The 72,089-nt window shown below is 39.9% G+C and overlaps 3 protein-coding genes and 2 long non-coding RNA genes across 6 annotated transcripts in view; 1 reads left to right on the forward strand and 4 right to left on the reverse strand.

Annotated features, from left to right (window-relative positions):
* Positions 1 to 6,306: 6,306 nt before the first annotated feature.
* LOC143857417 (uncharacterized) lies at positions 6,307 to 6,771 on the reverse strand. Its single transcript, XM_077367843.1, has one exon. The coding sequence runs from the start codon at positions 6,769 to 6,771 to the stop codon at positions 6,307 to 6,309; it is 465 nt and encodes a 154-aa protein (XP_077223958.1).
* A 7,241-nt stretch (positions 6,772 to 14,012) lies between these two features.
* Positions 14,013 to 58,544, reverse strand: LOC143857125 (putative cytosolic oligopeptidase A). 2 transcript variants are annotated; one of them, XM_077367410.1, is made up of 18 exons: positions 58,253 to 58,543; positions 58,002 to 58,169; positions 54,903 to 55,026; positions 51,522 to 51,598; positions 48,216 to 48,359; positions 47,860 to 48,090; positions 47,695 to 47,785; positions 38,554 to 38,675; positions 29,552 to 29,659; positions 29,206 to 29,451; positions 28,340 to 28,485; positions 25,734 to 25,851; positions 17,085 to 17,244; positions 16,951 to 16,982; positions 15,957 to 16,022; positions 14,834 to 14,905; positions 14,504 to 14,645; positions 14,013 to 14,406 (listed from the first exon to the last, which is right to left on the reverse strand). In XM_077367410.1, the coding sequence occupies exons 1-17, from the start codon at positions 58,469 to 58,471 to the stop codon at positions 14,559 to 14,561; spliced, it is 2,211 nt and encodes a 736-aa protein (XP_077223525.1). In that variant the 5' UTR covers positions 58,472 to 58,543; the 3' UTR covers positions 14,013 to 14,406; positions 14,504 to 14,558. The 2 variants fall into 2 exon arrangements, with proteins under 2 accessions (XP_077223525.1, XP_077223526.1); XM_077367411.1 differs by lacking the exon at positions 15,957 to 16,022 and having other exon boundaries at positions 58,253 to 58,544.
* Positions 58,545 to 64,096: 5,552 nt separating this feature from the next.
* LOC143857418 (protein FAR1-RELATED SEQUENCE 5-like) lies at positions 64,097 to 65,504 on the reverse strand. Its single transcript, XM_077367845.1, has 4 exons — positions 65,491 to 65,504; positions 64,770 to 65,337; positions 64,559 to 64,725; positions 64,097 to 64,412 (listed from the first exon to the last, which is right to left on the reverse strand). Exons 1-4 carry the CDS (start codon positions 65,502 to 65,504, stop codon positions 64,097 to 64,099), a joined length of 1,065 nt encoding a protein of 354 aa, XP_077223960.1.
* Positions 65,505 to 68,430: 2,926 nt separating this feature from the next.
* LOC143857243 (uncharacterized) lies at positions 68,431 to 70,720 on the reverse strand. The gene is made up of 3 exons (XR_013238537.1): positions 70,316 to 70,720; positions 69,924 to 70,012; positions 68,431 to 68,898 (listed from the first exon to the last, which is right to left on the reverse strand). It is a non-coding gene; the product is annotated as an uncharacterized LOC143857243 (long non-coding RNA).
* A 682-nt stretch (positions 70,721 to 71,402) lies between these two features.
* The window catches only part of LOC143857383 (uncharacterized), an 858-nt gene continuing 171 nt past the window's right edge, over positions 71,403 to 72,089 (forward strand). Inside the window, exons 1-2 of the long non-coding RNA XR_013238646.1 lie at positions 71,403 to 71,669; positions 72,085 to 72,089. The exon at positions 72,085 to 72,089 is cut by the window's right edge and continues 171 nt beyond it. This is a non-coding gene — a long non-coding RNA (uncharacterized LOC143857383). The remainder of the gene's footprint in view (positions 71,670 to 72,084) is intronic.

The raw sequence follows: 72,089 nt of genomic DNA on the forward strand, positions 1-72,089 counted from the left end.
AGACGCCATGTCAAACTCCAAGAATGCCCTTAAAATGAGAGATTACTTCATTTCCTACCCAAAACACTTTTTATTTTTTATTTTTTTCTAAAAAGAAAATTCACTTTTCTTTTAGAAACAAAAGATAGTGTGTCATTACTATAAATAAATATTAATGATATTATTAATAATAAATAAAAAGAATTTACTTCTCGGATTCGGATGTTAAACAGATCGGATATACCATTTACCAAATTCGCATCCGCTTAGAGCCGAATATCTCATAAACGAATTCAGATAATATCCGCTTGAAACGGATCCGGATAATATTCGCTTTAAACGGATTCGGATGCAGACGGTAATCGAATTTTTGAATATCCATTTACACCCCTAGCCCTATGGTTGATTTTGAATTCATTTATTTTTTTATTTTTTTTATAGGTAAGCTGGAATCGGTTCGGACTCTAAATGGGAGGCATAGATATAGGCACAACCCTTAATCAATAGGATGGGATCCAGATACTGCCGTAAAAGTTTGTCTAAGGATCCTAGATCAAAGTATATTTGGCTATCATACGAAAATACTCTTCATTTTTTACTTAAAAACTACATATACCGTGTTATGCCTAAAATTTGTAACAGATACGACAGTGATGAAAGAGCTGATCTGGCGGGCCCAAGGGGCTGAGCTGAAGGAACTAAGCCTTGCACAAGAGCGCACGAGGTCAGAAGACCAACCCGGAGTCGTTGCTCCGGACGGAGCCTTCAACACTCAAGTCAGTATGAGCAGAAGTGCAGAGCCAAAACTTTTAAAAGTGGTAGTTTAGAAATTATTACCCCCTTCTTTGAGCCTTAGGAGGCCTTTTATAGAGAGAGCCCTGGGGTGGTTCAATTACCTACCCCAGGACAGGTGTCGGCCCATTTGTGGGTTTAAGTTTACTTGCTCTTGGCAGATTACCAGACTACCCCTGGGCAAGTGCCGAATTCGTGGTGGGCCCTTTAAGGGCTACGTGTCGACAGCTAATTGGTCATTGCTTTTTATACCCGATCAGTTGCCCCCTAGTTCTCCAAGTCATTGTGGTGATTTGGAGAAGTACGAGGCTGTGCTCCGGAGCGGCTAGAAAAATGAAGTGAAATGATCTGTCCGGCCAAGCCATCTGGGCGGCCTAGGACGGCCAGAAACTTGGAGTGAAATCTGTCCGGCCAAACCATCTGGGCAGGCTGGAACGGGCAGAAACTCAGAGTGAAATCTGTCCGGCCAAGCCATCTGGGCAGCTGGGACGGCCAAAAACTTGGAGCGAAATCCGTCCGGCCAAGCCATCTGGACGGCCTGGGACGACCAGAAACTCGGAGCGAAATCTGTCCGACCAAGCCATCTGGGCGGCCTGGGACGGCCAAAAACTTGGAGTGAAGTATGTCCGGCCAAGCCATCTAGGCGGCCTGGGATGGCCAGAAACTTGGAGTGAAATCTGTCCAGCCAAGCCATTTGGGCGGCCTGAGACGGCCAGAAACTTGGAGTGAAATCTGTCCAGCCAAGCCATCTGGGCGGCCTGGGACGGCCAAAAACTTGGAGTGAAATCTGTCTGGCCAAGCCATCCAGGCGGCCTAGGACGACCAGAAACTTGGAGTGAAATCTGTCCGTCCAGACCATCTGGGCGGCCTGGGACGGCCAGAAACTTAGAGTGAAGTATGTTCGGCCAAGCCATCTGGGCGGCCTGGGACGGCCAGAAACTTGGAGTGAAATCTGTCCGGCCAAGTCATCTGGGCGGCCTAGGACGACAATATTTTTGTCGTTTTATGCAACGTGCCATATCCTGTGCGGCTTGGGACGACCAGATTTTTGTCGTTTTGTGCAACGCGTCATATCCTGGCCGGGCCGGGACAACCAGATTTTTGTCATTTTGTACAACGCGCCATATCCTGTGCGGCTTGGGACGACCAGATTTTTGTCGTTTTGTGCAACGCTCCATATCATGGCCGGCTCGGGACGAGCACAAAAACTCAGAAAACACTTAGAAGATTTTCAGTATCCACCCTGTACGCGTATACATAGAAGGGAAGCGTATGTAGTCTATACACGTACGTATTATACGTATTTTTATACGTATGCGTATGATTGCCTCGCAGTGTGTGTCCTTCATTAATGAGGGACACGTGGCGCCACCTGGTTTGCGAACATGAACCACCTCAAGCCTCAAGGCTATAAGAAGAGGTTTTCAACCTTCACTTTTCACTTTCACTTTTTACTTCCTCTTTTTGCTCTGCCTGTTCGGCTCTGATAGCTTGTGGTTGTGGTCGTCCGCGAATTAGAAGCCTTTCTTTTCAGACCGATAATCTTGTTTTTAGGGCGTCTCTATTTGATTTTTCTTTTGTGTTCTTGATGTCTGGTAGTACCTCTAGTTCTGAGTTCGATTCTAGGTCGTCTTCAGGGGAGTACGCTTCTTCTAGTAGCTCAGGGTCTAGTTCGTCGGACAGGACCCAAACTAATCCGACCAGGGTTCCCGGTCCGTATGTGGTAAGCCCTAAGATAAACATAGTTGATCTCGATGAGCCCGTAGGTAGCGGGGACAAGGTGATTTTAGACTTAAACACCACCCCGGTCCGAACGGACAGCTTCTACCGGGCAGAGGCGAGTAGAGGTAGTGATGCTGCCGAGGCGTCCACCACATTCGTTCCGGGCCGGGCCGGGCCGGGCCGCGGAGGTCATAGCTGAGGCCCGGATGGACGCCAATCCTCAGTACAACGTTCAGGCTCTGTACGAGGAGAATTACCTTGAGGAGTCCAAATTAGGGGAAGTTCGGAATATGTTTTGTATTCCCGAGCGGTTCAAGTTGAGGGCGGCCATAGAGGGTGATAGGGCTTGTAACGATAGCACCAACATATGTATCTATGAGGATTCCCTAAGAGCCACGCTTAGGTTTCCTCTGCATCCCTTTTTCGTGGAGGTTCTCCGATACTACGGCCTGGCCCCAGCTCAAGTTGCGCCGAACTCATGGAGAACGTTAGTCGGATTCATGTACCTGGTCCAGGGCCGGCTCCAAAGAAACTTGTCCATTCCGTTGTTCCATATGAGTGCGCACTTGAAGAGGCACAAGGACGGAGGTAGGATCTATATAAGCCAACGTCCTGAGGTGAAGATGATCACCTGCATTCCATCTTCCATTCATTCATGGAAGAACAGGTTCTTCTACCTCGAGGACAGTGGAACTGCTGAGTCCTGGTCAGTTCCCTTAAAATGGGACACCCCGGACACGCTTGCACTGAGCCGCAAGCCAGTCCTGGAGGGCGAGGATAAGCTCACATTCGCTCAGGTCTATGATGAGCTGCAGTGAGAGGGGCTGATTTATTGTGTGGAGTTTTCCAAGGAAGAGGTTCTGGTCGAGCTCGGCATTAGTACTGCGACCCGGGCACATATGTGGTTTTAGGCTAGTTTTGATCTTTAGCTTTGTCTTTTGCTATTACTGGCCGGTTTGCCCTGTCGAATTTCAGAGATGCAGAAACAGTCCGCACTGGAGAAGGTAAGGCAGAGTGCCTTTGGGAGGGGGCAGGGCCAGAAAAGGAAGGCCCCCGAGATGTCTAATCCTGCACCAGTGCAGGACGCGCCGCCCAGGGGTAGCAGGCCATCAGTGAAGATCGTCGACGCCTTTGGCCGGGGAGCCGGATCCTCCCGGCCCTCGAATGTGGTCCTCGGCGTCCAATCCCCCCTCGCAAGGCCTACGGACAATATTTTTTGGCCCAACTGGGCCGTTCAGAAAAATGACACTGGCCTGGGTGATGGCCAGGTAGCCAGGGAGATAATCACCAAGGGCTTGTTGAAGCAAGACAAGCTCAAGGTCCTGCACGAGTTTCCGGACACGGCCGACGAGGCCATGTTCTCCTTGATCTATCAGGTATTATTTTTTTTGTACTTACACCCTTTTCTCAACCCGCAGATCGGATGCTATTATAATGACCTCTGCCAGAAGAGCCGGAGCTTCTCCTCTGCAATCACCAAGTTAGAGGAGCAGAATGGCAGGTTGAAGCAGGAAGCCATCAAGCTCAATAGGTCCATTCAGGAGCGGGACCAAGAGATCACACAGCTGAAAAATGAAGTGGCCGTTCAGAAAGAGAAGGCCAGTGATGCCCTCAATCAGCAGAAGGAGAGGGCTCGGGAGAGGCTGAGGGAGTCCGTGAAGGAGGCAGTGCAGAAGAAAGAGGATGAGCTTGTCAGGTTGTCCACTGAATCTTATAAGTTGGGGTTCATGGATTGCCTTGATCAAGTCAAGGGGTCCAACCCGAATGTCGCCCTGCAAGGCCTTGTCCTGCCTGAGCCGGTGGCCAAAGACACCGACGAACAGGGAGCCCTTCCAGCAGCCAATGCCCCCGAGGTGGATCCTCAGCGGGATGTTGGTCAAGAGGGGTCTTGAGCTCCCCATCCTCTTCCTATTTTGGCAGGATTAATGAATTCTTTTTGTAATGGTCGCTGAAGGCCCAACTTTTGTAATGGCCCTTGAAGGCCCAACTTTTTATGAATACAAGTTTCATTGTCACCTATTGCTTCTCCTCATGTTCGCCTTTTGACTAACACTGGGCCAACAACACTTGGGAACATGGATCATTTCCGACCAGAAGTGCACTTCCGGTTTTTGTGAAGGCGAACCGAGGTGAACCGAGCAGCAGATATCCAAGTTTTATTGAACTTGGATTCTTGCGAAGGTTTGGTTTTCTGCCTGAGTTCGTTCCTAACCAGAAGTGCGCTTCCAATCTTTTTGGAGACGAACCGGGGTGAACCAAGCGGCGAGTACCCGAGTTTTATTGAACTTGGGTTTTTGGCGAGGGTTTGGTTTTCTGCCCGGGTTCGTTCCTGACCAGAAGTGCGCTTCCAGTCTTTTTGGAGACGAATCGGGGTGAACCAAGCGGCAAGTACCCAAGTTTTATTGAACTTGGGTTTTTGGCGAGGGTTTGATTTTCTGCCCGGGTTCGTTCCTGACCAGAAGTGCGCTTCCGGTCTTTTTGGAGACGAACTGGGGTGAACCAAGCGGCGAGTACCCAAGTTTTATTGAACTTGGATTTTTGGCAAGGGTTTGCTTTTCTGCCCGGGTCCGTTCCTGACCAGAAGTGCACTTCCGATCTTTTTGGAGATGAACTAGGGTGAACCAAGCGGCGAGTATCCAAGTTTTATTGAACTTGGATTTTAGCAGGGGTTTGGTTTTCTGCCCGGGCCCGTTCCTGACCAGAAGTGCACTTCCGGTCTTTTTGGAGACGAACCGGGGTGAACCAAGCATGATCTAAGATGGAGAACTCGAAGCTTGCAAAGAAACAGTAGCCTTTTCATTATCCATATCTAGGCGTAATTACAACGGCATCCGGTTTTGCACCAGGTGAGAGGCTATTGGTAGTATTTTCTAAGATTCTGAATTCCAGGCATGGGGTAGTAGATCCTCGCCAAGCGTCTCCAGTTTATAATTCCCTGGGCGAATGACTTCTTTCACTCGGTACGGCCCCTCCAAGGTTGGGGAGAGTTTGCCTACCTTCTTTGGTTGAGAGATGGCGGCCTTCCTATTCTCTTAGATGTATCCTCATGTCGTGGTAGTGGGAAACTTTCTGCTAGTAGGCCGCGACCCTGATTCGGGATTCTTCCCGGACTTCTTCCAACAAGTCGAGGGTTGCACGGAGTCCGTCCCCGTTGAGAGGTTCGTTGAAGTTGGTGACCCTGGGAGACGGGACACCAATATCAACGGGGATTACTGCCTCAGTCCCAAAGACCAGGTTGAAGGGCGACTCTCTTGTTGTGGTGCGTGGGGTGGTACGATACGCCCATAAGACGTGATAGAGTTCGTCAGCCTATCAGCCTGCTTTCTCGTCCAGCCTTTTCTTAATCCCTTGGAGCAAGATTCTGTTCGTAACTTTGGTCTGCCCATTCGTCTGAGGTTGTGCCATGGAGGTGAACCTTTGTTCGATTTTCAAGTCTGAGCAGAATTTTCAAAAGTTCCGGCAATCGAACTGCCGGCCGTTGTCCGTTTTCAAGACGCGGGGTATCCCAAATCTGCAAACAACGGATTTTCAAAAGAAGGTCTGCACATTTTGCTCTGTGATCTGGGCTATAGGTTCAGGCTCCACCCACTTGGTAAAGTAGTCTATCGCGACTACGACAAACTCACGTCACCCTAATGCTGGCGGAAAGGGGCCTAAAATATCCATCCCCCATACTGCGAAGGGGAGCGGACTGATGATTGGGGCCATTGGTACAGCCGGTTGATGTATGGTGGGAGAGAAGTTTTGTCATCTCTTGCACTTTTATGACTAGGTCCAGGGCGTCTCGTCTCAAAGTTGGCCAGTACAGGCCTCTCAACAGTACTTTGATGGCGAGGGCCTTGCCCCCAAGTGTTCTCCACAAATTCCTTTGTGGGTTTCTTGTAGAGTGTATGTGGCATCGCTTGGTCGGAGGCATTTTAGGTACAGAAGAATGTACGACCTTTTGTACAGGCTCTCACCATCTAGGGAAAACCTTGCTGCTCTCTGTATCACTTTTCGAGCTTCCTTCTTTCCTTCAGGAAGCTTCCCACTACGCAGGTAATCAGTGATCTCGTCCATCCAGCATGGCTCGTGCTCGACCTGCATTATTTCCACGGCCTCATTATCAATACTGAACTTCTTCAGAAACTCCATACATATACTCCCAAGAGCGGTGTAACCGGACGCTGCTAGTTTGGACAACACATTTGCTTTTGCGTTTTCCGTTCTGGGGATTCTGACGACCTCAAAGCTTTTGAACTTGCTAGCTATCTGGCGGACCTTGGAAAGATACTTCATCATGCGCTCGTCACGGGCCTCGTAGATTCCTTAGATTTGATTTGCGACCAATTGGGAGTCGCAATATGCCTTCAGCCTTTCGGCACGGGTTTGGAGTGCCAAGTTCATTTCGGCGATGAGAGCCTCATATTCTGCCTCATTGTTGGACGCGCGGAATCCGAACCTCAGTGCATAGTCCAGAACAAAGTTTTCGGGCCCGGTGAGGATCAAGCTGGCCCCGCAGCCAGTCTTACTCGAAGATCCATCCACATACTTCCCAGTGCAGCCCATCGGACAACGTATTCTGGTCTGCCTCCCCAACTTCTGCTCTTACAGGTTCATTCTCCCCAACTCTTGCTTGTCCCCCAGGTGTAATCTCTTCTACTGCTGGAGTTTGGACAGTTTCGGACGCGGTGCTTTGCCGGGGGATGGTACATTTGGCTACGAAGTCTGCCAGCACTTGGGCTTTTATTGCTGGCCTGGGCAAAATATTGGATATCGAATTCGCTCAGCTCCACGGCCCACTTCACAAGTCGCCCTGAGGTGTCCTTCCTGTGGAGAACTTGTCTGAGTGGTTGCTCGGTTAAGACCTTTATTGTGTGGGCTTGGAAATACGGCCTCAGTTTTCTGGCTGCCATGATGAGAACATAAGCCAACTTTTCTACTCACTGGTATCTGATCTCAGCATCATGTAGGACCTTGCTGACATAGTAGATTGGTTTCTGCTGGTTGTGCTCTTCTCGAATTAGCACAGCCGCCAGTGCCAAAGGACTTACCGATAAGTACAGGAGTAGCTCTTCTCCCTGTTCCGGTTTAGTCACCAACGATAGGGACGATAAGTACTTCTTCAGCTCCTCGAACACAACTTGACACTCCGGTGTCTAGGGTGCTGTTTTGATTCCCTTTACTGCGTTGAAGAAAGGCAAGCATCTTTCTGCAGATTTTGAGACGAAGCGTCCCAGTGCGGCAATCATTCTGGTTAGCCGCTGCACCTCTCTAATAGTCTTCGGTGGAGTGAGCTCCACTATCGGCTTGATCTTCTTCGGGTTTGCTTCTATTCCTCTTTGGCTCACCATGAACCCCAGGAATTTTCCAGCGCCAACACCGAAAGTACATTTTGTCGAGTTAAGTTTCATGTTATGCTCTTTTAGGACCTGGAACGTCTCTTTCAGGTCGGAAACATGATCTTTCGCGCTCCGGCTCTTGACCAGCAAATCATCCACGTATACTTCCATGTTGTGCCCAATCTGTTCTTTGAAGAGCTTGTTTACAAGTCTCTGGTATGTTGCTCCGGCATTTTACAGACCGAAGGGCATAACACGGTAATAGTAGGTTCCCTGGTCCGTTGAAAAGGATGTTTTTGGTATATCTGATTCATACATTCTGATATGATTGTACCCGAAAAAGGCGTCCATGAAGTTAAGAACTTTGTGACTAGCGGTGGCGTCTATCAACTAATCGATCTTTGGGAGTGGATAGCTGTCCTTGGGACAAGCTTTGTTTAGGTCGGTGAAGTCAACGCAGGTCCTCCACTTCCCGTTGGCTTTCTTTACCAGGACCACGTTCGTCAGCCAGTCCGGATATTGAATTTCTCGAATGAAGTCAGCCCTCAAGAGCCTCTCCAGGGCGAAGTGTCTCCCCTTTTGCTTCACAGGTCTGCACGTGGGGTCAACACCGAGTCTGTGTGTGCTGATCTCCGGATCTATGCCAGCCATGTCTGCGGGAGCCCATGCGAAGACATCTGTGTTGTCCTGAAGGAACTGGGTGAGGTTCTACCGGGTGCTACTGTCTAAGGAGGAGCCGATTTGAATGACCTTCTCACTATCGCTTTCGCGCAGAGGAATGGAGATGAGGTCTTCAGCTGGTTACTTCACCTGGGTTTCGTCCCTCAGATCAAGTAGCTCAATCAGCAATGATTCTGATGCATTTTTGCCTCTGAGTGCCATGGCATAGCACTCACTGGGCTGTGGTTGATCTCCTCTGACTTCTCCCACGCCGTTTGGTGTTATAAACTTCATTTTCTGGTGATATGCTGAGGCGATGGCCCGGATGAGGTTCTGGCCGGGTCGTCCCAACATAGCGTTATAGACCGAAGTGGCCCTCACTACCAGGAAGTTGACCATTGTGAAAGCTTGACAGGGCGGCTCCCCAACGAGGACTAGGAGTTCAATCTGCCCTTCTACTTTAACAATTTCCCCCGAGAAACCGAATAAATTGGAGTTCGCCGGCTTCAAGCGGTCATCTCCTATCATCATATGGCTAAAAGCATGGTAGTAGAGTATGTCGGCTGAACTCCCGTTATCGACAACTCCCAGTTAGCGACGAGCATAGTTATGACCAGGGCGTCGTCATGGGGCAGTATCAAGTTGTCGAGATCTGCATCTGAGAAGGAGATCCCATTCTCTCTCTTCATCTCTTTGTTGCCTGTGTGCATGGCATTGACTCTGCGCGCATAAGCCTTTCAAGCGCTTGATGACGTGCTTCCGGCGGCCGGTCATCCCATAATGGTGTTTATGACCCCGTTAGGCTGGGATCGGCGCGCCTCCAGCCGTGGTCTTACCGGGGGAAGAGATTTGCTCCGCACAAGAGACGGCGGCCCGAGGTGTCGGGGGCTTTGGCCCTGTTGTTCTCCCTCTGCACTCTCTTCTGTCGCTGTCATCTTTAACATACTTTTTCAAGTATCCCCGATTGATCAGCAGCTCGATTTCTTCTTTGAGGTACCAGCACTCATTAGTGTCATGCCCGTGGTCCCTGTGGAGCTGACAATACTTCGATTTATCTCTTTTGTTTCCTTTTGAGATCATCCTGGTCGGCCACCTCACGAATTCTTCTCCCTTGATTGCGGCCAATATGTGTTTCCTGGAGGTGTTGAGGGGGGTGTAATTTTCTTCCCTCCTCTGGGGGGATCTCTCTCTCCTTGGGGCTTTATCGTCCCTACGCTGCTTGGTAGGGTTCTTTTCTTCGGAGGTTAACCTCCGGTTTGAATCTAAGGAGGCGAGCGCCTCCTCCACGAATATGTACTCCTCGGCCCCCGCCATCAAATCTGCCAGTGAGTGCGGGTTTCGGCAGGCAACTGCTCGCCGAAAGTCGTTGGATTTAGCGCCCTCGAGGAGCGCGTTTGCGGCGGGGATCCAAGTTTGGTACCTGGAGGGCCTCCCTGTTGAAACGGCTCACGAATGTTTTTAGAGGTTCGTTATCCTCCTGCCGCAAAGCCATTAGGGATGCTGTTGTTTTCCTTGGCCTCCGGCTGCTCATGAAATGGCGGACCAGATCGTCCCCGAAGTCGTCGAAGTTGCTGATGGAGTTTGGTTTAATCTAAGAGTACCAGTCTCGCGTCACACCTGTTAGGGTTGTGGGGAAGGCCCTACAGAGAAAGCCATCAGAAGCGCCGTGGAGGAGCATCATTGTTCGGAATGTCTCCACATGGTCAACCGGGTTAGTGGTTCCATCATATTGCGGAACAGGTGGCATTTTGAACCCTTTGGGCGCCGGCGCGCTCATAACATTATCTGTGAACAGTGGTCTGCTCAAGAATATCTTCGAAGTAGACCTGCCTTGATCTTTCGTTAGTTCTTCTATTCGGTGGTCTATTTCTTCGATCCTTCTCAGCATCGGATCGACCACCTTATTCACTCGGTCTACGGACCTATTTTTCTCCACTGAGGGGCTCGCCGCAGAGCCGGAGTGACTCTCCGAACTCCCTCGACGATGCCGGGATCTTTCCCGCAACGCACGGTCTTCCTTGACTCGGTGCCTCTACACGGAGCGAGATCGTGACCTCCGGCGGTGGTGAGGCTCTGTATGGGCGTGCCTGGTTCTCGAATGATGTACTCACCTTGTGGAGTGGTGGGTCCGGTCTCTACTGGGAGATGTCGGTTCCCCCCTGTGGGTACTCGACCTTTCATGTGCAGGTCGCGGAGCCTCCGGGGGATGCTGGGGAGGCTCTTGGATCAGGTTTTGATATTGACTAACAAGAGTAGTCATTTGTTGAAAGAGAGTTTGGATTTGTTCAGGAGTAGGAGCAGGGTTCAGATGCTCCGAATGAGCCGAACTCTGTTCTGCTATGGCTGAAGGAGCCACTATCTGTGAGGCCATTCGTTCGCTTTGAATCCTGCGAGGTGCTTCAGCTCGAGCTGTCCGGGTAGTTAGTACCCGGGCACTCCTCCGTCCTGCCATTTTCGTAAAGGGAGAATTTGAACAGCTTTTAGTTCAGGGTCCCAAGGATGGTGCCAATCTGTTATGCCTAAAATTGGTAACAGATACGGCAGTGACGAAAGAGCTGATCTGGCGAGCCCAAGGGGCTGAGCTGAAGGAACTAAGCCCTGCACAAGAGCGCACGAGATCAGAAGACCAACCCGGAGTCGTTGCTCCAGACGGACCCTTCGACACTCAAGTCAGTATGAGCAGAAGTGCAAAGCCAAAACTCTTAAGAATGGTAGTTCATAAATTATTACCCCCTTCTTTGAGCCTTAGGAGGCCTTTTATAGATAGAGCCCTAGGGTGGTTGAATTACCTACCCCAGGACAGGTGTCGGGCCATTTGTGGATTTAGGTTTACCTGCTCTTGGCAGATTACCAGACTACCCCTGGGCAAGTGCCGAATCGTGGTGAGCCCTTTAAGAGCCACGGGTCGACAGCTAATTGGTCGTTCCTTTTCATACCCCATCATACCGTACATTTTTTGTATATAATCTCTAACATAACAAAACTAAATAAATGTCATTTAATGAACTGAATCAAATGAAAAAAATCTCCATATATCCTTTCTCTTTCTCTCGTTGAACCCTAAAACCCATTTGTTGGTCGCAATCTCCATTGACCAGTCTGTCGTCCTTCGTCTCCATTTGCCGATGTATGATTGTGTTTGCCGAATTGTCATTGTTTCGTCGCCCGTATTCTTTAAGAACGTAAAAATGGATGTAAAACAAATTTTATTCTCATTTTTAAGTGTAAAAACGGACGTAAAATTTGTTTTTACGCCCATTTTACGTCGAAAGAAATAGAGCCTAACTGAAAAATACTAATAGTAAACACACACTATTTTTTATTTTTTTTAGGAGCTGATAACAAACATTAAAAATTGTACTAAGTACAAAATTTTAATTATACAAAATAATAATATGAGGAAGCTCTAAGGAATGCTCTTATTCTTACTGGGACCGTGACACATGCACAAAAAGCAGGATCCGGGGATCCAATGGAACATATGAGACAACCAAGTTAGGATTCAAATTGATCGTGACTTAAACATAGGTGGATCCGATCTGAATTGGGTCCGTTGACAGCCCTATTCATGATTTTTTTAATTATTTTTGGCCCATAAATCTTTATTATCAGATTATCCTAATCATTTTTATCAAATCCAAACACATGGGCAGTCCACAAAGAATATCAACAAGTGTTTAAATGCAGAGGCCAAAAAATCCATCTGTTAGATGCCTACGATCATCCAACTCTATTAGCTTTTAAGCAGAGAGCAATCTACAATGGAGTCATTTAGTGGACGGTCACGTGGACATTATTTTGGATCATTCCTCTTGTAACATATAAGAAGATGAAGTGTTAGACATGAAAATTGAAACAAAATTCAAGAACTAAGATCTTATATTCCTGAAAATGGAGATAAAATCAAATAATTTGGATATTTTATTCTTTTCACCAAAATGACGTGCAAATAATGTAAGAAGTCTGAAATTATTAGCGTATGATCTTATATGCTGTTCTGAAGTTAAATGTGATTATTTGCAAATAATGGTAATGTTAGCCCGAGGGTTCTACCCTACGCATGTTTCGATGATCAACAAACCCAAATTGATTAAGAATACTAATGTAATGTGTACTGCAATTGTTATGCTTAAGACGGGAATCATCACAACTTGCACATAGAACCAAAGGCAAAGCTTGAAAGATGAACCATTGATTGGTGACCCACTCATGAACCAAGGTGACAACATTCATGATTGATGGAGTCACATGGACAAGTCAAGCCAAAGTGTTCACAAGCAAGGCCAAACTTGAAGAGGACCATTGAAGCCAAGACAATCCAAGAAGACAAGTATTTTTTACTTTATATATTATGATCTTGCATTTTTCCAAGTGTTTCTTCAAACATTTTCCTATGTTTTTTTTTTTTTTATTTTTTGGGTGGGGGGTGTCTGCCATTTTATAGTGATCTTCTAAGTCCTTTTTAAACTCTCTTTCAAATCTTTAGCTTTATGCAAGTAAATTGAATAGCCAAATAAAAGCACAGAATTGATAGAGATAGGATTCGGGATAAACAGTAAATGAAATCAAATAAAGAGAGATAGAAAGAGATCAAGGTAATGTAAAAAGTGCACCCAATATTTTAATAGTGGTTTGCTCCAAAAACAGGACCTACATCCACTCCACCAAAACCTTTGGTGGCTTCCACTAATCGTCATCGTTCCCGTGAAGACAAACCTCTGTACAGCGTGTACAAAGCACACCCAAGCTCCAATCGAGAGCTTCTACAATTCACGGGTTAGATCAGTATCCCGTTCGCCCACTTCTTACAAGAAAATATGAAACACCTTCGTTAAAGGCATATATACCACTTCAGCACTTCTTTCTTCTTCAATGAATGAATACAAGTAGGCCTAAGAAGATCTTCTTCAGTAAGGATGCAAGTTCAAAAGCCCAAGAAGGATTTCATGGAAAAACGGTTTTGCAAGTGAAAGTTTGATTTCCAAGTTAAAGAGAGATGCTTAAATGCTTCCCAAAGAGTGGTATTTATAGGGCAAGTTTGACTCAAAAAATCTACAATATCAAAGAGCTGTTGGAATGAATTTCCAAATCTGGTTTGCGTCCAGACGTTTGGGCAGACATCTGGAACCATAACCAGAGTCCCTGTGAAAATGCCTTGGAAACTCCCATAATTAGCCAAACTGCACTCTTCAACATGAGAGAGAGAGAGAGAGAGAGAGAGAGAGGTAGGATTTTTCCTGAAAACAGAGGGAAAAAGGCTTGAAAACAAACTGACAAAAAAGGGTACAACGGTTAGTCCATATATTCAAATTTTAACTTTGGATTTTCAATTATCCATCGCCCCCTAAAAAAATAAGAAAGCTTGGCCTTATATATATAGTACAGATGTTCATAGAGAGTTGCTATATAGGAAATTTTTCACCTTACAGTCTGAGACAAAAGCCAAAGCTATTAAACATTGATTTTTGTTGCATAAAATTAAGATTGATCTGCCAAAACAGTGTTATGACACCCTGTCTGGGCGTCCAATGGAGAATGGGCGTAAAATTGTTTTATGCCCATTTTACGTTGAAAGAAACAGAGTGAATAGATGCAGGATCCCCTGTTCTTAAAAAACACACCTAAATAACACCTTAAAAGTATTGAACGGATATTTGATCAATATCCAATATTAAAAGTAGACATTTGCATAGATTTCCACCATCAAACTTGTACTGTGATATTTAAGCTACAATGATTGCACACTCCCATATATAAACTAAAGAGTTTTAGATGAATATAGATCAGAATTTGATAGGAGCTTCACACTTACATAGCAAACTATGAAGTTGAGCTTTTGCCATTGGTTTGAATGCTTTGTATGTCAAATCACCCAATTCAACCCTCACAGTTAAGCTTATTCCATTGGTGAATTACTCAACCTCCTTCATATCTGAACATGAAAGCAGATTGTTACACAACATTTCATCAATGCAGCAGTAATAAATTAATTAATTTATGAAATAGAGCACGCCGCTTGAATTGTTCACCTCTAATACTGTTCTAGGGATACCCAAAGAAGAAAAGGATGCATTTTTTTATAGGTCAAGTAGACATGATAACTGGTAAGAGGCCGTTGTGCCTGAGGAAGGCTTCAGGGGAAGGTTCACGCCCACGGAATTCCACAAAAACCTGAAAATTTAGTATAGTAACTCATCAAATTTTGTTGAAATTAGGATACCAACCTCCTCAATGATGCAAAAACCACACAATGTCATTGTAGATTCTGGTTATGCCAGTACATTAGTGCAATAAAAGGTTCAAATTCTTCTGTTTCACAAATAATAGTTCTCGCATACATCTGCCGAATTATGTCTAACCTCCATTGGCGATTTCCCACCTCCTAGAGCAAGAACGGTTTCTCGGAACTTGCGACCAATTTCTTCAATAGCCTGATGAAAGATTGAATAATCAATTGAAGAATTGAAACAGTAGGTGGCAACAAATCTATCTGCTAGAGGTTGATCAGCACCTTCATGATTTTTTTTTCGAGAGATACCTTCTACTATATTATAACTGTTCTATAGTATATAATTCACGTAATTAAATATGCATAGCATACCACTTACATCATCAAAATTAAGTGTATTATAAAAGTATGATTTATATTCCTTCAAAGATCTTCGCATCCTTCATTTAAAAAAAATCATAGAAGACAGTATTGTATCCCAGTCCAACAAAACATGTGTCCAGAACGCATTCAAATATTTAACCTTTCCAATGGAACATTAAATTGGTTAGTCATCACAGACCAATTCCAAAAGCTATTTTCAGTCGAAAATGACATCATGTGGCTTGCTTTAGGCTACAAATTTGGTCACAGTTATCGGGGAATCAAACAGAGTCTCGCTCTATCACATTGCGTGGATAGGTACGGATTAACAGCTGAACGTGGGGATCACGACAAAGAAATGCCCTTCCCTGCCATCTCTGCCGGCCGAGTGCAGCGAAGGTTCACTCATCAGTAGTAATAAGTAATAGTAGCTAATGCAAAGGCTGAAAGGGATCTTCCCTAACTGAGATGGGTAGTAAACGAAGCTTCTGATCTCTTCTTTTCTGACGTGGTTCCATTCTTTACGCAAGCTCTTTAAGGGGCAAGGTACGTCGAAAGCCATTTCGGGCTGCCGAGAAGCCGATGGGATTTTCTCTAAAAGACTATTCTAAGTACAATCATGACTTGCAAGCATATAAAAGCAGCTGACTAAGCCCATTGATGTAGTTTGTCCTGGAGTTCACGGCATTTAAAAAGTATTATGGTCATGAGCTTTCTTTTTCTTCTTCTTTTTTTTGGTGGGGGGTAGGTAAGCTGGGATTGAACTTGCGACCTCAACGTTGAGAAACAAAGTCCCAACCATTGAGCTACAGGCCCAACCCCGTATGGTCATGACCTTAAGTGTGAGAGCTGAGTAAAATGTTGGTGTGAATAAACTAGACCTACCATACCTTATCATCGTCCAAACCAGCCTCTTCAAATGCTGAAAAGGCATCAGCTGACAACACCTCTGCCCACTACATGTTAATACATTAAAATATCAGAAAGGCCCACAAAAAAATGGCAGGAAGGCAATTCACTCCTGCAGTTTCCATCACAGCCATAAAGATCGGCCATTATTGGGAAGAAAGTTATGCTTTTCCATTTTACAAGTCAACAGGTTTGAACATATAGGATGGATCATCAGCACTTTCAAATAAATTTAAAATACATAATCGAGATAATTTAAAACACTCAACAAGAAAATTAAAAAAAGGAATAAAACAGAAAATCTGTTACATGATTTGTAGCCATGTTACTTAATTGGGGCGGCTTAGTTTTTGCCTAGCAAAGACAATTATAATCATCCTTTGTTCGCCTATTATCTCTAATTCATTTCTTTCACTCCATTTTCTTTTTCTTTGAATAACGGTAATTTATTGATAAAAGAAACGAAAGAACAGAAAACCAAAACAAAAGATTACATAAGGGCAGAGATTATACAAAAATCAATGTAGCCTTATGAACACACTCCATAGACAGCAAGTCCAGTGACCTGTCTTCAAATATAACATCCAATCCCCTACACAGATCTAACAATTTATCCAAGCCCAGGGATACAATAGTGCATCCACAAGACCACATTTGCAGAGTTCCCTTCCACCCACAATTTACCAGTCACTTCATTGACAAAGGCATGGATGAAGTTAAGAAATGCATAAACCTCAGCCTCATTGGAGTCCGCTTACCACCCATTATGAAATATCTTCAATACATCTAATAACAAAACTTAAAGAAGACATAATTTCAACAAATTTCCATATTTTTGCGAAATAAGAAAAGGGAGCAGCAGCCTAATGTCACAAACATGACTGAAACTACATGATTACTATTGAAGAGCAGAGTGAAGAAAACAAAGGAAGACAAGAGGCCATAAAACTGAATTAGATAAGTAAGAGGAGGAACCTGGTAACTATAGTATCCAGCTGCATATTCATCTGATAAATAGAAACCATAAACGAAAAAATAAAAGAAATGTAGACATTAAAATAGTAGATAATTTTAGACATTCTAAGAATAACATAATGTGATGAACAAACCTGCAAATATATGGCTGAAACTACAAAGGAACCGGTCCTCGGGAAACAGCGGGATCACTTGTGTCCGTTTACGTACCACTTGGTCAATATCGTAGATTGATTCTGATCCGCCAGGAACATACTCCGTATGCAGTTCCAAATCTATAATTGCAAACCGTAACTGCAAAATAATGAGAATGTTCCATATTATTAATCACGGAAACCTATAGAAGCATATGCTAACGATAGAATTTAAAGATGAAACTACAGAAAATGCTAGAACAAGTACAAATACATATTAGAAACCATCACATAAACAAGAGAACCATCCATAATGGTTTAAAAACATCAATCGCATAGTGATATGCATGTCTAATATTTTAGTACATACCGAATTTCGCATGTAATTCATATAAATATTTATACATAATACATGGACCACGTTTCGAATACAATATATATACACACACACACACACTAGTAAAAAAACGATAAAGAACTGTACGGACCACATCATAGGTTGATCCAAACCATCCATGTGATGGAACACAACATCAATACGTTGTGCCCGTAAAATCATTTCCATAGGCTGATCCTAGCCCTCAAATCTATAGAGGTTTCCATAATATGTTGTTCCTCTTAAAGTGCCTAGAATTCATAAATATTTTTAAAGGTGTGCGGAATTTGTAATATCCTCAAAAAATTACTAAGGAAAAGTAGTTTTTTCGTAATTGCCATATTTCGATACCTCTTCTTTGTAGTTTTTTTCGTAATTGTCATATACAAGTACCCGTTGTCCGTAATTTCCTTCCAAAACTTTACTATGTACTGATTATTATTGTTGGCTTCTTTCGGTACTTATTATTGCAAGCCACCTTTCAAGAAATAGTATTTCCGTGCAATTTTTCACCATGTCTTATAAGACAAATCTCTGAACACATACAATTGCAAAGGATGGGCGAGACGTAGCCTTTGGAGAAGGTGGCTAGCAAATAATGATTTCCTTTTTCAAATAATTCCAAAAATGGGTAGTATTGAAATTATGTGGCCTTAATGGGTGCCTTTGTTAAAAAGCATAAAGGAGGGGGTAGGATTGAAAATATGTGGGTTGAATGGGTGCCTTTGTTAAAAAAAGTCAAAAAAAGTGATGTGTAATTCTCATAGAATTTTGGGAGAAATTCAAATAAATTTCTTATTTTCACTTCTGCTATATATATATATATATATATATATATATATATATATATATATATATATATATGAGAAAAGGGCTCCTGAGGTGGTGCTCACAAAACATAGGGGGCCCACTTTGTTTGGATGATCCAAAGCATTCCATTTGATAGGCCCTCACATAGATAGGGTGCCCACAAAAAATCAGGTCCATGGGATCATCCTAACCCTTCCATTTGTGGAGGTTAAAATGGATGGGTATAAACCTCCATAAATCTAAACCTCCACAAATGGAAGGGTTAGGATGATCCCATGGACGTGATTTTTTGTGGGCATCCTATCTATGTGAGGGCCTATAAATGAATGCTTTGGATCATCCAAAGTGGGCCCCCTATGTTTTGTGAGCGCCACCTCATATAAGGTAGCGCTAACGCCACCTCAGGAACTGTTTACTCTCTCTCTCTCTCTCTCTCTCTCTCTCTCTATATATATATATATATATATATATATATACACACACACACACACACACACTAACCCTTCCATTTGTGGAGGCAAAAATGGACAGATACTGTTTCTCCACAAATCTGCCCATTTTTCCCTCCACAAATGGAAGGGTTCGGATGATCCAATGGAGCTGATTTTTTGTCGACACCTATCCATAATAGGGCCTTCCAAATGAATGCTTTGGATCCCCCAACAATGTGAGCCCACACCTGTTTCTGAGCTCGAGCTCGAGCTCATATAAGCTTATCTGAGCTCTAGCTCAGAAACAGTATTCTCATATATATATATGAGAAAAGTGTTTCTAAGCACGTGCTCAGGGAACTCCCTAAGCACAAGTGGCTAAAAAAGCCACCGATTGGGTCGTATGGCAGGTCCACCTCTGCGGGATCCACAAAAAGTGACCAATCGGTGGCTTTTTAAGCCACTTGTGCTTAGGGAGCTCCCTAAGCACGTGCTTAGAAACACTTTTCTCATATATATATATATGAGGAAATGGTTTGTGTGCAGCTGCACAGATAAGCTATCGGTTCAAGGTACCTGTTGAGATTGCAATGTGTTATTTAGTGGGTTGTAGTATCAAGCAGTCTTTTAATCGATTCAAGGTAACTATTAAGATTATAATGTGCTATTTAGTGGTTTAGGGATTAGTTTATGGGTTACGAGGTGCTTATAATATAATAGGGCTTATTTTCATCAATGACATTACTGTAATTTTTGTCTTTCAACCTCTCTCTCTCTCGGGATTAGTTTATGGGTTACGAGGTGCTTATAATATAATAGGGCTTATTTTCATCAATGACATTACTGTGGGGGCTTATAATATAATAGGGCTTATAATATAATAGGGCTTATTAATAGATAAGTTATCTACACCCTAGGCTTAAAATACAGTGGGGGCCACATTGTTTGGGTGATCCAAAGCATTCATTTGAAGGGCCCTCACATAGATAGGGTGTGCCCAAAAAATCAGCTCCATACTGCTATTCTAGGGTTGACAACCTCACCCACACCTGTGCTACCTATTCAGAGTGGATGTGCCTCCTGCGTGGCGATACCCCTCTTTCTACCTATTATAGTCAATTTGTATCCCTTTGTCAACAACTCGATATTTTTATGCCCCTCACATCTGACTTGGCTACTCTAGCCCAACAGCTTGACCAACTCCACGTCGTTCACTTCCTCGATACCTTGGGCCCTGACTTTCCGCATCTCAGACAGCAAATCATTGGTTCAAGTTCTATCTCATCTCTCACGGTGGTTTATTCCCGTGTGCAGCAGTGTCTCCTGGGTAGCTCCTCCACTCCTGTATCTATCTATGGCTCTGCCCTTGTAGCCTATGATAACGATGATTGGTATGGTCGTGGTGATGGCTCCTTTGGCAATGGTCGAGGCCATAGCGGCCGTGGTGGTGGCCGTGATTTTGGTGGTGGCCGGGGTACTGGTCATTAGCCCGTATCGTACACACTGCAAAGGGAGGGCCATCATGTTGATACTTGTCATACTCTCCATCCCGAGCTCTGTCCATCCCGATCTGCCCACATCACCGCTGCGGATCTCCCTGATGCTTCGATGCCCCCCTCCACCATTCCAACAACAGCCCCCAGTGATACTTTTACTCTCTCCAGGGTGGACTATGAGGAGTTCCAGCGCCCAGGTTTGAGCAGTCGGGCGCCTACTGCAGGTTTTGCACATCCAGGTAGTTCACCTGCCTCTCTACTTACTAGCTCCAGCTTCTAGATTATTGATTCCGGGGCCTCGAACCATCTGACTGGTAATTATGCATCCCTTAGCTCATTTCGGCCTTTGCATTCTGCTTCCCATTCTGTCACTCTAGCCGATGGGACCACTGCTCCCATCTCTGGTGATGGTACTCTTTCCCCTAGTTCTGACCTTACTTTATCTTCAGTTCTTTGTGTTCCTAAGTCTTCTTTTAATTTACTATTTGTTAGCCAACTTATGAAAAATCTTAATTGCTATGTCACATTTTTCCCTTTTTATTCTTTGTTTCAGGATCTCTCGACTGGGAGGACGATTGGTTCGGGTCGTGAGGTGGATGCCCTGTATCGTCTTGACTGCACACCCTCGCATGCCATTTTGCATGCTTTTGTCAACGCCTATCAGTGGCATTGCCGTCTTGGTCGTCCGTCCCTACAGTGTCTTCAATAGACGTCCATTGTTTCTGATCCTCTTCAGACATTTCAGTGCACGTCTTTTGAATTTAGGAAGCACCATCGTGTGTCTTTTCCCTCTAGAGTCATTAGTCGAGTATTGAGTCCTTTTGAGTTAGTCTATTCATATGTATGGGGTCCCTCGAGGACTATGTCAATTTTTGGATATAGGTATTTTATCATTTTTGTTGATGACTTCTCTCGTTTGTAGGGGTGTTCGTTCGGTTATAACCGAACTAAATAGACCGAAATTTGATAACCGAAATAATTTCGGTTATCAAATTTCAATAACCGAAACCGAAATTTCTAAAAACCGAACTGATTAAAATTCGGTTATTCGGTTATAACCGAATAGTGGGAGAAAAAGAGGGAAAAAGCAAAATCTCGGTTTGGATCGGAGGGCTAGGTCATCCTATCGGAATGATTTTTTTAGCACAACCTAATTAAGCTGTGATCAATCAAATGGACGGTTTTGATCATCCTAGGGAGTGCCCATATAGCACTTTTTTTTTTAAAATAATGGTTTTGCTCATCATTTCGGTTATTCGGTTAACCGAATTTATTTTTTTTTGAGATAACCGAATAACCGAATTTCCAAAAAAAAATAAGCGAACCGATCCGACCAAACCAATTCGGTTCGGTTCGGTTATTCAATTATAACCGAATAATGAACACCACTACTCGTATGACATGGCTCTTTTTACTTAAAAACCGCTCTGAGGTCTTTCATGCTTTTCGTCCTTTTCATGCAGAGATTACTAGTCAATATAATTGCACTCTTAAATGTTTGTGCACTGATAATGCTAGGGAGTACTTCTCTACCTCTAATGGCTTTTGGGATTTCTTATCCCCTCATGGCATCGTGCATCAGTCCTCTTGTGCGTACACCTCTCAACAAAATGGTGTAGCCGAGTGGAAATTGCGATATTTACTTAATATGACCCATACTCTTCTCTTTCGTATGCGGGTCCCTAAGGCCTATTGGAGTGACACCATCCCACCTCATGTTTTCTGGCAAATCAACTTCCCTCCTTTATGCTTGAGGGAAAGTCACCTTTCTTTGTCTTACATCCTCAGCATGCTCCGTTTCCTCTTATTCCTAGGGTCTTTGGTTGTGTGTGCTTTGTCCACAACCATTCCCCTGGCCTCGATCGGTTAGTTCCTCAGGCAAAGGTGTGTTTTTCTGGGCTACGCTCGCACTCATAAGGGCTATCGTTGTTATAGCCCTCAGATATGACATTTACTTGTGTCCATCGAGGTCACCTTCTTTGAGTCTGTCTCTTTCTTTACTACTCCTGATGAGCACACTCCTATCGTTTCTGACCCTTAGGTTCTCCTTCCTCTTCCTATTCTCCCTGACCCTATTGTGCCCCCTTCATCTCCTTTGCCGGCCTCCTCAGTCCCTTCTTCAGCTCCTCTACAGGTCTATCAACAGCGGCAGCGGCCTGATGCTCCTCTCCCTCCACCCGAGGCATCGTCTTCTCAGCTGGAGATCCCGGCTCCATCTCAGGTACCTCTTCTTCCCTCTCCAGATGTGGCTATAGACTCTCATATTGCTTCCTGTACTCATTCACATTCTACTGCACATCCAATTTCTCACTTTGTCTCTTATGATCATCTCACACCTATGTTTCGCAGCTTTGTGTCTTCCTTGTCCTCTGTTTCTATACCCGGGTATGTGCCAGAGGCCCTTGCTCATCCAGGTTGGCGTGCCGCTATGGATCTTGAGATGGTCGCCCTTCAGGCCAATCACACTTGGGACTTAGTACATATTCCTCATGATGATCAGCCAGTGGGCTGTTGTTGGGTCTTTGCCATCAAATATCTGACAGTCGAGCGCCTTAAGGCGTGCTTGGTTGCCAAGTGGTATACTTAGACATTCGGGGTTGACTACACAGAGACTTTCTCCCTAATGGCCAAAATACCATCTGTGAGGCTGTTGTTGGGTCTTCGCCATCAAATATCCGACAGACGGGACAGTCGAGCACCTTAAGGTGTGCTTGGTTGCCAAGCGGTATACATAGACATTCGGGGTTGACTACACAGAGACTTTCTCCCTAGTTGCCAAAATACCATATGTGAGTATTCATACCCCTCGCTATCAACTGATGTTTTAAATTTCAGTTTCGGAGGTAATTTCGGGGTTAACCGAAATCCCGAAATTTCGGCCAAACTTCGGTAAAGGCTCACAAAATGTCTTTTTTTGGGCCAAAATGACCGAAATCACAAAATTTAGGTAATTTCGGGCCTAAATATGGTAAAGGAATAAAAAATTAATATTTTAGCAAAAATTTCTCTGAAATTTATGAATTTCGACCGAAATTTACCAAATTTCGGTTTTGGAACCTTTCGGTTTCGGTCCTCACCGAAATCCGAAATTTCAAATTTCGGCCGAAATTTAAAACTTTGATATCAACTTGATGTCAAGAATGCCTTTCTCCATGGCGACTTGACTGAGGAGGTCTATATAGAGCAACATCCTGAGTATGTTGCTCCGGGGGAGATGTCCTCGTCAGTGTGTCGACTGCGCAAATCCTTATATGGACTCAAACAATCTCGTAGAGCATGGTTTGGGCGCTTCAGTGATGCGATTATGAGATTTGGCATGAAACAATGTGTTATTGGCCACTCAGTCTTAGTCAACGATCTGATGCCGGGTATGTCCTTCTCATATTCTATGTGGTTGACATTATCATTACAGTAAGTGACACAGCTGGCAAACAGAGGTTAAAGGCCTTCCTTCAAAAAGAATTTTCCACAAAAGACCTTTGGCGTCTAAAATACTTTTTTGGGGTTGAGGTAGCTTATTCTGGTAGCAGTCTCTCCCTCTCGCAGGGGAAGTATGTACTAGATCTGTTAGATGAGACTGGTTCTATGGGTATGAAGCCAGTTGTTGTTCCCATGGACCCAAATACAAAGCTACATCCAGACGAGGGAGACTTGTTAAATAACCATGGCAGATATAGACAACTAGTTGGGAAGCTTATTTACCTCACAATTGCTCGCCCAGATATCTCATACGCAGTGGGGGTAGTCAGCCAGTTCATGAGTGCACTTCTTCGCTACTTGAAAAGTGCACCAGGAAAGGCTTGCTATTCAAGAAGCATGAGTATGAGAAGTTGGAAGGATTTTGTGATGCAGACTAGGCAGGGTCACCAGCAGATAGGAGGTCTACCACTGGGTATTGTACCTTTGTTGGTGGTAACTTAGTGTCAAGGAAAAGTAAGAAGCGGGACGTGGTAGCCAAGTCGAGTGCAGAGGCAGAGTATCGTTCCATGTCACATACAGGGGAAGAACTCATCTGGTTGTGCTATCTTCTGTCTGAGATTGGCTTTTCTTCCTCCCACTCAGCCCAGCTTTATTATGACAACAAGGCTGCTATCCACATTGCCACGAACCCAATTTTTTCATGATAGAACCAAGCACATAGAGTTGGATTCCAATTTCGTAAGCCAAGGGATCCAAAAAAGGGACATGTGCACTGCTTTCTCTACAGATGTATTTATCGAAACCTTGAGTAAAGCTAAGATGGATGACATTTGTAACAAGCTAAGAATGTATAATACCTACATTCCAGCTTGAGGGGCAGTGTTAGAAGTGTATATGTGCCTAAGGCCACTATAGTCTTTGTACCTTTTTTTCCTCTTTATATAAATACATAAGGGGGGGGGGGGGGGGGGGGGGGGAATCTCTAACTCGCACATTCCATTCCCTTCTCTTCTCGTAGTCTCTTAGCATTAACAGACTAGTAAATCTTAAGATTAAGCAACTATAAATATAAAACAAACGTGAGATATTCAAGTAATAGCATTCATCAATCTAATCTAGTTCTATTTAGTAGGGGTGGACATGGTTCGGTTCGGTTTTGGGGTATACCCAGAACCGAACCATATATAATCGGTTCCCTGAAATTGGAACCAGAACCAAACCATATATAATCGGTTCGGTTCGGTTCTGGGTTTACCCATCCTTCACCAAATGTAAATAATTTGCCTAATCGTGTTTATAATCGGTTCGGTTCGGTTCGATCCTGTTTATATATGAACTACAAACACTAACAGGCACAAATTTGGGATAATCAAGCACAAATTTGGGCAATGCAAAAATTATATATGAACTACAAACAGGCACAAATTTGGGATAATCAGGCACAAATTTGGGGGGTGAATTAAAATTTTAAAGGCAAAGCAACACGTTAAAGAGGGGTGAATTAAAAGGGGGTGGGGTGATTTTATCAAATGAGGAGGCAGTGAGTTTTAAGGTGAGGGTCGGTTCTCGGTTCGGTTCTCGGTTCCGGGATCCCAAACCCAGAACCGAACCGAATTTCCACCGGTTCCAAGATATCAGAACCAGAACCGAACCATATAGATATGGAACCGAACCGAACCGAACCATATGTGCCGGTTCGGTTCGGTTCCTCGGTTCGAACCGGAACCATGTCCACCCCTACTATTTAGTCTCCAATATGGAGTGGGAAAGAGAGACCAATAGGAAACAATGAATATAATATTGATAGAAGAGTTTGTTTAGGGTTTTAGGTTTAGGAGTGAGGAATAACAATAAATATTAATTAAAGAATCGTTAAAATAACTGTTAATAAAAAAAGACGAGATAAACACAGTACTCAATAGTAAAACAATATTTCACACTCAATAAGATACAAAAACATGTCGAAACGCTCACATTAAGTATGATACTTCTAGAAGTACATTTACAAGTGTCCAAAGGAATGTCGATATTTGTCAACACGCGTGTCAATGTCAACATTTTCGACACGTGTCAACAATAAATTCAATGTGTCAGGTAAATAATGAATGAAACTAACCTGACGAAGAACTTCTGAACCAGCAAGGAAAGTCCTTGATCCAAGAAGCTTCAGAAAAATGTCTTCACGAAGATTCTCTCCAGTTTCATAGTGTTTGGCAATGCTCATCAAAGTATCCCTGTATCATCAGATAAGAAAATCAAATAATGATGGTTGATGTTGATCAAAGGGTGCAATTCAATGGGTACATACGGAAGAAAGAACATAAATATGTCAACTAATCAATATAGGCCAACCAAGCAATATTGAAACCATCAAAACAAATACTAATTAATTTCTAATACATGAGTCTATATTACTCAACCATGAAATTGAGAACATGCTAAATCCAAGATCTCAATGTGGACCAAAACTGAGAAGTAATGCCAAATGAGTCAGTCTTGGCCAAGAAATTTGAGTCACTCTTCGAGTTGAAAAAATAATAAAACTAGGGGGAATAGAAAAAGTATGGATTGTCCAATAAATGTTATAAAATCCCATTAAACATGGTTTGATGATGCTTTAGTAATTATTAGGTTCCGGTCATATACAATATTATATTTTAGCAGCTAAAACTTGAATGATTGCCAAGTCAATTGTTAGTGTGTCACTATCAAATGTTAATCAAGTAAAATATCATCAATATATATATATATATATATATATATATATATATATATATATATAAACAATGAGATATCAACTATGGATAACTATGATCCAGATAATAGATATAGCCAATCAATTATACATATCAACATGAGATCTTTCATTGAAACACATGCAACTAGTAAACCAAATGACTGCGAAAGATTAGCAACTAGGCTTAGATGAAAAGTGAAATACAAAAATGGCCGAAAAGAAAATGTTCTAACACTCCTCAACCTAAAATACTTCCTAGAAATATGAGAAATCAAATTATTGTAATGACTAGAAACTAGGCACTCAGTAAAATATCAGCCATCTGACTATGGCTTCAAACATATTTAGGAGTGATCTTACCAATCTTCCACCTTTTTTGACACAAAATGAAAGGCAATTTCAATGTGCTTTGTTCTTGCATGATAACCCAATATGGCATTTTAATTGTCATAATAAAGTGTACATATTAGGGTTTGAATTCAACTATCGTAACAAATGTCTAAATCCTAGTTCATATTATCAGCTTATGTTTCTCGTGGATCATGAGGAAACTGGCATATGTGACTAACATTGTAAGTAATTAGGGCATTTCAAAGTCAGTTATTGTAAACCTCCTTTCGTGCTTGAAAAATGTTCTTTGCTGCTACCTTTGTTTTCCGCTTATATTATTATTAAACACAAAATTTGTGATCATTGTTAGACATTTAAAGAATTCCCTTTCTTTTAAAAAAAAAAAAGCTGAACACGTCTACCATATCTGAAGCATACTTCTATTATGATAGAATTATTCCCAACATTGTCCTTTCAATGTTTCTAAGATTCATGTTGAAATATTTTTTCAATTTATTCTATAGCAATATTATATCATCTCCTCCTCTAGTTAAAATTATGGTCATTAGCATAAACAAAAAGAAGTGTTATACACATCCTTGTTCTGAATATGTTTTCATTAATTTCAAACTATGTGCATACAATGACTTATATACAATAAATCATAAATGACTAAAATACCCTACCGCACACCCCCCCCCCCGGCTGGGACCCATTGATTCTCTTCCCTTCCCTTCTCTTCACACTTCCCTTTATCTTCAGAATTTACATAGAATCTAGCTGATCTAGATCTGAGGGAACAGCATCCATTCATCCTTTGATCCCTAGTGACTTTTCAGAGAGAAGTGAGAAGAGGAGAGCAGACAAAACGTGCAGGAGAAAATGTTTTCATAAATTTCAAAATCTGTGTATATAGTGACTTATGAGCATTACATCATAACTGACTAAAATACCATCATATATAACTCATACGTACTAACAAAAACACAATCCTGATAAGGAAGAAACATGATCAAGTCCACAAACGACATACTTAACTAAATCAAGGAAAGTAGAAGACGTTATTTTATTATTAGAATCAAGGGAAATTTGTTTGTAGAGCTTTCGCCTATCCTTCAAGCATATTCTGAGAAGTGCCAATGATGTCGCGGACTCTCTTGAAAGGGAGGATGTCTAGAACGTCAAAGTTTCATGTTCAACACGTGTTACCCCTATTTTAGAACCCTGAATGGTCTGATGTCATGTCTATTTCTTGCAAATATCATGTAGGATAGACTGGATCTTTCTAGAGAGTTTTCACCATACTCCTAGCATATTCCGAGAAGCGATAATAAGTGGCAAAAACTCTTTCTATGAAAGATGTTGAGATAGTCAAGTTTCTTGTTTAAAGGGAATTACCCCTATCGTAGCAATCGCTATTAATTTGTTCTCACCTACTTTATTTTATTTCTGATGTTTCTATGTGGCTTCTTCCTGTGTTTTTTTTATACCTTTTTCTCTCCTATAGAAAAGGAAATTAACAATTTGTGCAGTTTTGCAATTCATGCTTTCCATAACCAGCTGCATGAATAGAACAATATTACCTGTGATAAAACCAAAAATGGAATGGTTTATGAAATATAATGCAGTGGTAATTTTTGTTAAGAAAATATTACCTGTGATGAAGCCAATTTTCCATGAACTGGGAAGGCAGTTCAACAGCATCCCATTCAATTCCTCGAGTACCAGAAACTAGACTTTCATCTTGCTTTGTGAGCATATGCTGAAGTGCGTGACCGAACTCATGGAAGACAGTCCAAACCTAAATATAGTAGCACCAACTGACATGATAAATTGCAATCCAAAGAAAACAACAGCCCAGATTATGGGTTTGATTCTTCTAATTCTAAGTCATCCTAACTCTAATGCAACATAAATATAATGTGACCAAAATCATGGAAAAAAGTTTGAACCTACATATAGTGGCACCGCTGACATGATAAATAGCAATCCAAAGAAAACTACGGCCCAGATTATGGGTGTAATTCTTCTAATTTTATGTCACCATTAATTCTCCTGCAACATAAATATGGCTTGGCATGACCTTTAGAGCATGCTAGAGCCATGGTTTTAAATTTTGACTGAAATCCACAATTTCGGATTTCTGTCGGGACCCAAATTTAAAACCAAAACCGAAATTTAAAAAATTGGTCCGAAATTATAAGATTTTCACCTTCCACAAAAACCGAAATTGCCAACGAAATGTCCAGTGAAATTTCGTTTTTGGCTGAGGCCGAAAACGAAACAGAAATTTCAAACCTCGGTTAGAGCAGGGATACCCTGTGTTTCTTCATCCGTATTGGAAGCAATCCTCATTCTTACTGATTCACTTAATTTAGAAGAACTTTCACAAGTATAGAAATAAGACAATTTTTTCATATTAGATAAAAACAGGCTTAAACTCTGATGAGTACAGGTTGATATCATTAGGGCCTTCGAAAGAGCTTTGGTGGAATAAACAAACAATAATGTCAATAATTACCTCACGTAAGGTCATAAGGCTGGGCTTGTTTCCCACTGGGGATGTTTGATTGCACACCATGTTAACAACAGGCAACCTAGCAGGGGCACCATCACGCGCCAATGCACAACTTCGGGAAAAAACATCCTCCACCCCTGCCCCACCACGCTTTTCAGAGGGCCTAGAATAAGGGTCAAAATAGAAGTATGCAACTGGATTGCTTGATGAATCTTTGACACAATAAAATTGGACATCTTTGTGCCAAACCTGGAGAACGGTGGAAAAAATATAATTATCATGTAAAATTCATGCTTGACAGTAGTAACATCCAAAAAGAAGGCAAATGAAATAATTGTATGGAAATTACCGGTGCTAGGCCATCGGCTGATTCAATATTAATATTAAAGAGCCTCTTTGAAAGCCTAAAAAGGCCATCCATAACCTTCGGTAATGAAAAATATGGGCGCAACTCTTCCTGCAGAGTTAGAATCAAAGGAGAAAAAGGTAAAACTTATAGGAACGCTCTAGGAAGCTTCTTTCTACTACGAATAAAACTTATAGGAACGCTCTAGGAAGCTTCTTTCCTAAAAAAGCCATCCGTAAAAATAGGGACACTTAAGACTGTAAATGGAAAAGTATAAAGCGTAAGTTTCCATTTTGAATTCCAGTTAAAGATGACTCGAGTCTTGCTGTCAAAACCTTCATTACAGGGACCATCATTTTAAGCTGTGATCACTTTGAACTTTGAAGCTTCAATCTTGAAAGAAACAAAGAAGGGTTCCCCTACACAATAATAGTAACTAGTCAAGAAGTACACATAATGCCCCATGTCCTGCTTTTTTAACAATGCAGCATCACTTCTTTTAGCTTACACATTGTATTAAACTTAAGAGCAATAAGAATGACCCTGTGTGATCCCATTAGCATACCCAACGTTCTTTCCCCATTTTTTTCACATAAAAACTTCCTCTTTAGGCTTCAAATCTAGGCAATGCATCCATACCAACTTTATGTTCTGCAGTACTTTATTTAACATGGATGCACTCCTAGAATATCAAAAACAACGGAGAGCAATCCACAATAACACAACTTCCAAAATTGGTGATAACTACCCAAAAGCTCCATACCCACATGCTGTAGTTGGACACATGTAACTGTGATTAACACCAAGGTTTTAAATTTTGGTTTTGTTTTTTGTTTCAGTCACCATGGAAATGTAAAAGTTTTGGTTTGGGTTATAAATTTGGACGGAAATCCTGTAAAATCATGAAAACATATGAAATCATAGGCAAATGACAGAATTTTAAGATAAAACTTCATGAACTGCTAGAATAAGCACAAATACACACTTAGAAACCATCGCACATAAGCAAGACAGTCATTCAAAATGGTTTGTTAATAGTGAATCCATAGTGACATGAGTTGTGGCATGTCGGATAATTCAATACATACAACATTTCATATGTAATTCATCTAAATATTTACACATAACGAATAACACCACATTTCATATGTAATTAACAAATCAAAAAACTAGATCAAGACACGGAAAAAAGAAAGGAAATGCAACAAGGCCTCTAGCCAAACCAATGGCAATGGCCAAGTACCAACCTGACAACCTCTGCCGAAGGAGGGAAACTGGGAAAGGAAAATGTATAATGGTAGGAGGATCTGGTAGCGACTGACTTTGGCACAGATTTAGAAGACGCAACAGATGAAATGGAAGCAATAGCTGACCACCTTAATTTCATGGCCAGACTAAGCAAAGATCCTCTAATGGATGACACAGATTACCCAACCACAAGTTGCCATTCATCCTCTTAAAAAGATGATCAAACCTCTCAGGGCACCAGATTTCCCAAAGGAACCAATGAAGTGGCTCAGGACACCCCGAAACCCACTAGCCTTAGAAGAAGGCCCAGACCCCACCTCTCTCAACCTTCTATCCTACCGCTAGGCAATGCAAGCCTCCAAGCCTCAGCACCAGCAGTAACTCTGTCCCCAGACTCCCAAACTGCATCTCCACCACTGAACCACCAAATAGCATCCCCCGTTGCCACAATTCCTAACCCAAGCACTCGCTCAACAATAGCCTCAACCCAACCAATAGACAACAACCCCCCCTCCCCCTCCCACAAACCAAAAAAAAAGGCTCCCCTAGAAGTCCGTCCTCAGACAGCAGCGCCCCCCACCCAGGTGATACATCTCTTCTCGGCATTGGCCCAGTAGCAGAACAACGCCTTGCACAAGTCTCTGCCCTCCCTTCACTCCAACCTTCTCCAGAACTCAAGTCCATTATCACAGAAAAAGCTGAACTGAAAATCCCTCCCAACTGGTAAGCTTCTCTGCCCCCCTGGTCAGCCACCTACAAGCATCCAAGGCCCTTCCTCGCTATGTGGGAAGCCCTTAATGACCCCCACCAAAGAAGAATTCTTGACTGGATTAGATCAATTTGATGAGAGGATACAAGCTCTATCTGAAAAGGCAAGAGAGGAATCATTTAGACTGGCAATACTTACAGAGATAGGAAAAGCAGAATCTATAGTGAATGAAATCCAAGCAGAGGCAGAAAGATCCAAAGGAACAATAAAAAAAGGAAGTAAGCAAAAGGAATAATAGTCAACTGGGGTAAGAACCCAGTCTGGAAAGACGATCGAATCAAAATCCCAATGACTAATGGACTAATTTAGAACATTAGAGGTGCGAGGAACAAACCAACAAGAAGATGACTTAAGAGTATCTCTCTCATCCACAAAATCAGTTTTTGTAGCTGTCATGGAACCCTTTTTGAATGAGACAGAAAACTGAGGCCTTGCTAAGAAGTATAAACTTGAGAATTGAATGAAAAAACTTTCGGGAAGCTCCCAAATTTGATTGGTTTGGAGCAGAGATCTGAAAATAAATCTAATCTAAGCCAACAACCAAGCAATGACAGTGGAAATGGTTCTCCAAAATACTTCCACAGCAGCATGCTTAGCACTTGTCTATGCAAGTGTAGACACCCCATTTTGTCAAGGCAGGACTAATGATAGGTTGCTACTATGACGGATCCTATGATGAGTCCTACTCCTGAAGCTTCTCTGGTCTTTGTCTCGATATCTCTCTCAGTATTTCTCTAGGTTTTTCCAAGACATAAAGTTACCCAAATCACCCAATCAACCCAGACACCCAATACCCAAGACAACATGCAACCAAGCTTGCATCCAAAACCCTCTGAGTTTACCAAACCTTCCGAAAGAGCCATGAAATGGTCAAACAAAGTTCCCAAGGATAAAGACCGATAGCTCGGCACCCGCTTTTACAGCAAACACAACATCCTGAAGATCCAAACACCAAAACTCAGCAAAAGCTCTACCGGAAGCCATTTCTAGGGACCGGAACCACCTTTCGGTCACCAGTACCCTTCTTACTCCCTCAAGTCCCTGGATTATTGACTCTGGGGCCTCCAACCACCTCACTGGTAACACTTCGTCACTTAGTTCCTTTCATCCTTTTCGTTCCTTATTTCAGTCAGTTACTCTTGCCAATGGGACTACGGCTCTCATCTCTGGTGTTGGTACTCTTACCCCCATCACGGCTTTACTTCATCAGATGTTCTTTGCGTTCCGAAGTCCCCTTTTAATTTACTTTATGTTAGTCAGATTACCAAAACTCTTAATTGCTCTGTCTCATTTTTCCCTTCTTACTGTCTGTTTCAGGATCTCTCATTTGGGAGGACGATTGGCTCGGGATGTTCGGTGGGTGGCCTCTATCATCTTCAGTCACACCGCCGCCCACCATTTTGCATAGTTCGGTAGACGCCTATCAGTGGCACTGTCACCTTGGTCATCCTTCTCTCCAGGAGACTTCTATTGTCTCCTCTCCACTTCAGCCCCTTTCAGTGCAAGTCATATGAACTCGGGAAACACCATCGTGTGTCCTTTCCTCGGGTTGTTAGTCAGGTCTTGAGACCTTTTGAGCTAGTTCATTCGGATGTATGAGGTCCCTCAAGGACCACATCTCTTGTTGGCTATCGATACTTTATTGTTTTTGTGGATGACTTTTCTCGAATGACATGGTTATTTTTATTAAAAGATCGCTCTGAAGTCTTTAATGCTTTTCGCACTTTCTATGCTGAAATCATAACTCAATATTCTTTTCCTCTTAAATGACAATGCTCGGGTGTATAACTCTCATGTTTTTCAGGACTTCTTAGCCTCTCATGGCATCATTCATCAGTCCTCTTGTGATTACACCTCCCAAGAGAATGGTGTCGCTGAGAGGAAGTTGCGATATTTACTGGATATAGCTCGCACCATGCTCTTTCAGATGCATGTCCCTAAATTGTATTGGAGCGATGTCATCCTTACGGCGAGTTGTTTAGCCAACCGTCTACCATCTTCGGTTCTTAACGGTCATTCCCCCTTCTCGATTTTACATCCTCAGGAAGAACCCTTTCCTCTCACTCGGGTATTTGGTTCTGTCTGTTTTGTCCACAACCTCACTCTGGGTTTGGATAAGTTAGACCCCAGGGTTGAGCGTTGCGTCTTTCTAGGCTATTCGCGTACCCAGAAGGGTTACAGGTGCCCTCGCCTTTATCGGCTCTTTGTTTCCGCCGATGTTACCTTCTTTAAGTCCCTTTCCTTCTTCTCTCCTCCTACATCTGGCGTGATCCCTCTACCTCCAGTTTCTCTCTTCCTCTTCCGGTTCTTCCAAGTCATATTCCCCCCCCCCTCTCTCAGTTAGAGGTATTTGTACCTCTCCCTGCCACTACGAAGTTTTACGAGCGGCATCGTCGTGCAAATCCTATTCCACCCCCTCCCGAGGCGTCGCACCTTCATCCGGAGATACTGGACTCTCACTCTCGGGTACCTCTCTCTTCTTCTGCTACACCCGTAGATGCTCCTATTGCCTCACGCACTCGTTCACGCACCACTGCCCATTCTATTTCATCTTATGTTTCTTATGATCATCTTACCCCATCCTTTCGTACTTTTACCTCTTCCTTATCCTCTATTTCATTGCCTAAGTCTGTGCAGGAGGCTCTAACTCACCCTAGATGGCGTGCTGCTATGGACAGTGAGATGGCCGCTCTTCAAGCCAATCATAATTGGGATATTGTTACTCCTCCTCCTGGTGCTCATCCTGTTGGTTGTAGATGGGTTTATGCCATCAAATATCTCCTAGATGGGACAGTTGAGTGTCTTAAGGGGCGCTTGGTTGCAAAAGGGTACAATTAGACATATGGGATTGACTACACTGAGACCATCTCTCTTGTTTTGAGAGTTTGAGGGATTGTTTTAGTGATTAAACCTCCTCTAAAACTCTCAAAAATCTTAACTTTCAAACCCTTTTGAACCCTATTGCAAGTTTTACCCTTTTCAAGCCCAGAAACCCTTTTTAAAGATCTATAGCCTAAACCTACCATCAAATCAAAACCTAAACCCTAAAATTACCTTTCTTTTACCTACATAAACCCTTACCTAAGTTCTGGACAGCAGTTTCCTTCAATTTCCAGATTGCAGAAATTACCAAAATACCCCTCGGCCTAAATCTGGACTGTTTTGACTTTTGACCCAATTCCTGGTGCTGGACATTTTTTTATTTTCTTCATTGATTATTATTAATTTCTCATGTTTTTGTTCCATCTAAGTGATAGGTCTTACATTATCTTTTAGTTCTTTTAATTGGTTGCATGCGTAGGCCTAGTTTCGGACTAATCCTTCTATCATTAATTCATCTTACGAATCTTTATCGCTTTGATTGATTTGTATAAGGTTTAGTTCATGCTTAATTATGATCTTTACAATTATTTATGCTAGGTCTCATTATTGTTGCTATCCATAGATTAATTAGGCGTTAATTTAGCCCTAGATTAGTTGTTAAGTGTTCTTTTAGTTTTCCACGTAAGCCCTAAACTATCCTAAAGTCTTAATCCCATCAGGAGTGAAGGATTTTCCGTAAATTAGGTATTGTCCTGCATCACTTCTCCAAGGTGAGATGCCTAGGGCTTGTAGTGAGACTCTAGTATACATATCTTTTGAAAACGTGGAGGTGTAAAGCCTTCTCCAAGGTGAGATAACTAGTGAGACTCTAGCATACATATATTTCTTGTTATTTGGTTACTGGTATTAAGATCTACTATTATTTGATTTAGTTCTATCCTAAAAAATATCTTGATTTATTTTTACTAAATTAATTATAGCTCTTGCAGATATCAAATTTCTAGAAATCCTAATCCCATATTTTCATGAAGCCCTAAATCTGTGCAATTTTCTAGCCACCTTAAACCTTTCTCAATTCATCATACCTAGCCAAAATATCCCGATTCATTCCATCCAAACCACTCAATTCCTCTATGCTGAGCCCCATCTACCCTTTTGAGTCCTATTTCTACTAGGATTCCTTTTAAAAGCGTATTTTTGTCGGCTTTCCTACATTAATTTGGTATTAGAGCCTAGGTTGACCACTATGTCTACCCAGTGTGGAAAATGCTATGTTCCAAGAATGAAGGCAGCTTGATGATGATTTTGATGGAGGGCATAGTAACCTGCAGTTGCCACAATGGATGGGATCAGGTTTGAGGGGAGACATATGGGATAATCCTACTTATAAGCAGAAAATATATCCTCTTACGGCACACAACCATATCGAAAAATTTTAGAGGATTATTGATCAAGGAAAAAAATTAATGCGTAAGCCCAGTTGATGGCATTACCAAACGAATACAGATTGACATATTAGAATCTCATGGGAACCTAGATCCACATGCTTTCTTGGATTGGGCGACATTTTGGGATCATTATTTAGAGTTGTATGACATGTTGGAAGATCAAAGGGTCCATTTTTGTCATTCTGAAGTTGCGAGTACATGCTCGAATTGGTGGGATGTGGTGGAGCGATTATCTTAGAGTGGCTTACCTCATATCATGAATTGGGAAGGGATGAAGCTAGAACTGCATGAGAAATATTTTCCATTAGAATATGAAGAAACAGTTATTGAATCAAAATTTTTACTTCGGCAAAGATCTATGTCAGTGGAAGAATATACCGAGAGGTTCAATGATCATAAGATTCGAAGCACGATTGTTAATTATGAAAGACAAATTGTCTCTCATTACAAAACAGGTGTCAACACTGAAATTTGAAGGGAGGCGTTGAAAGTTGGATTATGTGGAGTAGACGAGGCTTATCAATTAGCTCAGAATATTGAAGCTCAACACAAGCAACAGCAATTTAGACAGTTTTCTTCTCACCAGAATCTGAAGAATCATAATTGGGACCCAATCACTAAGGCCCTGTTCATTTGGGATTGTGGCAACCGACTGCCACCCCCCAATCCAATTATTGGACTCAAAACACTAAGGCCCTGTTCGTTTGGGATTATGACAACCAATTGCCACCCCACAATCCAATTGGGGGGTGGGGGGGGGGGGGGGGGGTGGGGGGGGGTTACAGTCGGTTGCCACAATCTCAAATGAACAAGGCCTGAGAGATTTTATTCTAAACAAAAGTCTTCCAGAGAATGTCAGAGACCTATCTTTAGAGATTGAATCGCTTTGATCAAAGAATCATTGTTTAATTTGTTGGACAAAATAGATATATAAATATATAGAGAGAGACACGCATATATATTGTATATACAACTGAAAAGCAAACACATACCTATATGTACATATACATAATATTTATGTGTATTTACATATGCATATATGCTGGGAACCTTGGAAAACATTGCCCATACCTTTCTACCTAAAGCCTAAAGAGGCAATTTTAGAATCCATCGAATAGAACCTAACTCATAGCTCAAAATATTTGAACCTTCTAGAACATTATCAGTGTCAAGAAATGCATGCCCGATCATAAAACAAAATATCTAAGGGATTCCTTTAGTAATCATGAAACGACCTCCACAGTGGTATATACCAGCTAGGAACCATTGAAAACTTAGACTGGGCACCTTCTTGGAAAGCCTAAGTTGGCAATTTTAGAATCCACTCGAATATCATATAACTCAGTTGGATGAAATAGCTCAAACGATTTCAAGCTATTTTGCACACTCAACCATAAAGCAAGTAATCTGAGGCGTAATTATAAATTCCATTCCATTTTGTCTGAAACGTTATGTTACAGAATGGAAAACAGAACAAAATGCAAAACAAAAACTTTCCACCCTCTGTTCTTTCTGTTCTAATGGTTGTGATCTGTTCCGCTACATTCCAATTTTTTTGCAAAAAAATCACAAAATACTTTTTGGTGATTTTCCCGGGATTCCCATTTTTTATGCCTTTTAACCCTCCCAAACGAATGGGAGGGGGTTCCTTATTTTCACACTTTTGTCAAACCCATTTCTTTGCTTTTTTCTACTTAAAAAAAATCAATCAATCATAGCGTCTTTTCCAGAATGAACAAAACATCCCATTCCAATGGGCAAAACGAAACAAACACAAAAACAGAATCAATAGCTAATACATGAGGTTTTCCTTTGGTAATCTTGTAACCACATCCACAAAGGTAGGGCCTAAAAATCATCACTCATGGGATTTTACTAGCAAAGGACATCACCTCTTTAAAATAAAAATGTAACACATGATATCCTTATTTCAAGAAGAATTGACTATTTCCTCCACATTCTTCAGTTGCATGCAAAAACAATTTGACTTTGTGCATACACAAAGAAATATCAGGCTATGAGTTAAGACTCTGAAAACAGCCTTCTACATGGATGCTTAGGAATCCTCCTTCCACTCCAAAGAGTGAGGATTTAATTTTAGATCCATAGCAAGAGTTGGTCCTTTTACTTTGGTGACACAATCAAAGGGTGCTAGTTTTAATATTCAACAGCTGGAGGACGTAGAACCTCAGTCCCTGACAGGAATTCTCTCTTTCAACTCATAGGTAGAAAGCCCCTATTTAGTAAGGCGAGACAGCCAAATCATCTTGAAGCCTACACTTACGACTTTGACTACAAGGGGGGCTCTTCAGACGTTTGGGCTAACTTGGCTTTACGCTTTGTCGTCTAAACCATAAGTGATTAGCCCTACACCATCAAATCTCGAGAAAGAATCAAGGACTGAAGAACGTGAGACCTCCTTTTGAATGGATAAACCATTTCCAATTTGAAGAAACATCTGATCAATGACAGGAAGAAAACAAACATGTCTGTGATTAGAGAGGATGTTCATTTTCTCTTTTCCTTTTATTTTCATTTTGTGAGTGCGCGCGCTTGCGTGGGAGAGAAGCAAAGAGACAAACAGAGAGAGAGAATGCAAAATGCATCAGATCCAAGTAACATAAATGTCATTCTGCTGCATATCCTTAGGTTCAAAGCTCATAATTAGAAGAGAGAGAGAGAGAGAGAGAGAGAGAGAGAGAGAGAGTTACACCTACCTCGTTTATGTCATATTTTGACTCACGAAGCCTCTCACTCCAAAAGTTGAAGTCCCAATGGCGCAAATCGGTAGCTTCTATAGAGCCTTGGTCTCTGGAAAAGCTCTTCAGGTCTTCAACATCTACAAACAATAAAAGAACTTTTATGTCAGTAAAACCCTTTTCTTTTTCCCTTCACACAGTATTGGCAAACAAATGAGGAGAATATTATGAATAAAAACACACAGAGAATAAATATCGAAATTCCCATCATATACAGTCTCAACTTTGTAATAGAAATTTTAACAAAGCAATAGGCCCAAAAACCAACTTCAAAAAAATAATTATATTCATATTTATAAGCCTCCAAATGTAACCCTAATTCTACTTAACACCTGTCTTCATGTGACGACCCGGATTCCATTGCCTGAGGTCGCTACGAAAAACCACAGAAATATTTAAAAAAAAAAAACCACAAATCAATATAAGCGGAAACGATATAATAAAAATTAAATCCAATCAAAGTACTTCTTTAACTATTTATCTCATCAATAAAATAACCTTGTTCCCTAAATAATGAAATTAAATATTTCAACCCATAAGAATTTAAAACCAACTACTAGTCTCTAAACCCAATTGAAAAAAAGAAACTAAATTCCCCTAATAATGACTCTCGATCATGACAACTATGCCATTCCGAACTCTCGACACCGACTCTTCCCATTCCCGCATGCGTTTCATCAAATGTTCTCGTTGGCGAAAGCTCCTTCTTCACCTACATTTCTGGTCGGGTAGGTGGGTTATAGCAAATATTGGAAAAGCTCAAATACTAAATCTAAGCAAATAACATGATATCTATCAATCTCATTATTACAACAATGAAGAAATAAAATGATAATCAAGATTTTTGCAATAATTGAAACAACATTTGGAGAAATTATCAACTTAAATAAATGCAATGCATGATAAAATGTATCTCTTCCCCAATGATCATGCGGCAACCCCAATATTCTTCCTCACATATTTCGATGGCTTATAGCCTGGCCGGTGATCATTGACCATCAAGGACCCTTCGTTCCCTAATGGAATGTGATCCACTTTAGGATTTCTATCGGTTCACCACAAGGGTTCCTCCCAAATGCATCGCCTATCAGTAAGCGTTCGCTGTCGGACTGGTCGGCTTTTGGCTTTTCGCCGAAGGTTGGATCCAAGGGTTCTCCTTAGTCCTCCCTCCCATTTTTCCAATCCTAAGTATGATACAATTTTCTAGATAACCATGCTTGTCTCTTTCCTTATAAATCTAAATTTTTATTTTATGAAATCTCATAAATGCAACCTACTCATAATAATTTACGTCTCATCCTATTAAAGAGTTCACAAAAATACAATTATTTGAAACAAGTCATCCATAAATCATGTGACAATTTTATAAACAACAATCAACGTGGTAATAATTTGGAGGATAAATTCAAGAGATCTTAATAGCCTTAATAATTGGGTCAGTCCAATACTTGCCTTGATTTTTCCGAGTTTGAAAAATAGGGATCTCTAAGCCTGAGGCCAAAAATATTCAACCTGACAATAACATACACATAGTTTTAAAAAATTTATTTATATACACCCTACGTTCGTACTTATTTTCTTCTTCTTTTTAAAACAATTGTATATCATTACTTTAATACTTCCAAATCCGATCTTTTTGAAAACTATAATTAAAATAATTTTTTAACTCCTTTTAGGTGCTGATTTTAATGAAAATCAGCCATTTATGGATTATATGTTATTTATATATACTATATCTTCTATGAAAAACAATATCCATGCATTATATAGCTAGTATATAAAAGGATCTACATAAAACAGCCCATAAAAACACCCTTTAAAGCATAGTTCTATTATAGTTATATCCCAAACTTCATAAAAGACAACATATATATGCTATATAATATATATGTGATTGAATCTCCACAAAACAATCTATAAACTTACTATTTTTGTGCTGATTTTTGTGAATATCCACCCTTCGAAGCATATACAATATACTTATGTATCATACCCTTCATGAAAAACAACTTACATAATTTATATAACAATTATTCGATGAAATCTTTGTGAAACAGCCACTATTGTGTGCTGATTTTTATTAAAAATAGTGACAAGTCCCCTAGAAAACACATGCATGGGTTGCTATACAAATCCCCTAGAAAATAGTGACAAATCCTCTAAATACACCATCTCCCATAGTTGTTTGACTCATCCAACCCATTCATTCTGTAGGTCATAGGTAGGATTATGATTATGGTTAGGATTATGGGTTATGGTTAGGGTTATGATTTGTGGAGGTTTTGAAATGGATGGCAAGAAATTAGGCTCATATAGATCGAATGGTTAGGATTATGGTATGGAGATGGTTTCTTAGGAACACCCAATCTATGTGAGGTCCTATAGAATGAATGGGTTGGATGAGTCAAACTACATGGAGATGGTGTATTTATAGTGGCTTGCTCAGGCTGCGCGATACCTCAGAAATTTCGCCCCCAATATATATATATATATATATATATATATATATATATATATATATATATATATATTTATTATATTATGGGGCCCACAAGTTGCGCCCAAGAGGGAATGGAAAATTTATTGCCGTACACACTCCCTGTTGGAGCATGCAGCTATATTTTTGGATCCTTTGGGTTTCCCCCAAAATGCTTGTATCTCCTTCTAATATATCTTTTCCGTATTCTGCCTCTTATACTATTTATTTCTAATTAAATATTTCCTATAATCTAGGATACAAAAGAGCATTTAACCTTTTAAGAGAGAGATGGATTTTCGAGGGCCAAAATGAGGCCCACCAAATCTTTTTTTTTATACGCTATCTCCCTAATTGGGAGTGTGCGGCTAAAATTTTGGAAGTAGGAATTGCGTCTAAGTTTTTGGGAGGCCTCTAAAAATCGAAATGTAAATTCTCCACTTAACTTTGCAAGTGCCAAAAATACCCTTATGTCAATACTTAAAGTAATATACTAACTAGGGTAATTTAGTCTCACATATTTTATTAAAAATTAGGGTGCAATTAACTCAACTCAACAAAGCCTTTGCCCCAAACTAGTTGGGGTCGGCTAAATGAATCCTTTAGAAAAAAATTCTTGAAGCAGGTAAAAGGAATCTACCCGGCTCTAATCTTGGTTCTAGTTGGGTTCTTCTACGTGGATCATTTTCTTCCATTCTATCCTATCCAAGGTCATGTGCTCTATTATGTTCCTAGCTATCAAGTCTTTCCTCACTGTTTCTACCCAAGTTGTTTTTAGTCCGCCCCTACCTCTTTTTACTCCATCAATTTGGCACGAGTCGCCTCTTCTCACCGGAGCATCCAAAGGTCTACGTTGGATATGGTCAAATCATCTTAAGCGGTGCTCTCTCATCTTCTCCTCAATTGGAGCCACCCCCACCTTTTTACGAATGTCTTCATTTTTAATTCTATCTAGCCTTGTGTGACCGCACATCCATCTAAGCATTTGCATCTCCGCTACACTCATTTTATGCACATGCTGCTTCTTGGAACAATATTTTAGGGTGCAATTAACAATATTTTAAATTACTAAAACCTAATTAAAGTTTCAGTTGTTACACTTCAACAATCTCAACTTTTTCCTTGAAATCATATTTATAAACCTCCACATGTAACCCTAATTCTACATAACAGTATGCATAACAATACATGTGAACAATGTGGAATAGTGAAGCGGGCCCCATCTTTATAACTTAAACATCACTTAACCATGGTTTAAAACGACGGATAGCGAAACCAAAATCATAAGTATATTAGTGATATAATATTATTATGTATAAAATAATTATATTCATATGAATTGCATTCATAGTGTAGTGCATGTATTGTGTACATATGTTTATTTAATATTTTTTGAATGTATATATTATTTAAATTACAAGTGAAATATGTTATTTACTGAATTATCAGACCTGTGCGACAACGGGAGTCACTAGGTGTGTGATGGTATTAAAATATTATGGATGGGGCTGTCTTGCTTGTGTGATGATTTCTAAGTTTGTATTTGTGTTTATTTTGCATTTCTTGAGGTTTCAATTTATAGTAATATCATTTGCAAACGTTTCCATATGTTTCCATAATTTTACAGGATTTTCACCAAAATTTTCAATCATAACCGAAACATTTCCGTGTTCATGGTAACTAAAATAAAAACTGAAACCGAAATTTAAAACATTGCACTTAATATGACTTAAGAGCTAACAATGGGCCTTACCACGTAAACATCATACACTTATAACTAAATAAATAAATAAATTGGGACCTATCACTTATTTCATTGGCGATGGAAATGAAAACATTTCGGTCGTTTCGGGGAAATTTAAAACTATTCTCTCACTACAATACACCACGCACACACTACATCACTACTCAACTACCATTACATCTCATTGTTAGTTGGGGGATCGGAAAGGATCACACAAGGGATTTTAGGTGCAGCAGAATGGCCTAAAATATATATAAACAAAAATTCTCTTTGATCACTTGCCTTAACCTAGAGACTAGATGTACCAATGGTGATGAAAATAAAACACAGAGATTAGAATTTATATCAGATTGGGTATTCGACCGATAACCTTCTGCTTGATCTACTCCTAGCCTGGCTTCTTGCCTTCTAAAGGTAGATGCCTCGAAAGTTGAATTAGTGGCTTCCTTTGCCACATACAAGAGGATTGAAGAACTTTTATTCTATTTCTAGTTCTAAACTAGAATAGGGATTATGGGAGAAGATCTAGAGAGCAAAGGAGAGATAGATTCTGATGTGAAAAACTGAGAAAAGAAGAAAAGGTTGGACGTCCAAGGCCAAATCGCTTTGGCCAAAATGTAGAAGAAGCAGGTTGGACGTCCAACAACTCTCTTCTTATTCCCTTTTTAATATTTTTTTATAAAATAAAATCCATATATATCTTTATGTGTTTTTAGTCTTTTTCTCTCTTTCTCCTTATCTGCATCAAAACTGCTCAAATCAACGAAGCAGAAATTAGCCAACAGAACAACCAATAGGAATCTAGCAGCCCATTTATTCCTTAATTAATTAATCATACTAATTAACTAATATACTTCGTATATTCACTAAAGTGCATACACCGTATATACGGTGTAAATCCTTCATGTGTCTCATACAATGGATCACATCCCTCCTCACAATCTATAAATCCGGGACCCTGATCCACGAAGAATCGTAGCGGTTCAAACGAGTTATGCGTGGGATCATCGCAAGGATCCGACGGTCGATCCGGCAGAACCCAAGATGAGCCCCACTACGACCTCGCTTTGTAGTCACATTACGGTCACATTGGGCAAGTGGCCCCCATTAGGGCATAACCCTGAAGATGACCGTCAAATAATCCAATACCCCTAATCACATCTTATTTGTATGTCATTCTTCTAAATCCTCACTTACTAAGTTGGGCCCCACGGGGGGTGGACACTTACTACCCCCTTGGCTCGACCTAAGGTATACCTTTCAATTCACATGCATGGGCCTGCAAATGCATTTGCAAATTCCCTTTTCCAAACATCAAATATTTTGGAAAACATTTTTGATAAACCATTTACAAAAATCACCTGGCCAGGTATTTTAGAAGGCCCTTGTTGTGACTTTCCTCACTAAGGAGGTGGAGGATACCATTTTGGGTATCCTATTCATCTCGTAGTTTACGCTATCCCAAACCGAGAACCACTCTAAGGTAGACCAAATCCATAAGGCGGGTCCACAGACCAATACGATCCCTCAGGTCTAAGGACAAATAAAGGGTCATGTCTGGGTAGAATAACCTTATCCTTATTCTTAGTCCACAAGTTATTCTAGTATGATCCTGTTTAGTGCGTGAGCCATTCATTACACCCATTCTGCCTGCTTAGGGTCCACTACCCCAGTGGTTGAGATGAGCTACCCCAATTCGTGTATGGCGGCAAAACCGATGCTGGTTGTGTACAGGAAGAGATGTCCAGTCTCAACCACAATAGGAACTTTTAAGGTCTGCAAAGATTTAGAATATCATATCTACCCGCGCCTTAGGATCTGTGAATCCATGAGCATGATATTCCTACTTTGCGGCCTAGGGATCAACATGTGTCGAAAGTAAGCACATCACACACATTCAAATGTAAATACCCAATAGATGCCATGAAATCAAACTTTTGTTAATAAATTCATTTCAATACAACAAATGATGTAAAGAATCCAAACATGATTAGTATTTTATGTGATTATAATAGAATTACTGCACCATTTGAAAGTACCAGACTTATTTACATCTGTTGAATTTCTTGGATTCACGATTGGTAGTGTCTACCAACCATAAAAGCCCACGACCTAATCCAGTTTCTTGAAATTAAACCACATGAATAAAATAAAACAAAACACTATCAAGTCACTAACCATGCTATTAATTAACTATTTTTTGATGAAATTACAGTGAAAAGATTATGGATACCAAGTTGATTAGAGATATAGAATAATCTTCAAGATCTTGTAACAGTTTGAAGTAGAATCCTCTTATCTAGAAGCTTCTTCATCCTAGCTCTATGCACAATCTGCAACAAGAATGTTAGCGCAGGAAAACGCCAACCATATTTATAAGCCATCAAATGTAACCTTAATCCTAATGAACAGTACGCATGAACAATATGCGTGAAGAGTGCACGTGAAGAGTTCAGAATAGTGGAATGGGAACCATCTTTATAACTTATAGATCGCTTAACATGACTTAAGAACTAACAATCAAGGTTTCATGCTTAGGTTTCAGCATGCGCTTCGGTCGTGATAGAAATGGAAACATGTAGATTTCAATGGAAATTTCAGTGTGAGTCCTGTAAAATCACGAAAATGTATAAAAATATATGCAAATGATGGACATTTAATACGAAACATCAGGAAGTGCTAGAATAAACACCAATACAGATTAAAAAACAATCATATAAACAAAAAAACATCCATAAAGGTTTAACATCAAATACCTAGTGACATGCGTTGTCACGCATGTCTGATAATTCATTACATGTTTCACATGTAATTCATATAAATAATTATACAAAATACATATACCAAATTTCATATGCAATTCATATAAATATATAACACATATTGATATAGTATACCACTAATACACTGATAATTTTGGTTTCAGTGAGCATTTTAGTTTGGTATCCATTTCATTGTGAATGGATACAGAAACATTTATATCGTTCCGTGTTGGTTTCGATGGAAATTTAAAATCATTCGAACAATGGGCCCTACCACTTAAACATAATTCACTTTTTCTTTGAATGGTGTTAAACATAATTCACTTATAATCAAAGGAAACAATCAAAGTGGGTCCTATCTAGGGGTGCAACTCGGGCGGGTCGGGTTCGGGTTGAGGCCAACCCGAACCCAACCCGAGCAACCATTTACTCAACCCGAACCTGACCCGGCCGGAGTTCCAACCCGACGAGGTTCAACTCGACCCGACCCGAGCAGCCCTTTTTGCCAACCCGAAGCCGACCCAACCTGAGTTCAACCCGACCCAACCCGAGATTTTAAGCTTAAAAACCAAAAAAATTATTAAAAATTCCAGGTTGAACTCGGGTCGGGTTGCACAAGCCCTCAACCCGAACCGGACCCGAACTCAACCCGGGTTGAGAAAACCCAACCCGAACCCAACTTGAACTCAACCCAACCCGAGTTTTTTCCGGGTTGAACCCGCCGGGTTCGGGTTGAGCCCGCCCGAGTTGCACCCCTAGTCCTATCACTTAACCTAAACAACTTAAACAAAATCCAATGGAACAAAAGAGTGGGCCCCAATTCGTGGGATTTTTATTCCCCCTCCTTTGAGTAGAGCTTGATATTCCACCCCTTCTAGTTGCTTGTTTTAGGCTTTTAGCTTCCTTCTTGGATCATTAGTTCCTTCAAAGTGTCTGGTAGGATGAACTACATTAGGAGATGAAATGTGTTAAGCCTTCGGATGATTAAAAAAGGGTCCAAGTAAGTAGTTTCTCTTCCTCTAACGTCTTCTTCCTCAGTTTTTTCTTTACTTTTCCTTTCCATTAGCCTCGAGCCACATTGTGAATATAGAGGACTTAAACACACAATTCTAGGGCGCATATTTCCATGACACAATAGAACAAACATTTTTCCCATAAATGATCTTTTTTCAAAATAACTAAGACGTAGATAAAAAATAATTTAAAGATAATGATGTATGTTTTGATCAATTAGAATGCCAAATTAATAGAAGGACTTGCAAATGAAAACCCTAAGATTCTCCAACAAATACCCATTATAAATTAAAGAGCGGCAATGCCTGCAATGATCCTTATAAATAATTTTTCTATATTTTTAAAAGATTTAATCCATGAAAAATGACATTTCGTGGACTAATATGTGCAAACACATCTTAGTTGATGCATTTGTATGTTAATGGATGCTAATTACAAAAAGAGTAAGAAAATGCATGCCTGACCTCAAACTGTCAAAATCAGGTTTCTGAGTCATTTCAATCAAAATTTGGATTGTCAATGACATACTGTAATGCCTATACAGCGTGTGTTTCAGTCGACATCACCAAAACAATACCGACATTGTATCGAAGTGGCCAAAATTTTGATCAAGACTTTGTAAAGATATGAATCCATTTGAATTTTGTTTCAATTGCAGCAATACCATCATAATGCATCAAATAAGATGTGTAGCGACACCAATATCTAATAAGAAATGAACAGCATGTCCTCCGTTGATCTAATAAATCCTTCCCAGTTCTCATTAATCGCTATTACATGAAAACTGAAAAGCATATAATTCTGTCTAATACATTGCTTCTCATAATTTTGATGAAACTAATGATTATTTGAGTTGCCATCCAGTATTTCACCATAAAATCCTAGCCATGCAATTACACAATTACAAGATATATCCAACAGTTTTGATTGAAAATTATGAAGATATGTAATTGAGATCTTCTAATAGAGAATAATGCATCATTTTTATATAAATACGAGAATATTCCGCAATATAAAATTCCAGAACAAAAAATAGCAGTTCTCATTATGGATTGTCGCACTATTCATGAGTACAAAAATGTGTGAACTATTCAACATACTACCTTTCATTGCAGCATTCCGTGATGCAATCCGAAGCTCTTCTAGAAGCTCCTTTGCTTTATCGACTGTGGCCATTTTCATTTCCATGCTTACCTTGACAAAAGAAAACTCCCAATGATAAGTTTGTGGCAGCGGTACAAAACACACCAAAAAAAAATGCGATATACCTCGGCATAGTTATTGTATCCTAGAATATTAGCTTTCGCCAACCTAAGCTTTAGGATTTGGTCAATAATTGGTGTATTATCTAGATCTTCGTTGGAGGCACGGGTTGTATAAGCACGATAAACTTCTTCACGCAAAGATCGGTTTCTTGCATGTTGTAAAACACGGCGATAGCATGGAAAATCCAATGTAATTATCCACGGCCCTTTTTCTGTTGTAGCATTTGCATGACCCTAAAGTAAGAAGAGAAGCCATTAAAAAAACAGAGAAGGAATGGAAGCCAAATGCAAAAAACTTGAGAATTCACCAAATAGAAAAACAAACGTAATTACATAATTAGCATCTCAACAGAAAATACCTTGGAAATTGCCGTTTGTGCATACAAACCAAGGGCAGTAGCAGGCAAGCCGTCAACTTCCATCTTATCCGTAATTAGTTTTTCATAATTTTTGGTGGCATCAAAAATATTTGCATCAAATTTTTGTGAAAGTTTTCCCAATTCCTGCAAAACAAATTAAGGGTAGCAGATGAGAAACAATAGAACTAGAAAATGAAGATGATGAATCTCTTCATCAATATTTGTCTGATTTAAAATAACAAACCAAAAAATCACTTCTTTATTTTCCAATAATAGAGAAGCATATCTGTCATGAACCGAATTATTGCTTTGTTTTCCTTGTAAACAGATTACAATATCTAAGAGACATTTTTTATTTATCTTTCTGTCATTGTATAAATTAATATTTGCCTTTCTGATTTACACAAGCAATCTCCCTAAAATCTCTCTCTCAGATCTTCCGCAAAACCCACTTTGGGTTTCTTTTTTATCTTTTCACAAATCTCTCTCTCTCTCTCTCTCCTGCACATTGTGCATTACGGCAACCCTCTAGGTTTGCCGTAACTCTCAAAACACAAAAAAAAAATCACCTTTGCCATAACTCTCTTTTTTTTTGTTTCGGATCTCTTTCTCTCTCCTCTATGCTTTTGCACAAACCCAAGATTGGTTTTGCCGTAAACCCTTCTCTCTCCACTAAGTTATTGTTCTATCTTCCTCCTTTTCTCTCTCCATCCAAATCCCTTTTTCATCCCTAGATCCCTCATTCCTTCCTTTCTTTGTCTTTTGAATCCCTAAATCTCCACTCTAAACTATTATTTTCTCTTTTCTATATTTTTTGGCTTGTGTCTGTGTAGATCTACTGCTCAAAATCGTTTTTCCATTCCCAAAACTCTACTCAAAATCCTCTTATTTTCTCTTTTATACATATTTTTGGCTTCTATGGCCTTTGTCTTATTCTCCAAGGTGCACCACAAGTGTTTGATGAAATGTCTAAGAGGGATTTGGTTCCTTGAAAGTCTTCTTTTCTTTGCAAGTTGAAGGTATTCGGCCTTCAACTTGAGGCGAAGTCTTGTCTAGTGTTGTCTTGTATTCTTTTCTTGTCTTCTTGTTGTTGCCTTGGTGTTGTTGCCTCTTGTCTTGTTGTCGTCTCCGGGCTCATGTAGTCTCGCCCGAGGGGGAGTGTTGGTGGTTGGTTGGTGTTGTTCTTCCTTGTCTGTCATGTCGTCTTCACTAGTTGATATTGTTCACCCTTCTATGGCTCATTTCTTCCTCTCATTGTCAGTCCTTTGCATTGTTAGTTCTTCATATTGTTCATTGTTTCTTCTTCGCATTCTTGGAGTTGTTATTGGCGTAGTTTTACGCATTCATCGTGATTTGCGTTGCAATCCACTTTTCATTGTCCGGCTATATGCCGTGTCACTAGCGTGGCTATCGACCTTATCTCTCCAAGCGACTGTTGTTGTCGACCTTGTTTCCAGACGATGGTGCCCCCATCATTAGTTGGTTCTATTCAGGCAACAGTGTCCCCCGTCGACCTTGTCTCCAGACAATGGTGTCCCCACCATTGGTTGTTTCTCTTTAGGTGGCGGTTTCCTCCGTCGACCTTGTCTCCAGACGATGGTGTCCCCATTGTTGGCCGGTTATCAATGCCCCCCGTTGACCTTCTCTGCGAATGATGGTGTCCCTATCGTTGGATGGTTATCTTCAAGCGACGATGTCCCCCGTCGACCGTGTCTCTCCGGACGACGTTGTCCCCATCATTGGTTCGTTATATCTTCAGGAGGCGATATCCCTCATCGACCTTGTCTCTCCGGGCGACAGTGTCCGTCATGGTCGATTCTCTCTCCAGGCGATGGTGTCCCCCATTCATTGGTTGTTATCTTTCTCCAGGCAACAATGTCTTCCTTCTTTGGTTGGTTCCGATCACCTTTATGGTAGTTGTTCTTCTTCTCTTGGCGTTGTGCTGCTCAGCTGACGTCACTGCTCGTGGTACTTCAATGTTACTTGTGCGCGCCTTCCGTGCTCTTTTTGCTCGATGGATCGCTGATATTTCCCTGCTGAGGTGTCTCCATTCGATCTGTCAAGGTCTGTAGATTTATCAGTCGGGTTCTCATGTAGGGGGAGGCCCTGTTCTGATCGCTCTCGTCGTCATGCTGATTCAGGGAGAGTTGCTCCTTTTTTATGGTCGTTGATCCCGCTAATGTACTCTTGTGGCCGTTGCTTTTTATTATTATGTTTGTCATTATGTATTCACCACACCAGCATGAGGGGAGTGTTGTACCAAGCTGTCTATATATGAGATTATTGTTCTTTTTGTTGCATGGTTATTTTTTAATTGGTTGTTGTAGTTTTCTTTGTAGCAAGCTGGGGTTCCATAGTATATACACTCCAGCTTGAGGAGGAGTGTTGAATAATGTAGTAGAGGGTAGTATAGTCTTTGTACACATGTTGCCCTATTTGGGCCTATATATACATCATTTACATGAGGGAGCTTCTTAGTGGAGACTCACCATCTTCTCCATTCCTCTTCTTCTTCCTTATTAACCTAATCCCCATTTCTAACACCCCTTAATAATCTAGGTTATAATCTGTAAGTCAAAATCTCTCTGAGGTGAATTTTCAAACAATTACACTGCCAAAAATTCTTTTGTTTAGGTAATTCCATATTGGTTGATCTATCTTCGAATTTTTTGCAATGTCTAACTTTCTTGTTGTTGTTGTGATTCCAACAAAAAAATTATTAGAATGTAAAAGGAAGCATAATATACAAGAAATAAGAACATATCGCTAGGAACTAGATCCCATAAAACGGCAGGGAGATAACACCAGCCGGTTCTCGTTTCTAATTTTTAGTCATAGCTTTAAATTTACCATTTTATTTTTAACTTTGACTGATGGGTTATTATTTTCAGTCCACTTCCCGATATGCCTTGATCTCAAGTCGAATAACAGGTTTAAAATCAGATTGTATACCATTATCTAAGTTACAAGCATTGACTTGTATAGCTACTTGGAACTTTGGAAGTCACGCTTAAATAAATAATGATAATATACGAAAGTTCCCATATCTCATCTTCTAGGCTAGTAAACAGTTTAATTGATGTTTCAGTTTCGGATGCAAAAATCAACTGGAGAGAGTTAGAAATTATTTACTGGTCAGTAAAAATTATACACATGCAAATGGAGCATGATATATCACCCATAACCAGCCTCCTCAAATTCCATAGTTTTCTTGCATGCTAAAACAATCCAGCATAAAAGCATCAAATCATCGATTTAATCATGAAATGAAAATGGAATGATGGAACGGTAGGCTCTAGAGTTCACCTGTTGAATTTTATTAAACTGGTCTCTTTTATCATCTTCGAGAGAAACACCATTAAGAACTGCTTCCTTTATCTGAGCTGCACAAAAATAATACCGATTTATGAGATGAAGTAGTAAAGCTTCAGCCAAACTCATGTTGTCGAAATACATATACATACTATATATATGCATTCATAGACAAGCATAAGATAATAAGATAACTATTAACCTGTTCCATGCAAAATTTTAGAACAAAATCGTTGCACTTATTACCTTCTGAAACACCAGGACAACCGGATAGAAGAGAAGTAGGAATTGCATTCTTATCAAGACCACTCCAAAGAAAGTCCATATCCATCTAGAGAACTGATACTAATATGCAATGTTTCCAAACATATCATTCCTATCATGAAGAACATATCTATCTTATGTTGAAAGATTTCTATCCTAAAGAATACAGAAGGTGAAATATTCTATCATATTTTATCTCTTAATAGTAGTTACGTTAATGGATTCACCATACAAGTTGAATTACAAACCTAAGCAACTAACATCCTTCTTAACTTTGCATACTTGGCAGGATGAAATGATTTAAAAGGATGATTCCAAAAACTTATGATTGATGCAGTAGTCATGAGAGGGGGGCGGGGGGCGCAAATATTATGATAATATGAGAATCGAAGGTGATGGGGGTATCAAAAAATCTAATAAACAAACCATGGGGCAGAAGTCAGAGGGAGAAGACAGCCCTGGATGGAAAGGGAACAGCGAGGCTTTATAGTAATCATGAGAGAGTACAACATCAGGGCAGAAGAGGTTATTGGAAAGGATTTCTGTCTAACTACTTGGTTCCTGAATAGGGGATCAAACATTAGACGAAATCTTCTAGCGATCTATGGTACAACGAGGGCAAGGGAGTGCAATCCTTTCCGAGAGGAATTAAAGTGTCTAAAGGTACGGTCAAGGGGCTCATGGATCATTAGAGTAGACTTTAATACAGTTAGATTTCCTAATTAAAAGAGTAGTATGGGAAGAACAATCATTAGGATGAGAAATCTGTGCAGCTTCATTCAAGTGAGTGAACTAACGGATCTACCGCTGGAGCGGACAAATTTCACATAGTCTAATAATCAAAAGAATCCAATTCTATGCTGGCTTGATTGTGTGATGATATCGAAGGATGGGAAAAGAAATTTCCCCTAATCCTACAAAGAGCACTTCATTAGCCAATTTCTAATCATATTGCCCTCTGTTGGTGGAATTAAAAGATTACGAAGCCGAACCGAGGCCAATCAAAATGGACATGTCACTTTGTGAGACAAGATTTGACAAGAAGGTTAAGGATTGGTGGAATGAGAGTAATGGGATGGGCTGGAATGGCTTTATATTATGTAGGAAGTTGAAAGCATTGAAAAGTAAAATCGAGGCATGGCAAAAAAAGGAGGTTCAATCTCAACGTACCTACAAAAAAAAGGAATGGCGAAAAGAATTTGAGAAAGAGATGAAAGTGTGAAAAGAGGAAATCCTACAATCAATAAAGCTCATTGATAAGAAGGAAGAGGAGAATGCCCCACAGGAGGACAGAAATATGAGGATGGCCAAAGCAAAACATGAGGAAATCCTGCAAAGGGAAAAAATTAGTTGGCAACTAAAACCGTATGCTATTTGGCTCAAGGAGGGAGATAAGAACACTAAATTCTTCCATCGAATGGCAAATGCAAGGAGGATAAATCCACAAATTGGCTTTTAGAAGGGGAGGTGATGATTGAGGAAACGGAGACCATAAAAAATTCCCATGTTCAATACTTCTCTAAGCTCTATGCATGAGTATGACTAGGGGTTGAAGCTTGAGGACTTATTGTTCAAAAAGATCACACTAGAACAAAAAAGATGGCTAGAGAAACTCTCAGAGGAGGAAGTGAGAGATGCAATATTTTCTATGAAAAAAGATAAAGCTCCTAGACCCGTTGGTTTTCATCTTGCCTCTACGGAAGGGTTTTGAAGAGACCCTCTGTCGAGCCTCCTTCTTGCAGCCATATGAAACTTATTCTAACAAAAACTTAGCTTAACATAGGCTCTATTACCAATTGGTTCAGTCACAGACACACTAAAATCCGTCTAAGATAACTGTCAGAAGACTCGGAACATATACGAACAGTGATAGATTTACAATTCAGGACTAGTAAAGTATGAAAATTTTCCAAAACAGCCCAAAGGATAGATCTAGGGAAGAAACTATGAGATTAAGCAAGAAATAATTCACATGAACAGCAGTTAATAAATCCTAATAGCGTAAATAGAGACTACAACTCAACAAAGCCTTTGACCCAGACTAGTTGGGGTCGGCTAAATAAATCCTTTAGAAAAATTTCATGAAGAAGGTGAAAGGAATCTACCAGCCTCTAATCCTTTAGAAAAACTATGTTGAGTTGTTAAGTTGTAAATAGAGACTACAAAATAAGAAAATCACATAATTGAAAGGAAATACTAAGAATACAGCCCTATCCAATCCAAATCTATGATTGGAAGGTGCAGCCAAGAAGAGAGAGATCTCAAAAAAATAAAAATAAAAATAGAATCCAAAACCCTTTTATATCCAACTAGAATAATCTTTAACTAAGAGGAGAGAGTAACAAGAGTTAAATTAAAAAGAATTATCCCTAAGGTTACTTAAGGGTCATGGGGACCCTTTCAGTGGGTCATGGCTCATGCATGCATCAATAATCTAGAAACACATCAAAGCAAGCTACCTGTGGGACAAAAAAATGCCTCAAACGCAAGTTGCATCTGTTGGCACATCAAAGAGTCACCTAAACAACAAGGTGGTTAAGAATCCTAATTCCACAAATATTTATCGATTGGGTAAAATTTGTATCACAGTCATTGTTTTAAATTTCAGCCGAAATCTGAAATTCGGATTTCGGTTGAGACCGAAACCGAAATTTGGCGAAATCCGAAATAAATTGATTTTTAAAAAATATATAGAAATATTCCGAAATTTCGGCCTAAATTTGGTAAATAATTAAATAATAATTTTTATTATTATTACCAGATTTCGGCCAAAATTTTGGGATTTCGGCCAAGGCCGAAATGGATGCCAAAACCGAAATTTAAAACCATGATCACAGTAAGAACTTCAAGAAAGATAAAAGATAATGAAACTATGCTGTCTTTTTTTTAGGGCAAGGTTGTCTAACAAAGGAAGATAACTACAGTCATAGTGCCAAAAATATTGAAACAATATATTTTCCAACTACATACATGATCAATTAATTAAAATATTAAAATATCAACTGTTGACCTAGAGCAATATCATCTTGGTGGCCTGAAAAACCTACACTCTGCGTTGTTTGAGTAATTAAATCTTCAAATAATTTAAGTAAAAAAATGCATGATAATTACCTTCTACTATACGTTTTTGAGCATCATTCAATGTCTGCCAACATGAAGACTCTTGAATAGCCTTAAATGCATTGTAAATCGGCTTGCTTTGTCCCAATCTAAGCTGAAATTTAACCTTCTCGGGCTGTAAAACAAAGCTAAGAAATTTTAAATGCGAGGAGAAGCTGAGAAAACTATTCATCCCAAATGTCAAAAAGTAGGAACATTATCTGCTAAGAAAAAATGTTATTATATACAAATTCCTTAGCTAAGAAAGGTGCTTGATAGAGCTGTTTTGACTTTTCAAATAGGATTATCATTGTTGTAAGGAGCTTATTTGGAACTAATTCTCCTCTTTTATTTATATTTTTTCCCATTCTCGTTTTGATGAAGTCACCTCATCCCTTTTTCCTTGTTACTTCTTTTCTTTGCCTGATAATCTTTCCCGCTAAATCTCAAAAAGAGAAAAAAAAAAATAAAGCAACCTTAAGCATTGTTCAAAAATTAAATTGCAGATAAGCAGATATTCAATACTAACAAGTAAGATGTGTTCAGTTGTAAGTAATCCACAAAATTAAAGTATATATTACTAAGATCGGTATCTTATAATCTCAGATGCAATGCATTGTGCCTAAGTACACCACTAAACTAGATAATATGAGCACACAAAACTAATAGCAATGGGATGTGGCACACACTAAATTTCAGAGAATATTGGGCTTATAAGGGCAGCCCAGTGCACAAGGCTCCCGCCGTTGCAGAGCCTGGGGAGGGCTAGATGTACGAAACCTTACCCCTGCTTTGCAGAGAGGCTGTTTCCGTGACTCGAACCCGTGACCACAAGGTCACAATGGAGCAACTTTACCGTTGCGCCAAGGCTTGCCCTCTGATATTGGGCTTATCCAACATCTTCTTTTTTTGTACTAGAACAGACAGGGTTATCCAATGGCCCTAGTGCTCTATCAATAGATATTGTGTTTCCAATAAAGACTTCGGTTCATAATCTGCCTTCTTCAAGTGTAATAAAAAAAGATAAATTGTTTTACTTCGTTGTAATATATTATAATTGGCGTGCACTTCATAGGAGGTCGGTACAAATATGGTAACTTTGATTTTAATGTTTACCACCCATCCAATAAGGCACGTAGTTTACCAGCTTACTGCAACAGAAACCAATACCCAATTACAAGTGAGATGTTGTGTTGTTTATAGCAATCCAGAGGAAACATATTCCCCCATGAGCAATGATTGATGAAAAGTAGGATGAATTTTATTTCCCTCAATAGTATAAATTATTTGGAAAGACTGAAATTCCCATGCCTTCTCAGGCAACTATACAACAGGAAGTGGCCTATAATCATTGAGGTTTATATAATGGTTCATAAACAAGATTATTTTAATGGATTTCTTTAATACATTATCTAAAATTGGATGGGTGTTAGCCTATCATCATTGAGGTTTATATAAGGGTTCATAAACAAGATTATTTTAATGGATTTCTTTAATCCATTATCTAAAAATTGGATGGGTGTTAACAGGGAGATACGATACGGAAGGTCCCCCTAGAAGGATGAATAAAGTTCAACTTTAAGAAGAGAAATCATGCAATACTAAGTCGAGGAGTTTGCTCACTCCAAAACAGAGAGAATTTGTGGTAAGATAATTGAATCTTCTCCCCTTTGAAGATTCTAATACCAATTTAGAGAGACAGACAATATCCAAAGCACTTTTGAGATTGGTTGCATGCCCCACAATCACACAGAAGGAAACTTAAATGCAGATCAGTTAGTGAATAAGGAAACTACATTCGATAATCCAATGTTTTGGTATCAAATGCCTAATGCGCAGTATTAGCCAATTTGTGCTTCTTGTAATTTTCCTTTGGTATTGATAAAGTTTCTTATTTAAGAGTTCAAAAACATGAAATAATTAACCAGCTTAGAGCTCATTTTGGTCATGAAAAAAATCTACATTTCAGATGCTACATACTGCTATCATGATTTTCATATCTATCCAAAGTTCAATTATATTTCAAGTAATGGGGTTAGCACCTATATCTTCATGGTAGATTATGATGAATACATACACATGAAAAGACTGACCTCATCTCGCATACTGATGCAATTCAAAACACTAACAATTTACATTACATGAACAGAATTTCGAGTATAGAAAAACAATGAAAGAAATCTGGAAAAAAAACTTCTAATCATTAAATTATTACCAAGTTTAATAAACTCAATAAAACATTAAGGAAAAGAATGACAATGAATAAGAAACCAATATTTACAACAGCTTAGATAAATACATGCCCTCTATTTTAAAGTTTTATCACTGGCTATTACAATTAACAAGGAACTGTAAAAGACAATGAAAGAAGTTCACAAAAAAAAGTGTATTTATCAAAATTTGATAAGGCACAGTTCTCAACTCAACTAAGCCTTCGTCCGAAACTAGTTGGGGTCAGCTAATGAATCCTTTAGAAAATTTTCTTGAAGAAGGTGAAAGGATCTACCCGGCTCAAATTGACTAAGTCTAATTCTGACACTAGTTGGGTTCGTCTATATGGATCATTTTCTTCCATTCTCTCCTATCCAAGGTCATGTTCTCTGTTATGTTCATAGCCATCAAGTCTTTCCTCACTGTTTCTACGCAAGTTGTTTTCGGTCAGCCCCTACCTCTTTTCACTCCATCAACTTGGCTCAAGTCACTTCTTCTTACTGGAGCATCCAAAGGCCTGCATTGGATATGCCTGATAAGGCACAGTTCTATAGAATAAAAATAAAGAGAGAAATAGAAGAAGAAGAAAATAGGTTAATTCGAGGAAACATAATAATTTTCTATATTTCTTCTCTTACAATCTAGCCATTCTTTAAACTAATTCTAACTTAATTAACTCTTTATTCAACCATATAATTACTCCCTAAATCCAGCAACTATAACATATAATTATTCCATAAATCAAGCAATTACAGCAGTACACTTTTATCTTGAAAACTCATAAAACATGGAATAAAGATAATTTACTAAGCTAATCACAGTAGAGTTCTTCAACTTAGTGATTGCTTACACAAAGCAGATTATCAAACATCCTATATAAGTAATGAAAAGAAGAACAACCTGGACTTGTTCAATGGCGGAACGAAGTTCTGGAAAATCCTTAACTGACTTGAGGTGTTCTACAATCCCCCAAACCACTTTCAACCGATCGATAATCCTCTCCAAAGGCACAACTAATTTGGGCCATATGGGTTCCACTGTATTCTCCAACTCAATCAGGTCACTCTCCTGCCATTAAACTCCATCAATCATTTAAAACCCTAATAAAATGTTTATGAAATGAGAATTAAAATAGAGGGAGTCAGTCATACAAGTTTGTTCAAAAGAGTTGGGATTCCTGTCAGGATGTGATTGGGTTGGATGATGTTGTAAGGTGGGAAGATGAAATCTTGAAGGAGAGGATTCTGTTGGGGGTTTTGTTGGGAAGCCATTAGAGGAGCAGAAAAGGAGAAAGTGAAGGTTGTGGAATTTGAGGGGAGAGAAGGAGGAGGGAGATAAAGGGAGAGAAAATGAGAAATGCAGGTCGTCATCAGTATAGTTGGCAGCCAAAGAGAAGATAAAGATCGCTTGAGGACGAAATTTCAAATATTTGACCTTAATTCTTTAAGAGCAATGAATGAAATTCCGGAACGAAATGAATTAAATAAGATTTTATAATTATTACCAAATTTCGACCGAAATTTCGGAATTTCGATTGAAATTTCAGGGGTCCGAAACCGGTACCGAAACCGAAATTTTAAACCATGGTTGTAAGTCTGTAACAAACAGACGGATATATCCGTGGGTCGCTGAACGCAAGTATTGTACGCATACCTAGTTGACCATTAACCTAATTAGTAGGAAAATTAGTATAAAATATTTTTAAATTTTTTTAACCGATAGATCTTGTTCATCCAATGTCTGTAGAGCACAAGAACGTCGAAATCTAATAAGAAATGAATGAGATATGAATTTTACAAGTTAACCCTGAAAAACTGAAAATCTGTCGTCGGGCATCCGAAGCCCTGTTTGGGCAACTAAAGTCGGGTTTCCGAGGAAAGATTTTGGGTGTCTGAACATGTTAAAAAAGTCACCTGAGGAGCTCAAAATCTCAGAGGCGCCTGAAGCCTTGTCCAAGCACCCGAGTCAGGCGTCTGAAGACCCCATCGGGCTTCCAAACATTGTTTTTATCTTTTCACAATTGTTATTTGGTCGAGCGTCCGAAAGGCTTCCAAATTAGCTTCCAAGATGACCGTTGGAAAGTATATATATATGAGGAAAATGATTATACGCTTGAAGCGCATTTGCTTAGGTAAGCTTGAAGAGAGAGAGAACTCTTCTTATTGGCTGCAAAGGTGGGCCCAAAACGTGAAAGAAAAAAAATAGTTGCGGCGTTACGGAGGGTGCGTCTTGGACGTACCCTCAAAAAGACAAAAAAAACCCTTTTTAACGTTCTCTCTCTCTCTCTCTCTCTCTCTCTCTCTCTCTCTCTCTCTCTCTCTCTCTCTCTCTCCGATCGGAGCCCATCAAGCCGACAAGCCCTACAGGTGCGCTTCTTCCTCCTGCTCTCTATATCTTCTTTTTTTCTTTTTTCATTTCCATGAAAAAGGAGGGTTTCATCTTCTTGATTTTTCTGCAAAAAGAGGGTTTCATCTTATTCCAGTCACATATAGTTTTGGCATTGATTTTGTAATACAAGTTTAAAGGTGAAACCCTCTTTTTTCTGCGAAACATTTTATCGAAGTGGGATTGCTGGTAGATTTGTATTTGTATTTTTCTTTGTTTCTCCAGTGTAGATTTTTTTAAATCCGGTGAGGGGAGATATTCTTGGAGGTACTATATATGAAGGTTTGGGTTCCATCTTTTTCGTCAAATAGGGTTTTCAGCAACCCTATTTCATCTTGTTAATTATTTTTTTGGGTGAAATAGGCTTTGAATAAGAGACATTTGATCTGTTTTTATTTTCAGAGGCCATCCGTTTGGGTTTCATCTTCTAGTTTTTTCTAGATGAAATTGGGGTTCTTTTTTTTACTTCTTTTTTTTTCCAACAGCCATGTTTCATCTGATTTTTGTCAAATAGGGTTTAAAGGAAGGGTTTCTTGTTACTTTTTGGGTTTAAAGTCTATTAGTACCCTGCAGAAATAGAAACTCAAACTAACCATTCAAAAAATGTTAGGCTCTATCTTGCAAAACACAGTCAATGTTTTTTTTTTTCCTTATTTATATATTTAGGTTGGGTTAGTCAGAGAAAAATCATTTGGAACCACAAAAGATCGAATGATGTATATTGAGTCTATTAGTATTACATGATTGGCATGAATTTTGGGTCATAAGTGATCCAAATCAAAGCCTTAAAGTTTGTAACTCTTTCTCTTAACTGTTCATGTTTCTAATGCCGTATCATCAACCAACTACAGTGCTAATTCACTGGGATGCAACCAACCTCGAAGGAATGTGATTGTAAAGAGATGGCAGTTCGCAAAATTACTCGTTGTAACGCAAACAACAATAGAGGCCGGCCGCATTACAAATGCGACGGGATCAAAGTGAGTATTTTATTTGGTAGTTTTTATTTGCTTATTTCTTAACATGTATAAATTCTAATGTTGGAAACGACATGCAGGGCTACACATGTGAATATTTCAAATGGGCTGACCTTGATTTCGAGAGTACTGAGTCAGCCACTTACCCAAGGATTCACAATCGACGAGAAGGCAATGGCGAAAATAGGATGATCGAAGACCGCGTAACAGTACTTGAGAATGAGAATACCATGCGAAAGAATGAATTTAACATGTTTAAAGTGTTTGTAATTATGGGGTTTTATGTTTGTAATTATGGGGTTTATGTTTGTGTTTTTCGTGTGTCTTTCTACATTTAGGTGAGTAGTAGTAGTAGTAGTATCCTTTTGATGGTTCTACCTTTAGTAGTATTAGTATAAGTGATTGTACTAAGTTACATCAAACTCTGACTGTATTACTCATGGCTCATGCTTAATTTCTTAATATTATGGGTTTTGGATGACTTGACCATAGGTTACATGACAATTGGTGAAAGTGGAAGAACAGTAACTTATCTGTGCCACTGTGATGTTTTATTCAAGTGTTGTAGGGGATAGAAATAATGCTTAAAAATGATGTCCAGATATGTCATCCCGGTCCACAATGGCTAACCAATAGGTGAGGAAATTAGTTTTCAGTTGATGTTTTCTAATCTCTGATTAATGGCCTGGAAACAAACAGAGCCTACGTGCGCTATATAAGAACTGAATATCGTCATGTTGTAATGACCAAAGAATAGTAAAAAAAAAAAACATATTTGCACCTTGTTGGCTTCTCAGAGAGAAATGCCAACATACTTAAAAATTTAGTCCGGTCTGGTACTTTGAGGGACATTACAGCTAACAAATGAATATTTCGTGAGTGGTGTAAACAACTAAACGTTAGATCATTTAAATTAGGGAAGGAAATTATTAAAAATAAATAAATAGTAGTAGACCGGAAGAAGTCAGGAAGGATGCATAAAAATTAATTAAATACACCCTTATGCTCTGCTTGTTTTGGATTTTGAGAACCGATTGTCAGTCCAAAACTGATAATTGGGCTCAAATTCACGTTTAATTGAATACAGTAATCGCTATTGGAATCAATTGGTTCTCAAAATCCAAAACAAAATATATTTGTGAGTAGTTGGAAAAGTCTGGGACCCACCCAAGTAGGCCTATACATCTTCCTCTAGAAGGGAATTGATATCTTTGCCCCCTTTTCTTCCCCTGGCCACCCCCTCTAGTGTATTTCTGACTACTTTTTTACACTATAAGGTTTGGTCCAGGGAAGAAAGGGGAGCAAATATACCATTTCCCATGACCTCACGACTCACAAGTAGCATGGCCACAGAGCTGAATCATAAGTATATTATCAGTAATTATTTCCCTTAATCATACATTAGTGAAATTAACCACATCTCACAAGTAGATTTGCCTTGAATACCATCTTATGAAGAATAAAAAAACAAAACATAAATAACAGAATAACTAATCACTCGTTCAATTGATTGATTTAAGCCCACATTATAAACTGATCCAGCCAAGTCATACTAGATACCACCTTTCTTTATAAATTGCAAAAGTTTGCCTCTTTGGCAAGTCATTAAAATGGCATTTTGAGTCTGATTCACAGCACTCATGGAAGGGTGAGAACAGAAACACCTGTCTTCACAACACTTGTTTGTAAGAACAGAATGAGAATTGATAAGAACACCTGTTCCTTTTTTAATACATAGCCATTTCAAAAAAAAGAAAAAAGAACACCTGTCTTCACAACATTCAACTGAGCATTTATACAATTCACAACAATAACCAAAAACAGTTGTCTATAAGAAACATTTCATGATTTCAGTACAAAGATTAGTAATAACCAAATCATTTTTCTTTTGGTCCCTTCAAAAAATAAGAAGATGAATACATCTGATTGTACTCAACATGTGTATAGTCTATAATTAATTTTTCCTTTTCTTCTCTCACAAGTGTCCCTTGACAAAACCATCTCAAAAAAAAAAAAAAAAGTCTCCCTTGACAAATTATCACTAATTCTCTGCAACCACTAGTTTGCAACGTAATACATGAATCCTGGAACACCAGAGGCAAAAAAAAAAAAATAGCAGTTATGAAAGAGAACTACCCTGATTAGAATTGATGCTTCTCCACCTTTAGTTTCTCCATTGAAATGCTCATTTTCACCTGAAATATAAAGTCAGTTGTTTTAAACTTACAACGCATAATATACTTAAGATGGCTGAAAAGAAGGTCAACAACAATTTATGAACTTAATATCAAAGTAAATGAGAGCACAAACATGGCAATGCTTTCAACATTTTGGTCCCCCTCAGCTTCCTCTCCCTTATCATCCTTTTTCTTCTCATTTCCAGCCACCTATTAGCAAGCACAATAGTAGATATTTAAACAAATAAGAAAAAAATGCGGAGCATAATAAAATGACAAGAGTAATAACCATATTTTGTTTCACCTTAGCCCTCTTTAGACAGCTTGTTCTGTAATGTCCATATTCCCCACATTTTTGGCACTGGCGTTGCTATTTTTGTGCTTGAGTGGCCTCTATGCCAGATACATGACGCGTTGCATGCTTCGGCTTGCGCTTCGTCCTTACAACTTCGGGGTCTCGAATTGTAAACCCAGGTATTTATCTGGAATCAATGTTTGACTAAGGTATTTGACTGGGACCAATGTTTGTCTAAGGTATTTGACTAGGACCAATGTTTGACTGCACTTAGCTGCCAACTGTTACCAAGTCACTCTGTGGAGAGACAATCTCTTTCTCCTTCTTTTCAACTTCTACAGCAAGCTCCGTACAAAAATCAGTCATCTTCTTGAAGAGAATCTCGTCATTACCAACTTTTTCAATCAGTTTTTGCCATGTTGACATTAGACACCACCTCTTCAGTCCATTCACGCCACTAGTATCTCCTTGGGTTACAGATGTTGTGCCCCCAGCCCGATACCTTGTATCAATTGACCATCTCTTTAATAAATAGCGTTTGGGGATAGTAGGTACTTGCTTTCTATCCATAACGTGAAGGGTATGTCTGCATAATATTCATTCCCTCTCAAACTTAGCATATTGACATGTCGCAGTTATATCGTTAGAATTGTCAAACAGAACCCTGAAGTATTTCTTCTTGTCATATGTCCTAATTCCTACACTATATTCCACAACATTACCGTTCTTTCCCAACTTGTCTTTTCATAAGGCAAAATTACCTATCATCTCATCTTGGAATATGGTGAACATCTTCTTCGTATGGAATTCCTCAGCCTTTCGTTCCAATGGGTTGGTTGTGTTCAATTTGGCAATTGTATTTTTAGACTTAAAATCTTCTTCGGATTCAGCTTTACTCTGCTCAACCAGTGCCTTATCGTATTGACCCAAGAATTCAACTAAGGAGGTGTTCTAGTTAACATAACCATCAAAGAAGGAATTTATGCTTTCACTCTGTTGACTAGATGGCATTCCTGCTATGAATGTGTCTCTTCAATAGGCGGGGATCCAATGCTCACGGAGATCCCACATTTTTCCTAACCAATGACTTTCATCAATATCATATTTATCAACCAAAGTTTTCCATTCTGTCTCAGAATCCTCTATTGCCCTCCTAAAAAACTAGTGATTGTAATCCTTGTAGAAATCACCGTCGGCATCTCTCATGTCTGCAACATGCTCAAGGAGATGCTTCTTTATGTACCATGAACAAAACCGATGCCTGGTCTGTGGTAACACTTTCCTAATTGCATTTCGCATAGCTCCGTCCATATCAGTTATTATAGCACATGGAGCTTTACCAAACATACACGTAAGCCACTGCTCAAATAACCAGGTGAAAGTCTCCTCTCTCTCGTCGGCAAGAAGTGCACATCCAAATAGAGTCGATTGCCTGTGATGGTTAACTCCAGTGAACGGTGCAAACGGCATTTTAAACCTGTTCGTTTTATAAGTGACATCAAATATGATCACGTCACTAAAGGTAAGGTGTGCTTCTCTCGCCCTTGAATTAGCCCAGAACATCGAACGCAAAGTCCCATTCGCGTCTAACTCCAACTGAAATAGAAGTTCGGGTCTTCAAACTTTCTCTTTTGGAAATGGTTTGCCACTGTCACCGCTTCTTTACCCATATTGTTCTCCCTAAGTGCTCTCAAATGGGCAATAACTTGATTTGTTGAGACCACAAGAGCATTATAAGTAGAGTTAATGGCCTTTTTTATCTGAGCAGGCTTGAAATTGCTTTCGCCGAGCTGTTCAATCAAATTCTTACAACTTTTGTTATTACGGAACTGACTATGTGAATGATGCATTTGCCTTTTAAGTGGGGAAGTAAGCTCATGAGGATGTCGTCAAAAGTTGTAATTTTCCACTGATTATCTCTCAACTTGATGATCATCTTCGCTTTACAATTCATTCTCGTAAGGCGACGCTCCCTCAACTCCTTAACATCATCTCTCTTCTCCTTAACCCTTTTCTGTCCCTCTTTGTCACATACAAACTGTCTCGATATCACCTCCTTCGTTATATTTGACTTCATTGTACTAGATATTCGTAGTCCAAAACCAATAGCGTACGCATAATTATTGTAGAACTCATATGCAGCTTCCCAAGTTTCAAAAACTTGATTCACAAACAGCTTATTCATAACACTTTTCTCACCGGCAACCTCGTTGGGACTAGTAACTTCGTGACTACAACCCTCATCTCCGTCTTTCCCATCATTAGCCTTCGATACTAGCTCAGCATCATTGAGATTCACCCCATCATTAACCTCAACTATAGTCCCATCCCACACTAAATTATCATCACAGAGGTTAAACCCATTGCCGAACTCAATTAAACCATTTGCATCTACTTCGTCACTAGATGGATCCACTTTTTATACCTAAAAAATACAACATAGACATGGCCCATCAACATAATTAGAAATGGTTAAATGTACAGCTAAGAAAATCAGAGACAAGAATAGATGATAAATATAATCACATTTTTTTTCACATTGGCAAGAATAGAACCTAAAAACACTCATATTTCACAAAAATATTATTGCAGGAATCTGCGAACTCAGTACATGCTCAAGGGTCTCATTTAATACCTAAGTATAAAAACTCGACACAAAAGAATCAGATTATATTTTTCTGAAAAAATGATACAACAGAGCTACTCTAAACACACATATTTCATGACACTAACCTCCAAGAATATCTCCCCTCACCGAATTTAAAAAAATCCACACTGGAGAAACAAAGAAAAATACAAATACAAATCTACCAGCAATCCCACTTCAATAAAATGTTTCCAAGAAGAAAGAGGGTTTCACCTTTAAACTTGTATTACAAAATCAATGCCAAAACTATATGTGATCTAGAATAAGATGAAACCCTCTTTTTGCAGAAAAATCAAGAAGATGAAACCCTCTTTTTTCATGGAGATGAAAAAAGAAAAGAAAAGATATAGAGAGTAGGAGGAAGAAACGCACCTATAGGACTTGTCGGCGTGATGGGCTCCGATCGGAGAGAGAACGGAGAGAGATCAAAGAGAGACAGAGACAGAGAGAGTGCGTAGAAAGAGGGTTTAGGGTTTTTTTCGCCCAAATTTTCCAACACATTGTGAGAGAGAGAGAGAGAGAGAGAGAGAACGTTAAAAAATGGTTTTTTTTAGGGTATGTCCAAGACGCACCCTCCGTAACGCCGCAACTATTTTTTTCTTTCACATTTTGGGCCCACCTTTGCAGCCAATAAGAAGAGTTCTCTCTCTTCAAGCGTACCTAAGCAAATGCGCTTCAAGCATATAATCATTTTCCTCATATATATATATATAAGATTGTGAGCTCGAGCGCACCAAGAAAATGGTGTGTTTGAGGTGTTATAACGCCTCCCATTGGTTCGTGTATGTGGGACCCAAACATTTAAACCAATGGGAGGCTTTATAAAGCCTCAAGCGCACCAACACTTTTCTCCTATATATATATATATATATATATATATATATATATAGAGAGAGAGAGGAAAATGATTATACGCTTGAAGCGCATTTCCTTATGTAAGCTTGAAGAGAGAGAACGTTTCTTACTGGCTGAAATGGTGGGCCCAGAACGTTAAAGAAAATGGAACTTGCGGCGTTACGGAGGTGCGTCTTCGACGCACCCTCGAAAAAACAACAAAAAACCCATTAACGTTTTCCCTCTCTCTCGCTGTGTTTTTTAGGCGAAAAAAAAAAACCCAAACCCTCCCTCTTTCTACGCTCTCTCTCTCTCTCTCTCTCTCTCTCTCTCTGTATGCACTCTCTCTCTCTCTGTGTCTCTGTCTCTCTCCAACAGATGTGTCTCTCTCGAAACCCTCTTTCTCTCTCTCTCTCTCTCTGTAACGTTGTATTGTAGGTTTAAAAACAACAAAAACCCCATATTGAAGAACGCAAAGTCTCTCTCTCTCTGGTCTTGATCGTTCTTTATCTTGTGGAATCTCTGGCTCTCTCTGTAACGTTCTCTCTCTCTCAAGCTGTTTTTTTTAGGCGAAAAAGGAAAACCCAAACCCTCTTTATACGCATTCTCTCTCTCTCTCTCTCTCTCCAATCTCTCTCTCTCTCTCTCTCTGTACGCGCTTCAAGGAAGAGGGTTTGGGTTATTTGAGGGAAAAAAAACACAAACCCAATTTTCAATTTTCAATTGTGTTTTATCATTTGGGATTTCGATCAAGACTCTCTCCTTTTCTCTTTCGATATTTTTTGGATCTGTAATCTGCTAATAGGGACTTTCCCTTGGAGCACTTTCCTACCTAGGTGAGGTTGCTCAGCTGGTAGAGATGGGGAATCCTTCTGGCGTTGTATTCTTGGAGACAAGTTCGATTTCCTATCAAACCTTAATGGCACGTGTTGGACATCTAAGGGAGAGCGGATTTTACCCCTAACACATGGCGTATGTGTATGGTGATCAGAGCCATCGATTTGCTAATTCACAACCAATTTTGTCCCAATACTGGATGGAGATTGTACATGATTAATCAAGATTTGCAAATATGAATCCAAACTCAAAACATTGTGGGTCCCAAAATAATTTCTCTTCTAGCATTTATTTGTACATTTAGGCCGTTTTTGGCAGCCATATATTTTTATTTTCGGGTAGAATATTAGCTTACTAAGGCCATGTTTGGCAGCATGGATTTTTTTTTTTCATGGAATATAAGTTTCTCAAGCTGTGGGAGAGGGCCAAGGAGGGTGAGATGGGGACATAATATAAAGGGCATGACAGCGGATTAGTGATTAATTAATGAAATCATCTGAGATTAGTCAGAAATCAAAAACTCTTTAGAAGCCATCCTCACAAGTGAAATGACAGCCAAATCCAGTGTATCTATGGCTTCGTGAAGGGCCCACTCTAACGGTATTTTCATTGGAACCCCCATAAAGGGTGTAGTGCTTCAAATCATTTCCCGTTATTTGCAGTTGTGTCTGGAGTCTGGATTATGGACAGATCAGCTCATTTATTGATTCATTTCGCCTTCTCAAAGAAAATTTGTTCATTTTTTATTGGGTCTTCAATTTATGAGCTGATGAAATTGTTATTGATGTGGGTTGCCAACACTCCCAGTAGATGGAGAACTTGAAGGAAGCATTTCTAGGTAATCGACAGTTCAAAATACTAAGTCTAGACACTATATAGATGGTGTCATGGTAATGTCGCAAAAAGAGATTGCTTGGGGTCTCAATTTAAGAGCTGCAGAGAGTGTTATTGTTTTGTGTGTCGCAAACGTCCCAATAAATGACAAGTGGGCTCTCAAAACCCTAACACCATGTTTGATCAGATGGCGGTAAGTAGGACCCTATTGATTTCCTCAGCTCTGCTCTCCTGAAATGTCATCATCCAGGAAAATCTTTCCAGTTTTACACTTCAATATCTTTTTCATGCAATTTCAACCTATATTGAGTGGCAATGCAAATTTAAAACAGCAAAACCAAAAAGCATAAAGAGGTAATTTTTTAATGTGCACCCATTTTATCACTCCCCAAACATTTTCCTTCCATACTTGCATAGAACAGGACTTTTGAGGTATAAAAACTCGGAAACCCAGCAACTCAATTGAGAAATCCTTAGGTACTTCATGTTAAAAAGTTGTAAGCTGAATGGAAACATCAAGCCATTTGAAACTGAAATGCCTACTTCAATTGCAGCCACAAACAGACATAATCAGTGCCAATACAGCCAAAACTGAAAAGTGCTCTCCAGTAACTGAGAATTAAAGCCATCGGCGGACACTAAGAACAGAACAGAACAAGTTTGGCCTTCCAGCCTATGAAATAAGGAAATAAGACTTCTAGGTATTGGTGGCTCTAGTGTAAATCTGGTGGCTGGAGTGAGTAGAAATCATCGTGATCGAACCTCTTGCCATTAGATCTTTGATTGCTCTCCGAGCGAGCGATCCGTTAACCTGAAAATGACATGCCAAACAGCTTTCCATTACTCAGTCATTGCGAAAACATGGTTATTTCAAAGTTTCACATTAATGCAAAAAAATATATTGAAAATACTTGCTCTTCTAAATTCTAATACCAACCTTTGGAACAGCTTTTCAAAAAAAAAAATATACCTACCTTGGAAACCTCTGCTTAATTGACAGGCAATATACTGGAATAGCAATGGATATCCAAGACATTCCCAATTGGTCTTTGACATCTTTTTTTGGGAACTGTAACAAACTACAACATCTAATTATAAAACTGTAAAGAAAGTAGTGTCATTGTTAAAGCATGAAAGTGCATAGAAGTCACTTTCCTACAAATGTGATGCTTTTGATGACATACTGGAAGTGACTCTCTCTCACTCCCTCTCCCTCTCTCACTTTTCAACTTAGAACTTTCTCTCTCACTATTCTTAGAATTATCCTCTTCCCTGCTGGAAATTGACTTCCAATCTCTCTCTCTCTCTCTCTCTCTCTCTCTCCCACATATTTAATTCTTCTGTGTCTCTTCCTCCCTCTCATTTTTCAACTTAGAAATATCTCTCTCACTATTCTTAGAATTATCCTCTTCACTAGTTGAAAGTGGCATTTCTCTCATTAATTTTCTTAGTGTGTAAGATGGGGTTAGAGAGACAGCTACCAGATTTATGAACAAATTTACACTGTGACATGTTTCTTCTGACCTCATCATTCTCAACAAGCTAAGGACTAAAGAGGGGTGCAAACTGCAAAGTCGGTGGGAAGCAATACTATAAAGTAGGAAACATCCCAGACTGAAAATGAATCACCAACATGTCATGGGACCCACAACACATGGCCTCTCCTACTGTTTCTTCTTTTTAATTAGAGCCACGCCTTGTCGATAACTTCCTTTTTCTGAGTGTTCTATTCTATGTCTCAAAAGGATTTTTCTTTTTCGCCTCAAATAACCCAGGGTTGATAACAATGTCACAGATGTAAAAATAAAAGTAAAAGTATATTAGCAAAGTACTGACCTAACTTCAGGGTTGATAACAATGTTGCGAACCAGCTGAAATACACAGATTCCTACAGCAGCCCCAACCGCCGCAAAGAACGGAAATACCTTCACATACCCACCAGTCCCTATTAGCAGATTACAGATCCAAAAAATATCGAAAGAGAAAAGGAGAGAGTCTTGATCGAAATCCCAAATGATAAAACACAATTGAAAATTGAAAATTGGGTTTGTGCTTTTTTTCCCTCAAATAACCCAAACCCTCTTCCTTGAAGCGCTTGAAGCGCGTACAGAGAGAGAGAGATTGGGGAGAGAGAGAGAGACAGAGAGAGAGAGAGAATGCGTAGAAAGAGGGTTTGGGTTTTCCTTTTTCGCCTAAAAAAACACAGCTTGAGAGAGAGAGAACGTTACAGAGAGAGCCAGAGATTCCACAAGATAAAGAACGATCAAGACCAGAGAGAGAGAGACTTCGCGTTCTTCAATATGGGGTTTTTGTTGTTTTTAAACCTACAATACAACGTTAGAGAGAGAGAGAGAGAGCGTGCGTAGAAAGAGGGTTTCGAGAGAGACACATCTGTTGGAGAGAGACAGAGACACAGAGAGAGAGAGAGTGCATACAGAGAGAGAGATTGGAGAGAGAGAGAGAGAGAGAGCGTAGAAAGAGTGAGGGTTTGGGTTTTTTTTTTTTGCCTAAAAAAACACAGCGAGAGAGAGGGAGAACGTTAATGGGTTTTTTGTTGTTTTTTCGAGGGTGCGTCGAAGACGCACCTCCGTAACGCCGCAAGTTCCATTTTCTTTAACGTTCTGGGCCCACCATTTCAGCCAGTAAGAAACGTTCTCTTTCTTCAAGCTTACCTACGGAAATGCGCTTCAAGCGTATAATCATTTTCCTCGTATATATATATATATATATATAGGGCAAAGGTTTTCTGAGGTATCGTGCAAGGTGAGCAACCCTCTATAAAACATCACCTACACGTTATTTGACTCATCCTGCCCATTCATTCTATAGGACCTCACATAGATAGGGTGTCCCTAAGAAACCACCTCCATACCATAATCCTAACAATTCGATTTATAGGAGTTCAATTTGCAGTCATCCATTTGAAAACCTCCACTAATCATAACCCTAACCATAACCATAACCCTAATCCTACCTATAACCTACAGAACCAATGGGATGGATGACTCAACCAACTATGGAAAATGGGGTATCTAGAGGGTTGCTAATAGTGAGCGATACCTCATAAACCTTTTCCCGATATATATATATATATATATATATATATATATATATATATATATATATATATAGAGAGAGAGAGAGAGAGAGAGAGAGAGAGAGAGAGGAAAATGATTGTACGCTCGAGCGTACCAAGCTTATGGTACACTCGAGTGCCCAATCACATATGGGCCTACTTTGTTACGATGATCCAAAGCATTCATTTGAAAGGTCCTATCATAGATAGGGTGTGTACCAAAAATCAGCTCCTACGCTTGACCGTTCGAAAGTTTGGTGCGGTTGAGTTCTAAAATACACTCCCATTGGCTGCTTGACCGGGCCCACTTACAATACTCCGAAGCAAAAAAAACCCAAAACATAAATGTATTCGAGCCTCTTCTCTCCCTGTCTGTTTTTTGGGTTTTCTAAAAGTCGAAGAAGACGAAGCTCTCTCTCTCTCAAAATGTCATAGCTCCCTCCCTCCGACCTTCTCCGGGCGCCACCTCCGTCGCGACGGGCGCCAACTCCTTCTCCGGCGCACAGGTATGTTTTTTTTAGTTTATTTTGAGAGAGAAAACTGCTATGCTAGGGTTTTTTGTCGTTTTTTTATGGGTAAAAGGGGTTTTCATTCGAGGGTTTTGGTTTTGTATTCAAGGTGTTTTTCATTCAGGGGTTTTTATCTCCTTTTAAATGGCTTTAAGGGGGGCTAGGGTTGGGTTATTTTACAATGAAAAATATGCCTGAAGAAAGATGGATTGGCTTATTTCACTATTTTTCCTTTTTTTAATCGATTCTTTAGGGTTTGGATTTCTTAAAATGTGTTTTTTTTTTTTGGGAAAAAATTTATCCAGGGTTTCTATATTTTTTTCTTTGGACTAATCTTACATCACTGCCTCTCCTTTTTTTTTGGTATAATGCTATTCTAATTTGTTTTGCAAACTCGTCTCCATTTAAACAGGTGCT

This window comes from Tasmannia lanceolata, unplaced genomic scaffold, assembly GCF_043159265.1.
Source record: "Tasmannia lanceolata isolate RefF3 unplaced genomic scaffold, GAP_Taslan_0.1 ptg000024l, whole genome shotgun sequence".
NCBI lineage: Eukaryota > Viridiplantae > Streptophyta > Magnoliopsida > Canellales > Winteraceae > Tasmannia > Tasmannia lanceolata.

Coding starts and splice junctions, on each gene's coding strand:
- LOC143857417 (XM_077367843.1), bottom strand. CDS start 6,771: ATGAAGTATCTTTCCAAGGTCCGCCAGATAGCTAGCAAGTTCAAAAGC.
- LOC143857125 (XM_077367410.1), bottom strand. CDS start 58,471: ATGACGACCTGCATTTCTCATTTTCTCTCCCTTTATCTCCCTCCTCCT. Junction 29,452..29,551: donor CAGCCGATGGCCTAGCACCG/GTAATTTCCATA, acceptor ACCGTTCTCCAG/GTTTGGCACAAAGATGTCCA. Junction 14,906..15,956: donor CTGGTTTGGACGATGATAAG/GTATGGTAGGTC, acceptor ATCTTTCATCAG/GCTATTGAAGAAATTGGTCG.
- LOC143857418 (XM_077367845.1), bottom strand. Junction 64,726..64,769: donor GCAAATGCATCATTCACATA/GTCAGTTCCGTA, acceptor TTGATTGAACAG/CTCGGCGAAAGCAATTTCAA. Junction 64,413..64,558: donor AACCATTTCCAAAAGAGAAA/GTTTGAAGACCC, acceptor TAAAACGAACAG/GTTTAAAATGCCGTTTGCAC.